The following is a 71,854-nucleotide window of genomic DNA, read 5'->3' as shown; positions in this document are numbered from 1 at the left end:
GGACTCACAACATAGAGAACAGACTTGTGGTTGCCCGGGGGTGGGGGGAGGGAGGTAGGGAATGATTGAGAGTTTGGGATTAGCAGATGCAAACTATTACATACAGGATGGATAAACAATGAGATCTTACTGTATAGCACAGGGAACTATATTCAATATCCTCTGATAAACCATAATGGAAAAGAATATATATATGTATAACCGAGTCATTTTTCTGTACAGCAGAAATTAGCACAACACTGCAAATCAACTATGCTTCAATAAAATTAAAAAATAAATTTAAAAAAAGAAATGCATGGTACTATGGTGAATGAGTCTGTACTGAGGAGCACAATAGCCACTCTCATTTCTAACTGGTTATCAGCAGCTGAATGCAGTTCCTAACTGGTGGAGTATGATTCTTCTAGCAGCTGGAAAAGGCAGTTCTACAGAGGTCTTGCATAACTAACTTAGCAGAGTGATAAAGTCATCCCTAGATTTCAGGGGAATTCGTGGTCACCATGGCCCTTAGACGGGTGCTGCTCCAGGTGTGGTCCAGGAACCAGCCCAAGACCTCTTTGTCGATGCTTAGAAATTCTACAATCTGACACTGGCCAGCTCTGGCTGTAGTGGGTCTCAAAGTCCACAAGTCTGATGTACTAGTATTGAACTGTGACAGCTTTTTTTTTTTTTTTTTTTTTTTTTTTTTTTTTGCTGTACGCGGGCCTCTCACTGATGTGGCCTCTCCCGTTGCGGAGCACAGGCTCCGGACACACAGGCTCCGCGGCCATGGCTCGCGGGCCCAGCCGCTCCGCGGCATGTGGGATCTTCCGGGATCGGGGCACGAACCCGCGTCCCCGGCATCGGCAGGCGGACTCTCAACCACTGCGCCACCAGGGAAGCCCTGTGACAGCTTTTTAAGAAACTAAACAGAAAGCTAGTCTTTGACCAAAGATAGCTGGAAACTCACTGCTTGGATTCATGCCCTTGGAGGTATGTTTCTCAGCATCCTTGGGCTGGAGCAGTAAAGAACTTTAGGTTTTAGTCTGCTGTGGTCATCAGGGCCCTTGAGTGCCTGCCACAGAAGGTAGACTAAGCTGTAGACATTTATTAAAAATATATATCTCAGGGGCTTCCCTGGTGGCGCAGTGGTTGAGAATCCGCCTGCCGATGCAGGGGACACGGGTTTGTGCCCCGGTCTGGGAAGATCCCACATGCCACGGAGTGGCTGGGCCCGTGAGCCATGGCCGCTGAGCCTGTGCGTCCAGAGCCTGTGCTCCGCAACGAGAGAGGCCACAGCAGTGAGAGGCCCGCGTACCACAAAAAAATTAAAAAATTAAAAAATAAATAATATGTATCTCAAAAAATATATATATATATATATATATATCTCACTAGGTAGGAGTGCTGGAAAAAGAGTCTGCAGACTAGCCTTCCAGGAACAATGCCCCAAGCTAAGCTGCAGAACTGGCCTGATGAAAAAACACCACCACTGCATTGGTGCCGCCCAGCTGGAGGTGCCAGTTTCCTTCCCAGAAACCAGCACGTGCACTACATCTGTACCAAACAAGCCCTGAACACTGGACAACTGGACAATGACACCATCCTTGCGAGCAAAACGGACTCTATACCTCCCTCTTCTCTCTTCAAACCTTACACGAATACCTCTCATTATCGGAGCCTGGACCTATTCCAGAAACTCAAAGGAACCTGGAGAACAGAGTTTTCTAACTTCTCTTTTTTTTTTTTTTTTTTTCTTTTTGCGGTATGCGGGCCTCTCACTGTTGTGGCCTCTCCCGTTGCGGAGCACAGGCTCCGGATGCGCAGGCCCAGCGGCCATGGCTCACGGGCCCAGCCGCTCCGCGGCATATGGGATCCTCCCAGACCGGGGCACGAACCCGTATCCCCTGCATCGGCAGGCGGACTCTCAACCACTGCGCCACCAGGGAGGCCCCCTCTAACTTCTCTTTTGAGGGCCTTGCAAGGAAAGAAATTCCGCATACACAACAAGGGCATTTGAAATGCTCTGCACAGTCAGAAAACATGAAAGCATCCTTTGCAATCACAGCAGATTTTTGAATACTTAGCACCAAAAATAAGAATGCAAATAATTTCATTATTAATTTTGTGTGTTAATTACATGTTGCAGTGATAATATTTTAGATACTTTGGGTTAAATAAATAGATCTTTAAAATTAACTTTAGGGGCTTCCCTGGTGGCGCAGTGGTTGAGAGTCTGCCTGCTAATGCGGGGGACATGGGTTCGAGCCCTGGTCTGGGAAGATCCCACGTGCCACGGAGCAGCTGGACCCGTGAGCCACAACTACTGAGCCTGCGCGTCTGGAGCCTGTGCTCCGCAACAAGAGAGGCCACAACGGTGAGAGGCCTGCGCACCGCGATGAAGAGTGGACCCCGCTCGCCACAGCTAGAGAAAGCCCTCGCACAGAAACGAAGACCCAACACAGCCAAAGATAAATAAATAAATAAATAAAATGTGACATCTTTAAAAAAAAATAATAATAATAAATAAATAAAATTAACTTTAATAATTATTTTTGCTTTTTAATGTGGCTACTAGAAAATATATAATTACATTTGGGGCTTGCATTATATTTATATTGGACAGTGTTGCTCTGGATGAAGCATGACCTCAGAATATAAGACCTAGATAATGTTACCAATGTGGAAAGGGTGGACTATATAATAAATGATGCTGGGATAATTGGCTCCTAAAAAAATCACATAAGATTCCTACTTCACTCCATTAAAAACAAATTCCAGAGGGATTAAAGACCTAAATATAAACTCAAACTTTTAGAAGAATATACAAAATAAAATTGTCTTAGTCCATTGGGGTGCTATAACCAAATACCATAGACCCAGAAATTAGCACCCAGGGCACTAATCCCATTCATGAAGGCTCCACCCTCATGACCTGATCACCCCCCAAAGGCCCCACCTCCAAATATCATGACATTGGGGATTAGGTTTCAATGTATGAATTTGGGTGGGGGCACAAACATTGTTTATAAAATATGTATAACTCAGGGAAGGCTTTCTTAAACACAACTCCAGAATCACAAACTATAAAAGATAAATTTGATTGTATCAAAATTTAAAGTTTTATATGACAAAGATTCCTTAGCAAGAGACCCTGAATTTTGCAACACATATGGTGGAGAACAGATTTGCACCAGAATATAAGCAAGATGAAAAGTTTCTGGAGATTTGTTGCAAAACATCGTGAATATACTTAACACTATTGAACTGTCCACTTAAAAATGGCTAAGATGGTAAATTTTATGTTATGTGTTTTTTACCACAATTAAACATTTTAATTATTTAAAAATATAAGGGGACTTCCCTGGTGGTGCAGTGGTTAAGAATCCGCCTGCCAATGCAGGGGACACGGGTTCAAGCCCTGGTCCAAGAAGATCCCACATGCCGCGGAGCCACTAAGCCCGTGTGCCACAACTACTGAAGCCCGCGCGCCTAGAGCCGGTGCTCCGCAACAAGAGAAGCCACCGCAATGAGAAGCCCGTGCGCCCCAACGAAGGCCACAACTAGAGAAAGCCCGTGCGCAGCAACGAAGACCCAATGCAGCCAAAAATAAATAAATAAATAAATAATTTAAAAAAATAAAAATATAAGAATTCCTATAGAGCAATCAGAAGAAAAAAAAAAGTTAACCCAACAGAAAAAATGGACAAAGACAGAAAAAGCAATTTACAGAAGAGGTTCTTTTTATGACAAATAAACATATGAAGAGATGCTCAGCTTTTGCTAGAAATCAAATACATGAAAATTAATTAAAATAACAGAGGCACCATTTTCACCCCCCTGTCAAAAGTCAAGTTGAGGGGCCTCCCTGGTGGCGCAGTGGTTGAGAGTCCGCCTGCCGATGCAGGGGATACGGGTTCGTGCCCCGGTCTGGGAGGATCCCATATGCCGCGGAGCGGCTGGGCCCGTGAGCCATGGCCGCTGGGCCTGCGCGTCCGGAGCCTGTGCTCCGCAACGGGAGAGGCCACAACAGTGAGAGGCCCGCATACCGCAAAAAAAAAAAAAAAAAAAAAGTCAAGTTGAGGTTTAACTAGATCGAAAGTTGGTGAGGGAGGAAATATTATTTTCATTTGCTAACAATGAGAGTATAATTGGTACACTCACTGTGGAGAAAATCTTGGCAATCAAAATAGTACAATAAATATTAAAATTATTTAAAACCGTAATTTTAAAATTAAAAGTGTGCATACAACCCAGATATTTCATTTCTGGGTATATTCCCCTGAGAAATCCTAGCATAAATGCATCAGGAGATGTTCATCGCAGCACTGCTGTTAATTTGCAAAAAACAGGAAACATTCTTAGCATGTCCATTAATAGTGGAATAAATAAATAAAACTTCCTGGAGTCTTATCATGTATAAAATAAAGCAATTAAAAGGAAGTTTTAACTGAGTGTCCAAGATAAAGTAGGTATCAGGTACCAAAGGCAGGCGTGAAATTTGAAAGTCAGGTCTGATAACCAGATGAGTCACCCACCTCGAGGGTATAAGAGGGTCAGGTTGTTGGAGGTCAGAGTATGGGTGAGGAATACTTTTCTGGAGAGATGTGCTGTGAGCATCACTCTTAAGTCTAGCAAAGGGGTTTCACGGAGCCCACCGAAGGCCTTGGTCCACGTGCCCTGGAGTTGGGGTTTGCAGTGAGCTGTGTCCAGCACAAAGCTCTGCAGGTGGAGAGAAGCCGGCCGCTCTTTGGAATTGGCCTGTGCTGCCAGAGTGGGTGGGAACAAAGGGCCCATGAGTATTTCCCGCAGGCCACACAGCCATTCTGGAGCAAATCAAACTCTGCGCAAGAGGATGGGTCGTGAACCCCAACAGAGAGAGTCTGTGTGACACAGATCCCGGAAAGCCAGGAGAAAAATGCTTTGCCAGGTCATGGGAGCAGTCGAATGCTCCTGATGGAGACCTCGGAGGAAACCCGAGGAAATGCCTGAGGAGTAATTTCCAACACGTGCCAGGCCCAGGGAAAGCAAACCTACCTCATGACAGTACTGATCAAGGAGGCGCTTTCTTATTTTCCTCATCCTCTCCTCCCTCCCTTCCTCCTCCCCACCCTAAGTGCTGGGAATGAGTGCCCGTGGAGGAGAGAAAGGAAAGACCATGTCCCAACTCTCCAACTTCTAGGGGTGGAGAGAAGTTGAAGTCGATTTCACAGGACTTCCCTGGTGGTCCAGTGGTTAGGGCTCTGCGCTTTCACTGCTGAAGGCCTAGGTCCGATCCCTGGTCGGGGGACTAAGGTTCGGTACGGTGTGGCCCCCCCAAAAAAAAAGTGAAGTCAATTTCAGAGTATTGATTATTACATGAGACTGGACATTTTAATTACGAATTCAGACTGTTACCTAAGTGTTATTATTAAAGTCACTTGGGCAAGAGAAACATCTCACTGAGAAAATATAAAGGGACAGTGAAAGGCAAAAATGAAGTTGCTTTGATTATCATCTCTTGGGTCCCACAAGTTCAATGTGCCAGATACAAGAGCAACATAGATAACTGTTAAAAATACAATGTCATGTGCAGAAGAATTTAAGATGCAAAATTATACATTTGCATTATGCCGTCTGGGTTTTTAAAAGATACACAGAACAATACTAAATACTGTTACTGAATGTGAAAGTATTAAAAATGGGACTTGTATCTAAAATACATAAACTTGTCAAAATTCAACCAAAAAAACCAGTTAGAAAATGGGCACAAAGTATGAACAGACATTTCACAGCAAAGGATATACAGTTGGTAGATAAGCACTTGAAAAGATGTCAGCATCATTAACCATTAGGGAAATGCACATTAAAACCACAACAGAATGTCACTAAACACCTATCAGCACAACTGAAATGAAAAAGGTGATAACACCAGATGCTGGTGAGGATACAGGAAAAATGGATCACTTGTATATTGCAGCTAGGAATGTAAAATGGTACAACCACTCTGCAAAACAGTTTGGTAAGATCTTACAAAACTAATTATATGCTTATATATGTGGTGGTTAATTTTGTGTGTCAACTCGACTGGGCCATGGGGTGCCCAGATACTTGGTCAAACAATACTCTGGGTGGGTCTGTGAGGGTGCTTTGGGATGAGATTGACACTGGGGGAAGCCAGTTGCCATGTCATGAGGATACATCAAGCAGGGGATAGAGGCCTCCTGCCAACATCTGTGTGAGTGAGCCAGCTTGGAGGGGCTCCTCTCACCCCAGTGAAACCTTCAGATGATGCAGCCCCCGCTGACATCTTACCCACAACCTCATGAGAGATCCTGAACCAGAGCCACCCAGTTAAGCCACCCCCAGATTCCAGAATCTCTGGAACTGCACGATATGAGACTTACTGTTCTAAGCTGCTGAGTTTGGGGGTATGTTGTTATGCACCAACATCTAACTAATGCCGAGCCCTTCTGCCATCAACCCGACACCTGCCCTAGAATCAACCAAGTCTCTGGACCACTTTGGGGAATGACACAAAAGACAGTGATTGGGCGATGAGAGAGAAATCCAAAGAAACAAAAAATTTAGAGAATTGATGTCGTCGCGGATGGCAGGGGATGGCTAAAGGAAAGACAGGAAGAAGTGAGCAGTGTGGGGAAGGATACACGTGAGGCAGAAGGCTAAAGTAACAATGTGAAAGTTCAAGTGCCTTAAACAGATGGGGAATTGGGATGTGAGCTGGTAGAGATGCTTATCTCCATCCCACTTTATAGGTTATTGGAAAGTGGGCTCAACTGAAAAGCTGCCGATGAGTCTCTGAGCTTCATCTTCTGCCTGTATATCAAGCCAGGTACAGACTTTGTTGTCCCAAACAGAACCTTCAGTGACCTTCCAAGCTGGTGTCAAGAAATGATGGTGTTTTTTGGAAAAGGAGGATAGTTATGGCATAAAGGGGTACAGGTACAATTGAGCTCTCTGCTGAGTCAGAACGGGCAGGCTGTGTGTGAGTGGAAGTGTAAAGCTTGTTAATTACAGGCTTCTCCTACCAGCTGGGGGTATAGCTCAGTGGTAGAGCATTTGACTGTAGCTCAAGAGGTCCCCGGTTCAAGGCTGGGTGCTCTCTTTGAAAGCTCCCTTTTCCTCCTTGAGCTGAACTGACACTATTGCATCTCCTAGAGACCACCCTCAAAAGGAGAGCCTGGCTGGAGTTTACAGCACCTTGGATGGCCACCCCTTATGATTCAGGGTCCTGTCAGACACTCGGCCCTGCCTTGAAGATGAAGAACAAGACCAAATGCATCCCCAGTACCCTCTCTGAGGGTCTGTTTCCTGGGATCCCAATGGTACCAATTTCTGTATTATTCAGGGTCCAGTCCAGAGACAAAAATTGCACTGGTCGTTTTAACAGAAAGCACTTAATATAAATAATTGTTAATCTGTGTGTCAGTTTCTTAGGGCTGCTGTGATAATGTGCCACAAAATAGATGGCTTAAAGCAACAGACATATATTGTCTCACAGTTCTGGAGGCTAGAAGTCTGAAATCCAGGTATGGGCAGGGCCAGGCTCCCTCTGAAGGCTCTTGGGGAGGGTCCTTCCTGGCCTCTCCCTAGCTTCTGGTGGTTGCTGGCAATCCTCAGCATCCCTTGGCTTGTAGATGCATCACTCCAATCTCTGCCTCCAAGTTCACATGGCTGCATTCTCCCTGTGTGTCTCTCCTCTTCTTATAAGGACTCCATCATATTGGATTAAGGATCCACCTGACTCCATTGTGATCTCATCTTAACTAATTATATCTTTGATGCCCCTCTCCAAGTAAGGTCACATTCTGAGGTACTGGGGGCCAGGATTCAACACATCTTTTTTTGGGGGGTGGGGACACAATTTAACCCACAACAATTGGAAATCACAGGACTGAAAAAGTGAAAGGGAAGATTAAGTATCATGGAGGGAGTACCTGCAAGAAACCACTCTGACTCCCGGGCTGTGGACACAACTGGAGGAGGATGAACTTATTCAACCTTACAAACCTGGGGAGGGTCTCTGTGGATCCGGGACCCCAACCCCTAAGGCGGTGCTAGTGTCCCTGAGGTGACATGACAAAGCTGGCCCTATGAGCACCAAACTGCAGGCGGCAATCCCCTGGGATGGACTGTCACGGTCGGGGACACGGACAGGAACCCAGTAGGCAGGAAGGACAGTGCTCCTTCCTGCCCCTGCCCAACAGTGTCCCCCCAGAGCCCTGCTGGCAGGACCAACCAGGAAGCCACCTGGCAAAGGACAAGAGAGGTTTACAGAGTCCCAGACCCAGCAGCACAGAGCAGAGCACAGAAAGGCGAACTGGGAGCTTAGAGACAATCATTTCTTCAGACGGTTCATCTCACCCAACAGTGAAAGGGTTGACTACATGGAGATCTGGGGCAACGGGAGAGAGGCCAGCCTGCGTCCTAGGGTGTGGCATTGTATGCTCTGACCCATATCCGGTCCACGTGTGTCCTATCTTCGAGGTGTTGCATGCTTGGCCAGGCCAGTGGGGACTTTGAGTCTCAGGTGCTCAGCACAAAAACCACAATGGAGATGTCACTATAGACCCTTCCAGCTTTCAGGGAATGCTCCCCAGGTTATACCTCCTCCAGCACGGACAGTAGAGAGGCTGTGAGCTGTGGGAGAAAAGAGCCCGTTGCTTCTACTAAGGCAGGGGGTGAGTTAGCAGTAAAGCAGGTCTGGCAACTCAGCCAACCCATTCTGAAGGGGCAACTGGGGCAGCACATGGAATGGTGTTAATTGGACCTTGCTGACGTGGCAGGGGGTATAGCTCAGGGGTAGAGCATTTGACTGCAGATCAAGTGGTCCCCAGTTCAAATCTGGGTGCCCCCCACCCTTTTAGTCACTAAAGGTGGTAAGGGAGTTCCAATTTCCTCTCTGCTTGCTGAATCTGGCTTCTGCAGCAGGTAAAGAGTCAGAGAAGACCCTTCGGACCCAAGCAAGGCAGCTCTGCTCAGACGATGTGTTTGTCCCACTCCCCTGATCTTCCCACTCTCCCCTCCCCTGGTCTACCATGCAATCCAGCTTGTACGTTGATCTCCTGGCTGAGGATGAGGACTCTGTCCTTCGAAGGTAGCCAGAGAGAATCTGAGATCACCTACAGAGGAAGAATAGTTGAACTGCTGGCTGACTTCTCAACAGTTGCAAAGGAAGCCAGAAGCTAGTGCAGTAACACAAGCAATATGTTGAGAAGAGATATCAGCCAACTTAGAATTCTACTCCCAGCCAAACCATTCTTCGAGAACAGACACAAGCTGTCGGAGAGTTTATGGCCAACAGATGCTCACTAAAGAAAAATCTAAAATATATACTTTAGAGAAAAGTAAAATGATTCCATATAGGAGGTCTGAGATGCAAGAAGGAGTGTTGGACAAAGAAACTGGTAGATATGTAAGTAGATCTAAAAGTCGTTGTCCACATAACACAGTGTTAATGTCTAATTTATAAGGTTTTTTTTAAAAAAAAGATAGAACTAAAGTATTAGCTAACAATAATATTTTAGGCAAGGGCTCATAAGAATTAAAATGTCTTTATGTAGTTGGGAAAGAAGATGAAGATATTGATTAACTTTAGAGTTTTAAAATTTGCATGCAGAAATTTCTAGTGTATCATTTTAAAAGTTGTAGTTTTGCTGAGAAAAAGGAGGTGCGGGAATGGAGGGTATATGCTGATAGTCTTGCTAAACACTCATTAATTCTAATAATTTATTTGTTGATTCTTTTAGATTTCCTACATAGATGACCATGTCATCTAAGAAATTTGAAAATTTTATTTCTTCTTTCCAATCCTTATTTTATCTCTTTTTCTTACCTTATCGTAATGGCTAGAACCACCAGGATCATGTTGAAAAAAGGTGTTGATGGTAGATATCTTGTTTTACTCTGATTTCAAATGAAAAGCTTTCAACATTTCACCATTAAGAACATGCTGTGTGGACTTCCCTGGTGGCGCAGTGGTTAAGAATCCGCCTGCCAATGCTAGGGGACACGGGTTCGAGCCCTGGTCCAGGAAGATCCCACATGCTGCGAAGAAACTAAGCCTGTGCATGACAACTAAGCTGCGCTCCAGAGCTCGTGGGCCACAACTACTGAGCCCGCGTGCTATAACTACTGAAGCGCACGTGCCTAGAACCTGTGCTCCGCAACAAGAGAAGCCACCGCAATGAGAAGCCCACGCACTGCAACAAACAGTAGCCCCTGCTGGTTGCAACTAGAGAAAGCCCGCGCATGCAGCAAGGAAGACCCAACGCAGCCAAAAATAAATAAATAAAATAAATTAATTTTTAAAAAAATGTTGTGGGCTACACTTTTTGTAAATGGCCTTTATCAGATTAAGGAATTTTCCTTCTATTTCTAGTTTGCAAAAAATATTTTTTTATCATGGATCAATGTAGAATGTTTTCAAAACCACCCCCTTTTTTGCAGCTATTGAGATAATAATATAATTTTTCTCCTTTAGTCTATTAACATGGTGAATTACACTTAATTGCTTTTTGTAAAATTAAACACACTTTGCATTCCAGATATAAAACTAGCTTGGTCATGAAGCGCTATCAGTTTCATATATTTGTGGATTCAGTTATACAATAATTTATTTAATTTTTTGTACCTATATTTATGAGTGAAATTGGCCTATACATTTTTATATACTATCCTTGTTGGGTTTTGGTATCAAGGTTGTGCTAGCTTCACAAACGAAGTTGTACAATGTATACATCTTTTCTATTCTTAGAAAGGTTTTTATGCAAAAATAGAGTTATTTTGCATTAAGTATGTGATAAAACTCACCAGTGAAAGCACCTTATCTGAATTTTGGGGGGAAACTTTCAAACAACTGTTTTAATAAAATTACTATTTAAAACTAGAGGACTATTCATCTTTTCTGTTTCTTCTTGTGTCAGCTTTGGTAAGTTGTAGTGTTTTTAAAGTTCTTGCTAAATTTCCACATAACATAGTCGTAAAGTCCTTGGACTCTTAAAACATGATGCATGGATTCAGATTCTAGATCATAACTGAGTGACCTTGGCAAAGTTGCTTAACTCTCTCAGCCTTAGTTTTGCCATATATAAAATGGGCATGATAATAGAAATGAGTGAAATAAGTACCTAGTTTGTGGAGTTGTTGTGAGGATAAATAAATTAGTATTTTAAAAGTATATAGAATAGTGCCTGCCACACGGTAAGTTCTTTGTACAGGTTTGTTAAATAGATTTAAATTTTTGTACATTATTTTTCGTAATGTTCTATGATTATTATTTTAAAGCCTAAAGACTGAAGCTTTTCATTTTCTTTTAATTTTTTAATTAAAAAAAAAAGTTTTCTGGCCACGCCACGCAGCATGTGGGACCTTAGTTCCCCGACCAGGGATTGAACCCGCACCCTTTGCATTGGAAGCATGGAATCTTAACCACTGGACCACCAGGAAAGTCTCAATGCAGCTATTTTTTTTTGAATTTTATTTTTTATACAGCAGGTTCTTATTAGTTATCTATTTTGTACATATTAGTGTATATATGTCAATCCCAATCTCCCAAGCAGCTTTTTTTAATTCATGCTTTTGATTATTTTTGTCTGCTTTCTTATTTTTCTTATCATTTTCACCAAAAGTTAATCAAACTTATTTTGATTTTCAAAGGCCAACTTTTGGCTTTGTTAGTCATCTCTGTTGTGTGTTTGTTTTCCATTTCATTGATTTCTGTTCTTCCTTGTATTTCCTTTGTTTCTCGTAGTGTTCTTTTTTTAAAAAATAAATTTATTTATTTATTTATTTTTGGCTGCATTGGGTCTTTGATGCTGCATGTGGGCTTTCTCTAGTTGCAGTGAGCGGGGGCTACTCTTTGTTGCGGTGTGAGGGCTTCTCATTGCAGTGGCTTCTCTTGTTCTGGAGCACGGGCTCTAGGCACGCAGGCTTCAGTAGTTGTGGCTCACAGGCTCTAGAGCGCAGGCTCAGTAGTTGTGGCGCACGGGCTTAGCTGCTCTGCAGCATGTGGGATCTTCCTGGACCAGGGCTCAAACCCATGGCCCCTGCACTGGCAGGCAGATTCTTAACCAGTGCACCACCAGGGAAGCCCTCGTAATGTTCTTTTATCCAGTTTTTTTCCCTAACTTTTGAGATGGATCCTTCATTTATTTATATTTATTCTTCTTTTCTAGTATATTGCTCAAAGCTATAAGTATTCCTTTAAATGCTGATTTAGTATCTGTCAATGGATGAGTGGATAAAGAAAATGTGGTACATATATATATATAGATATATAGATATAGATATATAGATATAGATAGATAGATATATATAATGGAATACTATTCAGCCAGAAAGAAGAAAATCCTACCATCTGTGACAACATGGATGGAACTGGAAAAAAAAAAGTCAAACTCATAGAAACAGAGAGAGTAGAATGGTGGTTGCCAGGGGCTGGAGGGAGGGAGAAATGGGGAGATATTGGTCAAAGGATGCAAACTTTCAGTTATAATGAAGAAGTTCTGAGAATCTGCTGCACAGCATGCTAACTACAGTTAATAATATTGTATTGTATACTTGAAAGCTGCTATGATAGTATATCTTAAACTCTCACCCGTCCCTGAAAAGAAAAGGTAACTATGTGAGGTGATTGCTGTGTTAATTAACTTGATCGCAGTAAACATTTCACAATGTATTTATATCATATCATCACATTGTACACTTCAAATACATTACAGTTTTATTTGTCAATTATACTTCAATAAAGCTGAGGGGGAAAAAGAAACTAAACAAAAAATTCGAAATTATTCTTGATGCTTTTGTCTGATTCTATTAGTTAGTGAGAAAAGTATGTAAAAATTTCCCACTCTAATTCTAGATTTGTTTTCTTTGTTATTCTGTCAAGTTTTTGCCTGACGTACTTTGAAGCTATATTAGTAGAAACATAAAAAATAGGAATTCTTATATCTACCTGGTAAATTCAGCCTTTTAGCATAAATTCGTGATCTTCTCATCTCTAATAATATCTCAGATCTTCAAGTCTATTTTGTCTGATAATAATATACACCCACTTCTTTTTGTTAATGTTCTACAAGTCATATATTTTTTCATTCTTTTACTTTCAATCTTTCTGTATGCCTAAGTTTTAGATGTATCTTTTGTAAATAAAACATAGTTGGTTGTTTTAACTCAATGTGATAATCATTGTCTTTTAATCTGGGGCATTTAATTTCTTTACTTTTAATGTAATTGCTGATGTTTTTGTATTCAAATCTACCACCTTATTTTGTGCTTCAATATGTGTCACTTATTTTTTTCTCTCCTTCTTCCTTTTTTTGTTTGATTGAGATTTTTGTAATGCCATTATTTCCCCATTAGTTTGAAAAATATAAATGCTATTTGTTCTATTTTAGTGATTATGCTAGAAACTCAATATGCATAGTTATTTTTCAAAGTCTCAAAGTCTGTGGTTAACCAATAGCATACCCTCCTCTTAGGTAATACAAACATCTTAGAACACTTTAACTCCACTTTCTTTCCTCCCATCTTACGTTATTCCACATGTTGTTTTAGCCTCATTATTGTTACTGTTTTATACAGTCAATGTTCACTTAGATTTATTCATGTACTTACTATTTCTTTGCCTCTTTCTTCCTTCCTACATCTCTATCTTTCCATCCAGATAGGTTCTGAGCTGCTTAGAATATCCCCTTACGAATTTCCTTTAGTGCATGCCTGTTGTTGATGAATTCTTTCAGTTTTGGTTTGTCTGAAATTGTCTTTTATTTTACCTTCACTCACGAAGGATATTTTACCTGAGTACAGAATTTTATGTTAACAGTTACAGTGTTTCAGTACAGTTCCTCAGTATCCACAGGGGACTGGTTCCAGGATCTCCCACCCCAGATACTAAAATCCATGTATGTTCAAGTCCCTTATATAAAATGGCATAGTATTTGCATGTAACATATGCATATCCTCCCATATACTTTAAATCATCTCTAGATTACTTATAACACCTAATACAATGTAAATGCTACATAAATAGTTGTCAGTGTGAGGCAAATTCAAGTTTTGCTGTGTGGAACTATTTGGAATTTTTTTCCAGATATTTTAATTCTGCACTTGGTTAAATCTGTAGATGTAGAACCCATGGATACTGAGGGCCAACTGTATACACAATTCCACTGCCTTCTGGCTTTCATTGTTGCTCTTGAGTACTCAGTTGTTAATTTAACTGGCACTCCACTGAAAGTAATATGTCTTCTTTTTTATTACATTTTTAAGAGTTTCTTGTTATCTCCGATTTTCTGCAATTTTACTACAGTAACTCTAGGTATGGATTTCATCTTGCTTATTATGTTTGAGATTCATTAGGGTTCTTGAATGTAAGAACTGATGTCTTTCATTAGCTGTGAAATAATCTCAATGGCTGTCTCCTCAAATACTGCATCCACTTCATTCTCACTCATTTCTTCCAGGACTCCATTTAAATGGACATTAGACCACCTCATTGTAGCCTCTGTATTTACTACTCTCTATTCTGTGTTTGTCATACTTTTGTCTCTCCATGCTTTATTAAGGATAGTTTTTCTTCCCAATGTTCCAATTCACTGATTTTCTCTTTAGCTGAATCTATTCACTGGGTAGAACATAGACATATTCATTGAGTGTTTAATTTTAGTTATTGATTTTTAGATACAAAATTTCTAAAAACTCAAAAAAAATTTTCTAGGTTGTTCTCTTTTCAAATCTTCTTAGTCACTTTTTATGCTTTCCAGTTTCCTACTGAAATATTCAAGCTTGGCCTTTCTCTCCTTGAACACAGCAAGCACTGTCATTTTACAGTGTGTTTCTGACAGTTCTAATAAAAAAGTCCCCGTGTTTAGTTATATGATCTGTTGTTTCTGTTGATTTTCACTGATGGCATTTTGCTTCCCCATGCACATAGTTATCCTTGACTGTGTGTTGAGCACTGTATTCAAAATTTTATTTGTAGAACTAACTCGAGGCTGGGGATAATAATATCTTCCTTCATTTGCTTTTTCCAGGGACCTGAGCAGCTCTAGCAGTCAAAGGACCTCAACATAATGTCAAGGCTTGAGTTTTCTGGGCCTTTCGGATGTCACAAAGACCAGTCACAAATTCTTGCAGTGGCTGTTTTCTTTCCGTTCACCCTTACTCCTCAGGATTCCAGCCCAAAGCCAGAGATAGTTTTACAAGTGTCCCTATTCAGGTGGGCCCAGAATTCTGACTTTTATCCCCTTAGTCCTGGGAGGCTTCCAAAAGTTCCACTTAGCCTCTCAGCTGCCTCTTTTGGACTGAAAAACACACTCAGGGCCAAAACAGCCTGTAGTATGGAGCATTCACTTTCTGTTTCCCATCCTTTTCAAATCTCCCCCTAGTATTTTCTGTCTAAGGTTAGTTCTTTGATTCTTTTAATGAGATGTTTTTAATAGTTTTCCAGCTTTTTAATTTGTCTTCATAGGAAAGAGTGTTTCAAATCACCTTGTCCATTAAGGAACATGGAGATTCTTTTGCAGGTTTCTTTTTACCATTTATATCTCTTAACTATTTTATCTGGATTTATAGATCTTATTATATAAAGTAGGGTCTCCTTTTAGGCATTCTCACTAAGGAAATACCGACTGAGGTTCAAAAAAGAAAAAGTGGTAGGAGAGAAAGGAGGGAGAAGGGAGAATCAAGTGGTCCGAATCTGTGGTAGAGGCAACACCCTGAGAAATTCCCGGGGGGAGGAAAGGGGTTTTACTTTTGACGTGGTTTTCAAGTCTTTACAGTCACTTCTGGAAATCAGGAAGGAAGATGTATATACACCCTCCATACTTCTCGAGTGGTGGCAGCAAGAGCACAGAGACAGCCTTCTTTCTGGAGATCACGGCAAGGCTGAGGAATTGAGAAACTGAAGTCTCCACACCAGCCATGAAGGACGAGTCCCCAGGGGGAGTGGGGGGGGGGCTGGGGTAACGTCATCAGCCTCTTCAGAGAAATGTGACCTCAGCACCTCTTGTCTGTGTGACAGTCAAGTGAGGAAACTTGGAGCTGGTCCTAGTCTGGACCCTAAATTTTTATAACAAGACATAGCACATTAATTTAAATTTCAAAGGTGGAAGGAAGGGCCTGAAATTACAGCCCCTGCTTCAGTCATTGAAAATGTGAGCAAAGCAGGGGGCATGTGGATTTGAACCAGGGACCTCTTGAAATGCAGTCAAATGCTCTACCCCTAAGCCATACCCCCCACTTTAGGCTTGAGGCCAGGAACTGTGTGGTTGTTAGGGTCGGGCACACAGCAGCCACCTACGAAGTACTTGTTGGATACTTCCCCCGGGCGCCCCCCACTTTTCATTAGCACCTTTTCACCCATGGTGCTGCTTTCTCCCTGCCTATTCTTCCACATGTCCCAGGAGGTGGCAGGTCTTCTCCACTGTAGTCCGCTCTCCCGTCTTCCCCTCTCCAGCCCTCCTCTTGCTCAGGTCGTGGTAATGGCACCACCCTTTACATCTGGTCATCTGAGTCTATACTGCCGCTTCTACTTCAGCCGGCACAGAGTTATCAGGAAAAGGCCGTTGGTTCCGGGTCTTTAGTGAACCTCAGACTCAGCGCAGGGAGAGCCTCCTCCACACACCGAGGCCTCAAGGAGGTGCTCACTGTTTCACTCGTTCATTCATTCACTCAACAAACACTCATGGAACATGTTAGGTGCCAGGCCCTATCATCCATGTTGAGGACACAGAGACAAACAAAACATTGTCCCTGTTCTTCAGAGTCTTAGTCCAAATAGGAGACGAGCCCATGAACTAAAGGATTTCCAAAGGGTGGCAGAAGCCCAAGCAGAGAGCTCTGGGAGCAGGGAGTCAGAGCTACCCCGCCTGCGAAGTCAGGAGGGGCTTCTGGAGGTGATGGGCAAGGAGTCTGCTGGAAGTAGCAGCTGGAGAGGTTTTCCAGCCAAGGCAGGAATAAAATCACAGATATAAATAAGTGGGTCAGGTGTGTCTGGAACTCAGTGAGGCTTGAGACTGATGTCACATATAAAGTGTGCTCGTCAACCCAGGAGACACTTTGGAAGTCTGGATTCCTGCTGATGAGTAGGACTCACCCACCACGACTGTCACTGGAGGAAGGGTTGTGACACACGGCACAACTAGCCATAACTTCAATTAATTAAAACCCCAGCTGTCTAACTGTAGACACGAGGAGGTACACAGGTTTGCCCAGGTAACCTCAAGAACACGGTGTGTACTAGAACATGGTAATGGGGTGCCCCAGGGCTGTGGGTGACAACTGCCTCCTTCCCATTTGATTTCTTATTTATTTATATTTACTTCTTATCACAGTTAAAAGTGACCTTAGCAAGGGGGCACCCAGATTTGAACCAGGGACCTCTTGATCTGCCGTCAAATGCTCTACCCCTGAGCTACAGCCACAAGCCTGCCTCTGCTGTTAACTGCACCTCTTGATCTGGGCACCTGACTGCCGTTTCTGGCCTCTTACAGCCCAGCTCCGGGAGCAGGCGGCCTGCCCCGCGATAGCCTGCTCGCACTACCCTCACTCACTCACTCGCCCACCTCCAAAAACCTACTGAGCAGTTTCTATGTGCCAGACACATCCTTCCTTCTCCTTCCATTTTCCCTGGCTCCGCCTACCTCTGCCACCCCAGTTCCGTCTGCCCTGCAGTGGGCCATCACTGGCTTTCCCCACCTCACAGGACCGTGGTCTCCGCCTCCTCTCCTGCACTAAGGCGCTGGGGAGCAGAGAGGGCCCTGCACAGGCTGGGGAGCGGGGACGAGAGCCTGGCCAGGACACCACCCCCTGAGACACAGATGACACCCCCTTCTCCCCTCCCCACGCGCTTCTTTCATTCAACCCCCTTCATCCACTCAACCCGCAAATATTGTGGAGAAATAAGTTGAACCAGCTCCGAATTTCATCTCGAGGAGAAAACTGATATGGGGAGGGGGTGGAACACCATGATGACTTGCTTGTGAGCCCCCGGGGAATGGAAGGCGGCGGGCGGCAAGCGCCATAGCCGTAGCCGAGGGTGGGCAGCCCCGCTTGGGCAGCGGGAAGGGCGAGGCAGGCAGGGCGGAGGCTGTCCTCTCACGAGAAAGGCTGGGCGCGGGTGTGGAACGGAGCCGGGGCGCCCCCTGCCGGCCACTGAGGGAGAAGCTAAAGCAGGCTTCCACTCCCCCAGCCACCCTTCCTCTCCCCACGGAAGCGGTCTCCAGAAACGTCTACGAGGCTCATGGGCTTTGGGGAAGTAGCTATTTCGTCCAGAAATACTGAGAAGAGACCTAGTCCCCACGGGCTGGTTGGTGGCCAGTTTTCCTGGCACCCGAAGTGACCGCACACTTACTGTGCCCTCCTCTTCTCTCGAGGCCGCTGTGACCTGCCTCCTTTCATTGACCCAAGGGGGTGACATTTTCAGTTTCAGCTACCTTGGGGGAAGAGGGTGGCAACCAGCCCCCCAGCACAGCTGATGGAGCTGGAACTGGTCCCTGACCAGGTAGGTGTCCTGGGGCACAACACCTGCCTATATGGACCCTCTCCCTCACCAGGCGAGCCCAGGTCGGCCCAGCCTGGTGGGCACCTTCCCTGGCAGAGACCCGGCAGGATTTCACCGGCCGGATCCTGCTTCATATCGGACCCCCGGCCCGCAGTCTCCACCCCCGTGACACCGGCTGCCACTCCGGGCCCCCCTGGGAAGTGGACTTGTTTGAGCAGCTGTGCTAGGAAACAGGCCTGAGGGGCTGAAGTAGCCAAGGGCCTGCGCTCCGGGCTCGCAGGGACAGGCCCTTGGGTGGTGGGGCGGAAAGGAAGACCCCGAGAGAAGACACGCTGAGGACAGTCTGTGGGAGAGACGCCCCCCCCCCACGGAGACACTGGGGATGGGGAAGGCACAGCTCTTCCACGTTGTTTTAGTTCATTGTCGTTACCAAGAAAGAAGCCGTAACTAAGCATAGTCAGATTTTTCAGTTACTCACGAAAGCAAGAAACTAGGGCTTTTCAGCCGGGTGAAGAGTGCTGTCGCTGGGCAGCGATCACGGGAACTGCTCCAGTGGCGGGAGAGGCAGGAGAGAGGACCGGCCGGAGGGCCCTCAACCCATTTGTTGCCCAAAATGTCCAAAGGACGCTGTAAGTGCTGCTTTAGGTTGAGGAAAGACTGGCGATGTTTACACTGTCATAAAACAGAAATAGTTTGACTTTTATGGCTTCCCTGGTGGCGCAGTGGTTGGGAGTCTGCCTGCCAATGCAGGGGACACGGGTTCGAGCCCTGGTCTGGGAGGATCCCGCATGCCGTGGAGCAACTAGGCCCGTGCGCCACAACTACTGAGCCTGCGCGTCCGGAGCTTGTGCTCCGCAACGAGAGAGGCCGCGACAGTGAGAGGCCCGCGCACCGCGATGAAGAGTGGCCCCCGCTCGCCGCAACTAGAGAAAGCCCTCGCACAGAAACGAAGACCCAACACAGCCAAAAATAAATAAATAAATACATAAATTAAAAAAAAAAAAAGAGCATAGAAGGGGTGAAGTAGCCGTCTCAGAAAGTGAGAAAGCAAAGGTATACAAGACTGCCTAGCTACGTTCAATGCTGACGTGAGATTTTGGTCACAGGTGAAGTTCGTCAGCACAGTTGTATGATCTTCCCCAGTAATGTTAGGCTGCTCGGATGTGGGCACGGAATAAGCGAATAGCTGCGTTGTGATTTTGCCAGGTGGGTACAATACAGGGAGAGAGGGCCAAACAGGTAAGAGATTTGCAAGAGAGTGGTTGATGCGCTGGGTCATGGAATCCAAGCTGTGTGGGCAGGAGGAGAGAACACGAGGCGGGGAGGTGGGTGATGAAAAGCCAAACGGGAACAGGAAAGAGGACCTGACAAGGTCAGAAGACAGAGGTGATGGTCAGATGCTGTGCTTGAAGTCAAGACCCCAAAGGTGGAAGCATCACTGATGACCACAAGATGTGCATCTCACATGCCTACTTTCTGCACTACAGTGCTGAGCTGAGGGCCACCCACCACCCACTGGTCTATGTGTCCCTTGAGAACAGGGATCCTGCCTCACTTTTCTTAATGATGCTCAGCCCTGACCCTGAATCTAGTACATAGTGTTTAATAGATATTTGTTGAATGAAAGAAAGGGAAGTAAATCCTATATGAACAGCTGTGCTGAGTGTCCCTACCTCCTCAAAGAGGGAAATGAGTTCCTCTGAGTTTAGGGCTGAACAAAGGACAGAACTCAGGCCAGGTGGCTGAACCACAGGTAAAAAATTCCAGGTACCTCCTTAAAAGTTAAATGTTTTTCTACAAGCTTTTATTCCTTAGAGTCTAGTGTTGACACACAGGGCTGTCTCCATGTGCCCACCCTCTCCCTGAGCTGCTTCAAAAAGGGCTTCCTTCTCACATCTGCACCTGGGGAAGGTTGGAGCAGGGGGCCGTAGGGAGAAGAGAGAGGATGTGTAAGGGCCTGTGGAGGTCAGACACACAGGAGGGGAGAGTGGGGGAGGAGCCCAGGGCTAGTTCATGCCTTTAACAGACATTTCCTGAGCCCCTACCGTGTTCCCATCTGTGCCAGGTGCTGGGGACCCCTGGCTGATTAAGACCTCAATCTTGGGACTTCCCTGGCGGTCCAGTGGGTGGGACTTCCGCACTCCAAATGCAGGGGGCGTGGGTTCGATCCCTGGTTGGGGAACTAGGACCCCTCGTGCCACACGGTGCAGCCAAAGAAAAAGACTTCATCTTGGCGCCAAGGAGCTCATGGTCCAGAGAACTGTGCCCAGTGCAGATATATCTGCCAAGGGACAACGTGGTCATCGTCCTGGTTTCAGGCCGCCAGGGTTAGTCTCTGCACCCAAGGCCAAGGGGCCTCTGTGGCTTGAGCTGCATGTGCAGACCAACAAAGAGAAATGATTGTCTTGTAAACGCCCTTGTGCACAGCAAGAGGGAGGGAGAGAGAAGGCAGCAAGGGCTGGGGGACTAGGAGTGGGAGCGACGCTCAGCCCAGCTCATCACGCCATCGGGCAACAGTCTAGTGTCTCTCCTCCAACCCAAAGAGTGCAGGGTCAGACAAGGTTTTGTTGTTTCAAGTTTCAATCTGATCACTCCCTCTAGCGATATCTGTTGAGTCTGTTTACCCAGCATCCATCTCTCCAGCTCTTTATTAATCCCCCATTTCTCACCCTTTCCCCCAAATACTCTCTCCTGAGAGATGAGCTCTAAGGTTGGTCATGTGAGTGAAGAAAACAAGGGGGCACCCGGACTTGAACCAGGGACCTCTTGATCTGCAGTCAAATGCTCTACCCCTGAGCTATACCCCCAGTTACAACTGTCCTGCTAATATCATTTCACGTCCAGAATCACGGTGCATTAACACTGACAGTCAGTGGCAGAGATTAAATTTCAACTGATAAAAAAAATTTTTAAGCAATTTAGATCAGAGAAGAAACTGACCTCCAGAAATTCAAAAGTTATCAGGACTCTCCCTTTTCTTTGCTTCCTTCTCAAATCAGCTTTAATGTCTCAAACCAATCTCTCCACGCAGCTGAGACCCCACCTCCAGCACCTCTAGGCTCATATCTCCACACCGTGGTTGCCAGAGAGAAAAGGGCTTAACTCTGAAAAATCCTAGAGAAGGCCTGGCCTGGCTGGGTTCTACTGCAACCAGGGGACAGGGTACTTAAGTGGTATAACCATTTCAGGAGTGATGTCACATAAGAATGTATCTGCTCCCACCCCGAATACATGTCTATAGTACAGGGAGGGAGGGTGAGCCCCCAAAAGAAGTCAGGGGGAGCCAAGACATGGCCCCAGGGGGCCACCTCTGCAGCTCTGGGCCTCGCCGGTCGAGTCTACCATACTAAGCAGGAGGGCAGCCTATTGCTTCTGCTGCCCGGAGTCCTCAGAAGCCCTCCACAGCCTCAGATTCCTTGATGGTTTTCACTCGTTTATCCAACAAGTACTTCGTAGGTAGCTACTGTGTGCCTGACCCTAACAACCGCACAGTTCCTGGCCTCAAGCCTAAAGGAGATGCCTGACACGGCAACAAGTGATACTAATGTGGTGAGAACTGGATGCTATGGGAACACAGAGGGGGAGAGAGCATTCATGAGAAGCCTGACCAGAGGCGGGGGTCATGACATGCTCCCCATTTGAAATGGGTTGTGCACTCTGAGGGGCTTATTTAAGAAACAGGGGAGGTAGGGAAGGAATTCAGGGTGAAAATGGAACTAAGGAGTAAGGAATCAGGTGAAGCTCTTGACAAGGTTCAGGAACGGCTGGTGCACACGGCTGGCGTTGGGTGAGGTGGGAGGGGTCCTGGAGAGGAGATGGCACAGTCTGTAGGCAGCAGGACCCCCACAGGGACTGATGAGCCACGTGGGCCCTGGGTGTAACTCCAGGGAGAGAGAAGGGATAGTCAGACCCACCAATGTGTTGAGGCTGGAGTTTAGAGCACTGACGGCAGGTCCAGAAGTTGGGGTTCAAGTCCTGATGCTGTCCCCATGTTTTGAACGTCCTCTCTTATTCACATCATAGCCCACTTGGCAGACAAGATCTGTGACCTTTCTATGCCTCTGTTTCCTCATCTGTTAAGTGGGGATTATAAAAGGCCCTACAATTGTGTGGATTAAATGAGATCCTTTAGAGCAGGGGTCAGCAAACTATAGCCCGCGGCCAGGGTACAGCCCCAGGAGCGTAGAATGGTTTTGATATTTTCAAATGGCTGGAGGGTGGAAATGGTACAGAGTAAGTGCTTAATAAACATTAGCTGTTATTTCTAATAATAATAATATATTGTGACATGTGAAAATTATATGAAATGCAAATTTCAGAGTCCATCAAGTTTTATCAGAGCACAGCCACTCCCACCCATCTGCAGCTGCTTTCCTCTACTAGGGCAGAGATGAGTGGTTGCAACAGGGACCAAGTGCCCATAAAACTAAAAATATGTACTCTCCGGCCCTTTTCAGAACAAAATGTGCTGACTCCTGACTTTTTGAGTCTTTATAGAGCTCTGCCGGATACATAGCAAATACTTAATAAAAAGTAGCTATTGCCGGTATTATTATAGCCATGGGCAAACACCGTTCACTGGGGAGTCCAGAGTCTCTGAAGCCCTCACTTTAGGGCGTCATCAGCTCCAGCTCCCTCCTCTTCCCAGGTCTACTTAGAGCTGACCAACTGCTCCTGGCTGGGGTGGCGTGAATGCGCCAGAACAGGGGTGGGCACGCGTCCTCGAGAAGCACCCACTGATTACACTGGCGGCAGGTATCTGGCCCTGACTCTCGAAATGACGAAAGCACATAACTCTCACCCAGAAACGAGACTTCTAGAAACTTAAAGACATATGCACATATTTATGGAATGATGTTTGTGCAAGGCTATTCCACTGCACCATTATTTGTCATTCCAAAACGCTGGAAACAACCCAATTGTCCCTCATCCGAGGACTGGTTAAATAAGTCATGGAACATCCTAGAGTCGAATACTAGTAAGACAGCCATAAAAAATGGTGACGCTCTTCTCTTTATGCACTGATACGGAAAGACGGACAAAGCAGAAACAAAACAGCAAGCTGCAGAACAATGTATGTACACACCGTACAGCGCCACCGTCAGTGAGGAACAAAGGAGGGGAGAAAACATATTTGCTTCCATACGCATAAAATCCTCTAGAAAGATATACGGCCAACATTAGATGCCTGCAGGGAGGGAAAGGGGGGGGCAGAGGTTAGATGGAATATTCCTGCACACCCTTTCCTACTGTTTGAATGTTGAACCATGCAAATGCATTCTTTATTTCAGTATTTCATTACCCATCTAAAAAAGAAAGTGTAACAAGAACAGAAACACAATGTGGCCCAAGTGTCACCATTTCTGTGACGCTCTCCCTCACCTCCAGCCCCTCCCACTGGGCATCTATCCTCCACATAAACCTGTACATTTTTTCGTACAAAAAAATAAAGGTATTAAAACATTCACAATAAAGATACTAGGAGTGATACAGTTCCCACACCCAGCTGTTTGTGTAAATTATAATAAAATGCAAATAAAGAAGGATGCGTACTTGCAATTTCTAGCGCCTTAACTTTACAGACCACTGGCTCTAGCACTGGCGTGATAATTTGTTTATTTACAGGTATCCCCAGTAGACTGAGCTGCTTGAGAACAACCACTATGTTACATTTGCCTCTGAAGCCCCATCGTCGAACGCAGTACCTGGTACCTAACTCAGGTTGAGAGAATCTTTCTGCGCCGACAAAGGCCAATCCTGACAGAGCACGTTCTCCAGCTCAGCAGCAGGGGGAGGTGAGGCACCTCGGGGCACCTGCAGCATGTGCAGATCCTGGTGCCGCATCCACAGAGAGAGGAGGTCTGGGGGCCACGCCTGCGGCCTCAGCCTGCCAGCCTCAGCTCATTTCTCCACCCACTAAGCCACCCACCCTCTGCACAGCCACCAGCAATTTACCAGCTGCCTTAGTCTGCTTGGGCTGCCATCACAAAGTACAACGGACTGGGGGCTTAAACAACAGAAGTTGATTTTCACACAGTTCTGAAGGCTGCAAGTCCAAGATCTAGGTGTCAGCAGGGTTGGTTTCTTCTGAGATCCCTCTCCTCGGCTCATGGATGACCACCTTCTCACTATGTCCGCACAGGTTGCTTCCTCTGTGCCTCACCAGTGTCTCTTCCTCTTATAAGGACACCAGTCCTGTTGGATCAGGACCCACCCTAATGGCCTCATTTAACCTAATCACCTCTTTAAAGGCTTTATCTCCAAACATGACTACATTCTGAGGTATTGGGGGTTGTGACTCGAACCTACGAATTTTGGTGGGGAACACAGTTCAGCCCAGAACAGCTACAAAATTAATCTGGTCACATCACTGCCTTCCAAAAACGTCTCTTGATCGATAACATTTGTTCTTGTTGTTGTTTTGTTAGTTTGTTATCTAGCGCTGACATTCTAAGACAGCAAGGCTGGTGGAATGGGTGACCTCACCAATTGGCGCCAATTTCTAAAACCCATCTTAAGAATAAGGAATAATTACTGCTCCTTCTCCCGGCCTGGGTTTGACACAGGATAGGCACTTTTCTTTTTTTAACGTCTTTATTGGAGTATAATTGCTTTACAATGGTGTGTTAGTTTCTACTTTATATCAAAGTGAATCAGCTATACGTATCCATATATCCCCATATCCCTGCACTCTTGTGTCTCCCTCCCACCCTCCCTATCCCACCCCTCTAGGTGGTCACAAAGCACCGAGCCAATCTCCCTGACGCACACACGTTTTGTTAAATGAATGAATGTAGGACATTCCAGACCACCCATACCTAATGGCCGCCCACATCTCGCAACACCATGCCAGATTTTGTCCCCAGGACTACAGGGTACGGCTCTTCAACTTTGACACCATCATGCTCGGGGACAGCCAGCCTAGCCACTGGCTCCTGGTTGCCACAGTCTTTTTAAAATTGGAGTATAGTTGATTTACAATGTTGTGTTAGTTTCAGGTGTACGGCAAAGTGATTCAGTTATACACACACACACACACACACACACACACATATTCTTTTTCAGATTCTTTTCCATTATAGGTTATTACATAATATTGAGTATAGTTCCCTGTGCTATACAGTAGATCCTTACTGGTTATCTATTTTATATATAGTAGTGTGTATATCCCAAACTCCTAATTTATCCCTCCCCACCCCTTTCCCAATTGGTAACCGTAAGTTTGTTTACTATGTCTGTGGGTCTATTTCTATTTTGTAAATAAGTCCATTTGCATCTTTTTAGATTCCATATGTAAGTGATATCATATGATGTCTGGCTTACTTCACTTAGTATGATAATCTCTAGGTCCATCCATGTTGCTGCAAATGACATTATTTCATTCTTTTCTATGGCTAAGTAATATTCCATGGTGTGTGTATATAATATATACATGTATATATGTGTGTGTGTGTATATATATATATATATATATATATATATATATATATATATACCATTCATCTGTCAATGGACATTTAGGCTGCTTCCATGTCTTGCCTATTGTAAATAGTGCTGCAATGAACACTGGGTGCGCGTATCTTTTTTTTTTTTTGCGGTACACGGGCCTCTCACCGTTGTGGCCTCTCCCATTGCGGAGCACAGGCTCTGGACGCGCAGGCTCAGCGGCCATGGCTCATGGGCCCAGCAGCTCCGCGGCATGTGGGATCTTCCTGGACTGGGGCATGAACCCGTGTCCCCTGCATTGGCAGGCGGACTCTCAACCACTGCGCCACCAGGGAAGCCCCATGTATCTTTTTGAATTAAAGTTTTCTCAGGATATATGCTCAGGAGTGGGATTGCAGGATCATATGGTAACTCTATTTTTAGTTTTTTAAGGAAACTCCATACCATTTTCTATAGTGGCTGCACCAATTTACATTCCCACCAGCAGTGTAGGAGGGTTCCTTTTTCTCCATTCCCTCTCCAGCATTTATTATTTGTAGACTTTTTGATGATGGCCATTCTGACCAGTGTGAGGTGATACCTCATTGTAGTTTTGATTTGCATTTCTCTAATAATTAGTGATGTTGAGCAGCTTGTCATGTGCCAGTTAGCCATCTGTATGTCTTCTTTAGAGAAATGTCTGTTTAGATCTTCTGCCTATTTTTTGATTGGGTTGTTTGTTTTTTGATATTGAGCTGTATAAGTTGTTAGTATATTTTGGGAATTAATCCCTTGTTGGTTGCATGATTTGCAAATATTTTCTCCCATTCTGTAGGTTGTCTTTTTTGTTTATGGTTTCCTTTGCTGTGAAAAAGCTTTTAAGTTTAATTAGGTTCCATTTATTCACTTTTGTTTTTATTTCCATTACTTTAGGAGACAGATCCAAAAAGATATTGCCGTGATTTATGTCAAGGAGTGTTCTGCCTATGTTTTCCTCTAGGAGTTTTATAGTATCCAGTCTTACATTTAGGTCTTTAATCCATTTTGAGTTTATTTTTGTATATGGTGTTAGAGAATGTTCTAATTTCATTCTTTTAGATGTAGTTGTCGAGTTTTCCCAGCACCATTTATTGAAGAGACTGTCTTTTCTCCACTGTGTATTCTTGCATCCTTTGTCATAGATTAATTGACCATAGGTGCGTGGGTTTATTTCCAGGCTTTCTATCCTGTTCCATTGAGCTATGTCTGTTTTTGTGCCAGTACCATACTGTTTTGATGACTGTTGCTTTGCAGTATGGTCTCAAGTGAGGGAGCCTGATTCCTCCAGCTCCATTTTTCTTTCTCAAGATTGCTTTGACTATTCAGGTTCTTTTGTTTCCATAAATTTTAAAATATTTTGTTCTAGTTCTGTGAAAAATGCCATTGGCAATTTGATAGGGATTGCACTGAATCTGTAGTTTGCCTTGGGTAGTATAGTCATTTTACCAATATTGATTCTTCCAATCCAAGAGCATGGTGTATCTCTCCATCTGTTCATGCCGTCTTCAAATTCTTTCATCACTGTCTTACAGTTTTCAGAATACAGGTCTTCTGCCTTCTTAGGTAGGTATATTCCTAGGTATTTTATTCTTTTCAACACGATGGTAAATGGGATTGTTTCCTTAATTTCTCTTTCTGATCTTTCATTGATAAGTATATAGAAATCATCAGATTTCTGTGTATTAACTTTGTATCCTGCAACTTTACTGAATTCATTGATGAGCTCTAGTAGTTTTCTGTTACTGGCTGCCACACTTAATCAGGGCTCTGGAAACCAAGTTCCTATCATGCAGCCGAGTCCAGGCTCTCAGAGTGCAGCTGATCAAAATGTGCCAAGGGGAAAAGGTCCCTAAGACATATTCCTAAGTGAAAACAGCAAGCTGCAGAATGATACACACAGTATGGTATGTGTGGTTTTTAACCCCTTTTAAACCTTTTTCCGCACTACCTACATGTATGAAAATGCATAAGGAAGGAGGCTGAAAGGCTACACACCAGAATGACAATAGTGGGGACCCCGGGGAGAGGGCTGGGGATGGAGGGTGGCCAGCACAGAGAGCCCTTCAGCTTCACGTGCATACATTTTCTTGGTGAGAATGTATTCTTGTAAGAACACGTTTGCAGAGTCAAAAAGCAAACACTTTCAAAGGTTAGAGGCTGGTTAGTCTGTTTAGAGGGATCTCCAACCTTGGTCCTCCAGTGTGGACCTGCCTCCGAATCCCCTGAGGAACATGTTGGAACTTCAATGCCCAGACCTCCTGACAGAGAACGCAGAATACACCTTCCCTAGAATTCCAGTAAGAGGAGCCTGCCCCTGGAAACACGAGTAAATAAAGCAATCTGCACACACTCTGTCAGCACGCAGGTTTGAGCCAGAGTGTGTGGAAACAGTTCCCAGGAGCAGGGCTTGTCCTGGGGGTAGGCAGGAAGCAGAGCTCTCTCCTGATGAATCTGGAAAAGCTTACAGAGAGGGTGGAATGCAAGGAAGTAACTGCTGAAACATCAGGAACCTCCCAGACCACAGGATGGACGCCGAGTCCCCCGAAGACCTCATTCCTCCACCTCCCGATGCTCACTCGAGCCCCACTCAAGAGCAAACCCCCGTTCCATGGCAGAGCTGAGCCAGGGCTGGGGGCTTCTGAACCCAGGGCATCTCGACCAGGCCCTGTATGCTCTGCATCTCCCTAGGAGCTTCTGAACAGACCAGTCCTGACACGTCTGCTGTAGGGGTCCAGCCCTGGTGGCTACAGGCTGACTGCGGGGCTGGGCCCAGTTCACTCCCTGCCCCACAGAGGAGGAAGCAACTCCCAGGTTCCTGCAGTAACGGCATTCACAGAGACACGTCAGAAACCACAAGAGCAACCCTGCCTGACAGCCTCTCACTCGCTGCTTCTTTTGTCCTGCTGTCGTGCCCCGTCCCAGCGGGAGTCTGAAAATGCCACTTTTAGCACCAGTCTTACATGCCAGCCACTCAATACCCTGGGCAACACCTACCTTCTTCCCAGCTCTGAGCTCATGGTAACTTAATTTACCTACTCGAAGGACCTGCTTCAAAGGCAAGGTTTTCTTCCCAAATAAAATGTCAGAGTCTAGAAAGCAAGGAACAGGTGTCTTGGCATGATCCCTTACGTCCTGAGAGAACAGGGCTCCTGGGTTCCTGCCCCCTGCTTCAACCAGGGTGGTCCCACTTTGTCCTGTGTTGTTTCTAGCTGTCATTTAAATAAAGGGCTCCTCGCTTTTAAAAAGCCTTGAAAACTGCATATCAGATCCAGTGCTATTATTTGAAAGATAAAGAAAACTGAGCTCCTATTTGGTTCATCATTCATTTAATAATCACTCATTATTTGTTATTTTACACATGTGCCAGGCACTGTGTTAGGTGCTGGGGACATTCCAGAAAGACTCAGTGCCTTCCCACGAGGAGACTGAAGCCAAGAAGACAGAAGGAAGCAGGAGCTGGAGCGCAGAGTGAGGGGCACCTGAGAGCAGGTGCTGAGAGACGTGGGGGCAGATACTGGTCAGAGAAGGTCTCAGGAGGAGGCCACCCTCCCGCCCATGTCTGCCCTCAGGACTCTGCCTTCTCTACGAAAACCTTCTCAGTCTCAGGACTGGGTGTCTGGTTTGCCCTCTGCCACGCCCCCAAGCTCCCAGGGCCATCTCAGGCCACAGCGATATGTGTGCAGCAAGTGGCACAGGCGCTCCCTGGGCACCAGAACACCTGGGCCTGCCCTAACCGTCAGCCGCGTGACATCGAGCAGCTCATCCCACTGTCCTCTCCCTCTGTTCCTCCAGAAACACGGACCCCTGACACCAGGCTGCCCTCAGCAGGCAAAGGTGGGAGGCCAGGCTCCGAAGGCCTCCCCTCCCACCTCCGCAGCTCAGGCTTGGTGGTGGCACAGTCTATGACGGAGGAAAACGGTCCCGTGTGCCATAAGCGAGGTGACGGGGCTCAGCTCTGCAAGCGTGGAAGGGAGAGGGCGCCGCAGCCAGGGGTCTGGAGCAGGATCTGCCCCTCTTCCTCATGTGCGGGGGAAAGCGCCGCGTCTCAGGCGGAGCAGAAGTGCTCCCAGGCTCCCCGGGCCGGCAGTGCAGGTAACGGAAGCAGGGAGGCACATCCTGCTGCCCTCACAGGGGAAGAAGTGGAATCCAAGAGAGGCAGGAGGAGCCCCAAGTCACAGCCCAGCCACCTCATTCGACAGACGGGGAAACAGGTCCGGGAGGGGAAGTCAGGCATGCCTGGAAGTCAGCTCTCAGCTGGGTGCACCGGCCACTCTGCAGGCCTCCTGCCAGCCTCCCTTCCACATACTCCCCGCCTCCCCTGAGGCCACATCCTCCCTCTCCCCATGGCCTCACAGCATGCTGGATGCCCTTCTGGAAGAGGAACCTTAGCGGCCAGGTGAAGGCAAGTAAGTCATTTGTTCTGGGCCTCAGCCCCCTTAGGAGGGGAGAGTGGACAAAAGCCAGCTGCTTACCTGCTCAAAGCAGTGGGAGAATCCGGGTGTGCAAGCTGGGACGGAATGGGGGCGGGGTAGCTTCAAAAACTTAGATCTAATTGTGTCTTACACAAGCACGTGTGCTCATGCACACTTATTCTTAATCCACAGCCTGAAGAACTTAATATTCCAGGACTGAGCCTCCTTTTTGGGGACTGGGGCCCACAAAGAATCCTTCGTTCAGTAGTTGTTCTGGAGTACTCACAGTGTGCAGAGTACAGCTCGGTGAGCCCCAGGGCTGCAAATACAGATAACGAGAGGCCTAGCTCGCCAACAAGTGAGAAGATGCGTGTGTAAGAGCGGCCTCTGGTGCTACATGAAGGGCGGACAGTGCGGAGCAGAGGCCAGTTCATACTTAGTCTCCGTGAGACCTCGGGCAAGACAGCTAACCTCCCTGCATTTCATTTCATAAAACCTAAAAGCGAGAACCAAGGATACCTTCTACCTGCCTGAAGACACCGGGCCAGTCAAATTATCTCAAAGTGCTTCCAGCTCTCAGATCCTAGAGGCTCATTTGATTCAATAAAGGATTTTATTCCAAGGGCTTCAGGCTTGGAAATAGCCCGGGCTGGCCCCTTACCCGGGCTCACCTTCACGACGTGCTTGCAGAGCTCCTCTGCCTGTCTCCCAGGCTGCCCCACTCCGATTCTAAGAAGCATGTGGTCCCATCTTCTGCAGTCGCCCACACCTGGAAGCACAGGTCACCTGCGCCAGTATGAGTCACCGGCCATTTCAGAGAACAGCTAAAACCAGCTCCAGTCTCCTCTCTTCTCGCCCCAAACCACAGGGCATCACTGGCCAAACCACTGGGCAAATGCAAAAGCATCTCCATCATGTTTACTTCAGATAAAGGGCAGAGGCCAGTGGCTAAAAGGACTCAAGACCAGGGCTCCTAGGTTCTCATCCTCTCTCCTAAGTGCACACACACGTCCTGTGAGTTCCCCTACTTGAGTTCACGCTCAGAGGTCTTTCTGGAGTAGCAGGCACACCACTGCTGCACAGCCATACCCTCCTCAACCAACTCCACGCCACCGCCACAGCAGACATCTCTGCTGTGTCACACCTTCCTCCTGACGTTTTTCAAGCCTTTAAAGTCAACTGGTGACTAGCATTAGGCACCAAGAAGTCAGGCTTTGGCAGCCACCGCGCTTCCCTCCACTATGAGTCTGAGGACCCCACTGAGTCCAAGCAGGCCCTCTCCACCCACACCCAATTCCTGTACCTTGCGGGGCTCCCCTTGCTGCCTGTTCCTCAGAGAGCCTCCATGTTCTCCAGCCACCTCTGCAGCGGCCCATGCTCCTGCAGCAGGGTCCCAACTTGCCCTCCAGCAGACTCTTTATCTCCACAGCCATCTTCTCACAGTCGGCTAGCTTCTTCTCGGCTGTCTCTGTTCACCATTCCAGGCTCTGAAGTCGGATGGCCCAGCGTTCCACCTTCCCCACAGTCTGATTGGCAGCCAAGATGGCCAGAAGGGAAATCTCTGCAGACTGGATCTGGGCCTCTCTTGGAGGTCAGTTCCCATGTGCCATTCCTGCAGCTAGACACAGGGAGGTGTGTCAGCCACCAGGAAAGGGGCCCAGAGCCATTCCCAGCTACGCAAAGGTCAGGATCCCCTGGAATAGGGGGAAACTTCTTCCAGGTGCTAGAAGGCCTCACTGGTCAGACCTCCAAACAGACCTCACCCGGCAGACTGTCAAAGATAGCAGACACTGACCCCACAGAGTTCCTGTGGGAAGAATCTTGAACCAAGACCCAGGGGTAATGGTAAATGGTATGACAAAGCATTACCATCATAAATGGACAGTCAGTATAAGGGATTTGAATCCCAGCCCTACCAGACAATAGTGGTATAAACTTAGTCAATTATTTAACCAACCACTTTTTCACCCAAGAACACAGCCCAGTAGGAGAAAGGAAGTGAGTGAGATCCAGAAAATTTCTCAGGGGACCAATGTACACACAGATTGCTATTTCAGTTCCTGGGTGTTCCAGAGCAAACCTACTGCCTGCATTCCTGGGCACAGAGGTGAGCGAGGCCCTGTTGTTCTGGCCTTGGTGCTGTGATTTCTACGGCACTTCCACCCTGACAGTTACTAGTATGTGACCTCCTAACCTGCCTGAGATATCAGGTCCCCGTGACCCAGGTGCCTTGTCAACCAGCTTCAGGGTTGTCTCCACACTAGGAGGCCAGGTCCTAGCTGGCAGGAGATGGAGCCAGAGAAAGTCAAAAGCCAGCATTTAAGAGTAGTCAGAAGAAAGAAATATTTCAAAGAATATCCTGCCACGGGAGGTGGAAAATGTACCATGTATTACTAGAAGTAATAAAATAAGAAATTCATGAATGCCTCAGTGGGGACAGCTGACATTTAATGGAAACATTCCTGGAAATGGAACTCTGCAAGAACTTGACTCAACACCTATCCTGCCATTTGAATCCTGTGCATTTTGCGAGGATGAAATGCACTGTAGGTACGGAAAAGCACTCAGGGAGCATTATATTGGCACGTATTACATCACTAAAACAAATATAAAGGCTGTGGACCAATGATCATAATGTTTATAAACCAAAGACTGTGACTAATCCAATTCTGTGCACCTGAGGTCCCCCCAACACCTTCTCCATAAAAGCACTTAGCCAAGTGTCCCACATGTGCTAGGGACTGGTCACCTCACACTTGTCCCTTCCTTCTTTCACAGCATAACTGTTCCACCTCTGAGTCTGGTCTCTGACCGGTATAAGATGTAGCCTAGAGGAGGCAGACCCCACTTCCACAGATTAGGGATAAAACAGCTTATTTCCCCACAGTGCCCTGTCACAAATCTGGCATCCAGGAATGTATCTAAAACCATCTCAAAGTTATGTCCACCAGGAGATGACTCCTCTGCCTTCAGAGACATAGAAAAATCTCATCTTGATAGTTCTTGTCACACAGGCCAGGGATGGCCTCAAACTTGAGCCTGAGACACTAACCAGAAGTCCTCTATGATGCAGACCCCCTCCTAGCAGCAATAGGAGGGACACCCTGGGGAATTTCAGAAAAGAGTGAGCAGGCACCCAAATACATCCTGATAGGAATCAGAGTTCATACCTAGAAGAGCTTTACACGACCCTCACAGCCAGAGGCAAGACTGCTGACAGGAGGAAGCCAAGGGCCTAGACTGGAGTGGAAATAAGGTCACCAGACAATAGCACTGATCTTAGCTTGGGAAAGGGATGAGAATGGGGTCACGGTCTCCCTGAGATGATCATTTTAGGGGACGGGGGCTGAAAGACAGGTCCAGGAGGGGGGCCCGGTTGTGTCTCTGGAGTGAGGATGGTCACAGTCCATCCGCCCCACACACCCACCCTGAGCCCCTGAGCCGGGTCACAGAACGTCAGGGCTGGCGGAAACCTCGAAAACATTGTGGTTAAGTCTATAGGCGAGTAAACCTGGGCCAAGAAAGGAGAAGGGATTTTATCGTGAGACCTCAAACAGCTCCCCTCAGGCCCTTCGGCCTCAAGCGTCTTTTTCCTAGACCCTCTACCCAGTGTGAACCTCCCCAATTCCAGGAGGGGCGGGGTGAGGGCAGGACATCCTCTGTGAGTGCCGCCCTCACCGGAGCCGGGCCGCCTCGGCCATGGGCCTGCACTGTCCGGCCGGGCCGGGGAGTCGCTGCCGCCGCCGCCGCCGCCGGGTGGCCCACGCAGGCCAGCCCCCGGCCTCTCTGCAAGATCTCCCGTGCTCTCGCGGCCGTCGGGCCGGGCTGCTCCGGACGCGCGGGAATGAAAGGAACCTGACGAGCAGCAGCAACAGAACCACGCGGGCGCGGGGCACGCTGCCCCGGGCCACGAGCTGGGCCCCACCCCGCCGCCCGGAGGCTCCCCATTGGTCAGACTGGGAAGCTCCGCCCCCACCCCTTGCACGGGCGACCCCGGCAGCCCGGAGCCTGCCCCCCATTGGCCGGCCCGGAGGCCCCGCCCCCGCGGTGTGCGCCAGGGCTCTGTGGGCGCGGGGCAGGGGTGGGTGCCAGTTCCGTGGGAGCGCCCGGCGCGAGGGCCGCTTTCAAGCGTGAATGCGGACCCGAGCTCGGCCGAGCAGCCCAACCGCGTGGCAGGCAGGGACTTTCCGCACCGCCGCGGACTCCCAGAGAGCAGGAACCAGGTCACGTGCACGTATAGAGTCCAACATATTTATTGAGCACTGATGGGGCCAAGGTTCCACCACCGTCACAGTTCTTAAGGGCCTTTAACACCAGAACCCCAACTTTGCTTTACAAATGAGAAACCCGAGACCCAGAACTGGGGGTCTGGGGTCAAACCAGGCTCCAGCCTCCCAGGTGACGCAGCCTCCGTTGACTCATTTTAGTGTAAAGAATGTCCTTTGAACACCTATTGAGTGCCAGGCAAACTCACGGGGCCTAGCCGGGAGCCTGGCACACTGAATGCTTTGGAAGAGGAGCACCACTGCACAGTAACTGCTGCTTCTGTTAGAGTCTGCATATTTACACAGGGCATTAAGCATTAGAAAAGCCTGGAAACTCTGAGGCCTGAGGCCTTCCAAGGAAACACCTGAGACTAGCTCTTGCAGCTGAGGGCTCTCAGCAGCTTCACTAGCACTACATCCTGCCTGAGCACTTGCTGACAGCCCAGGCCTGACTGGGAGATACCAGAGCAAACAGAACCTATGGCAGGGAAGGGTGGCACCTCTCCCAAGCCCAGAGGAGCTTGGCTGAGCGGTCACTGACGTGTATACTCTTGCCCCAGAGATGAGAGCAATGTTTCCATCTGCCCCCAACCCTGTTCAGGACTTTAGGAGAGGTACGAGAGTCAGAGGGGGGCAAGAGGAAGTGGCACAGCCAGGGACCCAGGCACCTGGAAGCAGGCCTGAACACTGGACACTTCACATAGTGCCAGATAAGTAAGACAACAATCAGAAGAGCTGAGGACCCATCACTCCAGCTTCAAAATCACCCAGACCGAGGGCTGGTTTATGGGGAGCACCCAAAGTGGTGTGATTTAAGAGGCACAAGAAACTAGCTGCCATCAAGACTTCTCCACGAGGCCCAATGCTATTGCCCTAACCTCCACAGTTTGAACCTCATTGCTTTGGTGAGAATTTGTTCCACTGAGGTACAAAAGGCTCCTGGGGGATACAGCCCAAAGGGAAAGTCTTACCTCACTCTGCACCCGTGGGACCTTCCACTCACTCCAGAAAATAAAGGTCCTTCTTGATTCTGACTGGGAAGAGGGCTGGAGATCAACATGAAAGAGAAAGGGGGCCCTGAACTTGAAAGGAAGGTCGAAATCAGGCTTCCTATTTGTCCCGCTGTGCCTCTAAATCTATTATGACCCTGACAACTTTAAGGTGAGGTAGGATGCACTGGGGTCATTACCACCTTCGACAGACAAGTAACACGAGGATGGAGGTGGTTAAAAGATTCACCTAGATCTCCTGGCCTAATTCTGCCATGAGCCCCAAGTTCTAGAAGACAACCCCCTCCTTTAATGTGACAAATCAGGCCTGGCAACCCCACAGTCCATGTGGGCTGACCAGCCTCACTCAGACCAGGATCTTCCTCTCGGGAGGAACTTCCTGGGCCCGCTCTGCACCTGACCTCCCCCACCCCCCAGGTGTCAGGTGGGGTCCAGTCCATGGAGCGTGCACACCCATGAACACTGAGACCTTGGGGCAAATGTCATCCACTCCAGGCTGCAGTTCCCCGCTCTCAGCTGATTACCAAAATCAATCATGGATGTGAACACCCACTGGGGAAAGGACCAGGAATACTGGGAATCAGTCTAGGCCAAGGAACACACACCTGGGAAGACACCTGGTTTCCAGGGCAGTAGCCAAGGCATCCCCATCAACAGGCATTCCCAGGCTGGTCTGGACAGTCCCTCTGCCATCCCCACACACAAGGAGGTGGCAGAATAATCCCTGCCCCTCAGGAGTTCTTGGTTCCCTTTACAACCACACACAATACTTACAGAAGCACTTAGAAAATCTCCATAAAAAAAAGTTTCAAAATAACAGTAGAAAACTTAAATTTCCAGTGCCTATTCTTCAGGCTGTCTGTCCACTCTGCTGTTTCTCGTGTTGACAGAAGGCCAAGACCTCTGTGTATAAAATCAAACCCCAGGCTCTCCGTGTCTCGAACACCCCCTACTAGAAAGGCCATGGCCTCTGGTCCTGTTGCCTGTCCATGGTACCCATCAAAGGCCCCCACCAAAGCTTGGCATCCCCTGAGCCTTAGTGGCTCCTGTATAAGTCAGGAATGTAGAAAAGGCAGCAGAGTGACAAACTTAGGAAACTGAGGCATCTGGCACGCATACACTCTTGTCATCAAAAAGGCCACTGCTTCCCATTTGAATGAAGGGAAAAAAGCTCTCTCCAAAGCCATCCCAGAAGGAGGAACCAGCATCAGGCACAAGTGGAAAGGCTCCGCCGGTGGAGAGGTGGTCCTGCAGGGTGTGCCCCGCAGGCTCCTGCCCGGTCAGCCCTCCTCGGAGGGGCTGGGCCGTGCCAGCGGCGGGCTGCCCAGGCGGGCGGGGGGAGCCGGAACGTGCGGGCCGCCCTGGCCGCGCGCGTGCGTCTGCATGTGGACCGCCAGGTGGTGGTTGCGGTTGAAGGCGCGGCCGCACTCGGGGCACGGGTAGGGCCGCTCGCCCGTGTGGATGCGCTGGTGCCGGAAGAGGTCCGAGGGCCGGCGGAAGGCCTTGCCGCAGTAGGGGCAGGCGGGCCAGCCCTGGCTGTCGCCGGTGTGCAGGCGCTGGTGGAGCAGCAGGCTCTTCCGCTGCTGGAAGAAGCGCAGGCACTCGCTGCAGTGGTACACCTTGGCGGCCGCCGGCCTCCGCCCCACGAAGCAGCGGCGGCCCTCGGGCTCCTCTGGGAGCCAGCGGATGACAGGGCCGGGCACCACCACCTCCCCCGGCTCCAGCGCGGGGTGGGCACGTGCCCCGGCCCCGGAGGCCGAGCCGCCCCGGGCCTCCCCGCGCTGCTGCTCCTCCTCCGCGTGGGTCCGTTGGTGAATGGTCAGGTTGATCTTCAAGCGGAAGCTCTGTCCGCAGTCAGGGCAGGGGAAGGCCCGCTCTCGCCGGCGGGGGAGGATGCGAGGCGGCTCGCCCCCCGCCCCCGGTGCCCCCGGTGGCAGAGGGTCCCCTGCCCGCACCCTGGGCACTGCCCCCGAGTGAAGCCGGCCGGAACCCCCGGTCCTGCTCCGGGGCCCTTTGGGGAGTCTACACTCTGGCTGGCTCGGGGACTCCCCCAGGTAGAGCTGCTCAGGCATCATCTCGTCCTCAGATTGTGCTTCCGTCTTGATGACCATACCGCCACCACCTGGCAAATGGAGTCTGCATTGATTTCAAGCGGGCCACACCGCCGGCCCCCACCCGGGCCACAGACCCAGTCCCGGCCTCCCGGCAAGGCTCCAGCCACACCAGCCCCGCCCGCCCCCAGCCTTCCCCGGGCCCCTCCTCCTCCCAGCGCTCCCAGCCAGAGCAGGGGAACACTGCTGCAAACCCAGGAGCTGGGGTCAGGGGTCAGGGGTCAGACCGGGAGGCAGATGGGTGGGAAAATGAAAGGCAGACAAAGGGAGGCCTATGTCCTGGGCCCTGAGGCATGCTGACCATGCGGGACCTCCAAAGTTCTGACGACTTTAGTTCTGATCTGTGAATGACAATGAGCCCTGCGGGCCATGATGCCCCCAGACTAGGTAAGAGGCTTCAGGCCTGGAGGTGGTGGGTGACTGAGCCCCCCTCAGAGCTACGCAACCAAGTAACAAATCCACACCGACCGTCCACCACCTGCCTGGCACCATACTCTCAGGTGACAGAAAGCAGGCACGAGTCCTGGGCTTCCCGGCTGGGCCTCAGTGCGGGTCACGCTTGACTCTGAGGTGGGACTCAGGCAGCGACAGGTGGTCTCAGCAGCAGCTTCAGGGGTCCCTGTCGCTGAGGAGGCTGGTCCTGGCCGCAGAGCCCTGCCTGGAACCCGGCATTCTCCCACCTCCTCCAGCTGCTGGTCACCTCTGGTTCCCTCTGGAGCCAGCCAACCATTCCCCAGGATCCGGCAGCCTCAGCTGCTAGACCGCACAGTCTGCTCAACGGTGACAGGGAACCCTGCCCGCTGCCTGTTAGAATGAAAACCTTCAGCCCTCATTAGGCAACTTCCAAGATCCAAAACAAGAGTGATTTCTATTCTTGCTGAAGCCTGAGCTTAAACCGCAAGCCGGGAGGCCACTGAGGAAGAGAGCCCTTAACTGGTGAACCTCCAGGGCAGCGCCTGACAGCAAGACCTTGGATTCTCTGCTCACCGCTCACCCAGTAATCCTCACAAATTAACTCATGGCAGAACTTTATTTCTATGTCAGAAATGACCCACTGTTTTTAATTTAGCCCTCCAGCTACAGAATCGTTAAGAGTCTAAGAATCATGTAAACTTTGAGGTAAAACCTTGTTGCACTGAAGAGGCCCCCACGGTGGTCTTGAGCTTAGAAATTAGTGAGGGTCTCGGGCCCTCTTCTCTGTAAAGGCCAAGGCTCCCAGATCTCTTCATCTGCAGCCCACCTGCAGCCACACACAACCCCAAGGCGGGCCCAGATCTCATGCTTGCCTCCCAGCGAAGCAGGTACCAGGATGGAATGGGGGGACAGCTGGATCCCTTTCTATTGGGCCAAAATAGGCAATAATCGCTTTCTTTTTTCCTGCTTATCAGGATGTAAGCCCGGTTTATAGAAAACACACAGACTCTAAGCAGGAAGAGCTAAATTTAAATCACAGGCCTCCAGACTCCAGCTGCAAGATGCGAGAGGCTGTGAGGCTGGGCCACTTCACAGGGTGGCTGTGAGGAGGCCACACCTGGTGGCACACAGCTTGTTTTAAGCAGCACCTTTCCAGCCAGACCAGACCACGATGGGGGAGGAAGAGGACCATAGGTGATCTGGGTCCCCAGAGCCCCAGGGAAGTAATACTTGGGGGGTGAGGGAGGGAGCCCTCAGGAGGAAACCCCTCACCAGGTCCATCATGCAAGCCCTACCCACTCCCAAAGGGCCCCCGAGCTCCTCCAAGGCGCTGCTGTGGCCACGGGGCCTCTTCCCTTCACTCACCTGGCCCCGTGCCGGGCAGGATGTCCCTGGGAGGGGAGGTGGGTGACTCCCCATCTGAAGATTCTTCCTCCCGTTTAACCGAGGACAAAACGCTAGTGCTGGCTAGCGGTCCTGTGAGAGAGAGTCCCATGAGGGCCTTTCCCAACAGCAGGCTCCCACAGGGAGACCCAGCCATTCCCTAGCAGGCCCAGGACACGCTCAAGCGCCTGCGGCCCAGGAGGAGGGAGCGCCGGGTTCTGTCCCAAGGGTGGCAGGTGCCCCACCCCGCAGCCTCTGCTCAGAGGTGGGCGGAGACCGGGGAAGGCCACACCCCCAATTCCCATGCAGGAGGTGCTAACACCTGGCCCCTCTGCATCTGGGGGTCACCCTGATGGGCCTCAAAAGGACAGAGGGGGGCTTCCCTGGTGGAGCAGTGGTTGAGAGTCCGCCAACGCAGGGGACGCGGGTTCGTGCACTGGTCCAGGAAGATCCCACATGCCGTGGAGCGGCTGGGCCCGTGAGCCATGGCCGCTGAGCTTGCGCGTCTGGAGCCTGTGCTCCGCAAGGGAGAGGCCACAACAGTGAGAGGCCCGTGTGACGCAAAAAAAAAAAAAAAAAAGGACAGAGGGTTTGGGGAGGCCCCAGGGCACAGCACCAGGTTTGCAACAGAGCAAGGACAATGAGAAGGTCCTAGTCCTCTTACACACTGGCTGGGAAGGATGGACACAGGGAAGCGGGGATGGGGTTGTCACCTCCAACTGCAGGGGCCCATATTCAGTGGGGAAGATGCACAGAAGTAACTGGATAGAAAGCAACCCAGAGACTGAACGGTCGGGCCGGCAGGAGGGGGACGCCAAGCCAGCACAGAGCAGTCTGGAGACAGAAAACAAGGCTCTGGGTCACCTGCCAAGTGCTATGCTAAATGCCCCCGAATATAATCCATTTTTGTGACAGGATGGGCAAGGATTTCCTTTAAACAAAAGCAGAGAACACTGGAAGCGGTGACTGGAGCTTCACCGGTCTTCAGAAGAGGACACTCACTGAGGAACACACATGCCGGCACTCTGCTAGGCATACGACACGTACTGCCCCATTAACGGGATTGTCTTAAGAACCCTGAAGAGACCCATGTCCCCCTCCTGTGCCCTTCCCCTCACTCCAGCCCGATCAGTATACCTGGCCCCCAACATACCTAAGTAACCCATACCTTTGCTTAGACTGTTTTCTCCTGCTGAAAATACCCTATGTTCCCAGCAAAATCTACTTCTAAGGCCTGTCTCAGGGGCCCTTTTCCAGGAAGCCTGTGCAGTCTTGCCCGGCCCGGCCCAGCCCCCAGCCATCTTTCCCTACCTCGAGCTGCAGCACTTATGCTCAGTACCATTTGTCTGGTCCTGTTCACACGGCTGCCCAGTGCTCACTCACCAGTGCTCGTTTCAGGTGGGGTTACTCTTGTTTCTGAGTCTTGCTGCTGCTTGGAGGCCTGACCTTCTTTCGGCTCCTTCTGGGCAGGGCTGACTGGGCTGGAGATGTGCTCTGGGTACGGAGGAAGGCCTGGGGAATGCAAATCAGTGACACTACGGGCAACGCAGAGGTCTCCCAGGAGCCTCTGGGGAGTGGCTAAGTGCAGTCACCTGGAGCATCAGGTCAAACACAGGGTATGATAATTAAGTGAACTTTACTGATCGTCTAGTAACTAGATTCTAGACTAAAGCCTCCATGTCTGAGAAAAGGAAATGGTATATATAGCATGTTAAGTTATCCGATAGTACCACACAGGTCATGACACAGCAGGACCAAAGATCTGGCTTTTTAAGGACTCCTGGCTCAGAACACTTCAACGGTAGTTCCCAATCCCAGGTCCTCCACCAGGCTGGTATATAAAGATCCCCTGGGGAGCACCCCCAAGATTCTTATCAGTTAGTTCTGGGTGGGCCTAGGAAGTATGCATTTTTAAAAAGCTTCCTAGGGGAGGGGGCTTCCCTGGTGGTGCAGTGGTTGAGAGTCCGCCTACCAATGCAGGGGACACGGATTCGAGGATTCGAGCCCTGGTCCGGGAGGATCCCACATGCCGCAGAGCAACTGGGCCTGTGCGCCACAACTACTGAGCCTGCACTCCAGAGCCCGCGAGCCAAGAGCCCGTGCTTGGCAACGAGAGAAGCCACTGCGGTGAGAGGCCCGCACACCACAACGAAGAGTAGCCCCACTTGCTGCAACTGGAGAAGGCCCGCGTGCAGCAACGAAGACGCAACACAGCCAAAAATAAACAGATAAAATAAATAAGTTTATTTTTAAAAAAAGCTTCCTACGGGAAAAGACATGAATATTTCACAGAATAAAAAATTAAAATGGCCATAAACAAACAAAGCTACACTGTTACCATGGCCAGACAGACACTACAAGAAAACTACAGACCAGTATCCCAATATGAACAAAATGCTAGCAAACCGAATTCAGCAGCATATTAAAAGGATCAAATATCATAGCCAAGTGGAGTTTATTCCTGGAATGCAAGGATGGTTCTACATATGAAACTGGATCAATGGAATACACCACTTTAAGAAAATGAAGGGGGAAAAAAAACCACATGATCATCTCGGCTGATACAGAAAAAACATTTGACAAAATTCAACACCCTTTTATGAAAAAACTACTCAGAAAACTAAGAATAGAAGGAAACTACCTCAATATAATAAAAGCCTTAATAAAGAAGGAAATTCTTACATATGCTACAACATAGATGAACCTTGATGATACTGTGCTAAGTGAAATAAGCCAGCCACAAAAAGACAGTGTATGATTCCACTTATATGAAGTACTTAGAGTACTCAAATTCATAGAGACAGAAAGTAGAACTGTGGTTGCCAGGGACTGAGAAAGGGGTGAGTGTTATTGTTTGATGTTATTGTTTGATGGGTACAGAATTTCAGTAAAAGAATAAAAGACATGAATGGTGGTGATGGTGGCACAACAATACATTCACAACAATAGGTGAATGTATTTAATGTATTTAATATCACTGAACTGTATACTCAAAAACAGTTAATATGGTAAATTTTATGTTATATGTATTTGACTAAAATAAGAAAAAATAAAGTGCTAATACACAGCTCAGTATAGATGAACCTTGAATACATTATGCTAAGTGAAAGAAGACAGACACAAAAGACCACATACTACATGATTCCATTTACATGACATGTCCAGAATAGGCAAATCTACAGAGTCAGAAAGCAGATTTGTTGTTGCTTATGGCTGGGGGGCTGGGAAGGGGTTCAGGGTGATAGCTGAAATATACAGAGCTTGTTTTTGAGGTGACAAAAATGTTATAAAGTTGACTGTGGTGTTGGCTGCACTTATCTATGAATATGATAGAAATGTATACTTTAAATGAGTGAATTGTATGGTCTGTGAATTATTTCTAATAAATCTATTTTTTTTTAACTACACTGAAGTACTTCTTACCTATTATGCAGACAAAAATCCTACAAGTCCGACCACATTCTCTAGTGGCAAGGCTGTGGGAAAGAGGCCCTCTTTCACAATGCTGATGGGAATGTAAATGATACAACCCCTATGGAGAGGGATTTGGTGATAAATTCTTTAAAAATTGCATATTCATTTACCTTTGACCCAGCAGTCCAGCTTCTGGGATCCTATCCCAAAGATAAACTGACAAAAATATGAGCTGATTTATGCACAAGATATTCCCTACAGCATTATTTATATCAGCAATATACTGGCTATTCCCCAAATAATCCATCAGTGAAGACTGGTTAAATAAACTATGGTATATCACACCATGGAGCATTCCATATTCACACAAAAAATTAGGAAGATCTCTACATACCGCTATGAAATATTTCGAAGACAAATAGTATGGGGGAGTACAAAGGTATCTATGTATTAGTGATATTTTCAAAAGAAAACACTGGGGTATAAACAAGAAGTTAATAAAAATGGTTATCTATAGGGAGAGGGAGGGGATAAGGGTGGAAATGAGACCTCCCTGAGTGTATCCTGTTAAATCATTTTGACTTTGCAACCATGTCTTACATGTTCAAAAAGTTAAATTAAATCAGAATTAAAAAGAGCCATCGCTAAAAACCTAAAATTAAGCAGGGACTTCCCTGGTGGCACAGTGGTTACGAATCTGCCTGCAGGGGACACAGGTTCGAGCCCTGGTCCGGGAAGATCCCACATGCTGCGGAGCAACTAAACCTGTGTGCCACAACTACTGAAGCCCGCATGCCTAGAGCCCGTGCTCCGCAACAAGAGAAGCTACCGCAATGAGAAACCCCCGCAATGAGAAGCCTGCGCACTGCGATGAAGAGTAGTCCCTGCTCGTTGCAACTAGAGAAAGCCTGCAGGCAGCAACGAAGACCCAACGCAGCCAAAAATAAATAAATTAAATAAATAAATAAAAATAAGTAAAATTAAGCAGAAACAAAAAAACTTAACTGTATATCAAGTTGGTGGCATAACCACATAGAGAAAATAATTATTTCAAGCGACTTTAAAAGGCATTATTTTGTCTATTAAGTCCTGAATGAAATATGCATTCAGATGACAAAAAGAGCTGCAAAGAAATCTCAAATTTCAATTAGAAGTGTAATTGTTAGTAGTAATATTGACTCAATTATTTGAAATTATTTCCAAATTATTATTATTCCAAATAAGATATTATAGGATAATGAAATATTAAGATTTGGATACAAGATAATGCAAATAAGTAATTATGCTAATATAGTGAGGAATTTAAGATGTCCATGTAAAAGTGACATACAAGTATAAAATCAAAGGACATTAAATTTGAATTAGAAATATCATTACGAACTCATGATTTTTTTCTTCTCAGAAATACATATTTTCTGAGAAGGCCTAGAAGTAATGCCAAAAATTAGCAACTACTGGAACTCATACTGCAGTCTCTGAATACCATTCCTAATTGAAAGATAAAACTTCTTGGAGAAACTCTTATTCCAGGTCTGGGGAAGGAAATATACAAGATGAAACTAGAACATCTTATGGTGTCTGAACGCCATCAAAGTTACATCAAAATGACCTATAGGTCAACTTGAAGGGGCTCCCAAGAGCTAAAAATGGGACAACTTTCACCCGTAGGTGAAACGGGTGAAGGCGGCTAGGGCGCGGCCCACCCTGGGTTAAGGGCCTGCGCTCTGTCCTGGCCTCACGGCTCGGAAGCGCGGGAGGCTGGGGACATGGATGGACTGTCCCCAGCCACACCCCCATCTTGCCCCCACTCACCAGTGCCCAGCCTCCTTGGGCATGCTTCCTCTCTGTCACTCCCCTCCTCCCGGCCCCTCGGGCCTTCAGGGCAAGGCTCCTCTCCCCTCTCCATCCGGGTGAGGATGTCCGGTTTGGAGATGGCATAATCTGCACACAGAACAGAGGCAGCTCGGTCAGGACTACACACCCGCCACACAGTGGCCCACGGAGATGCAGAGACCCCCAGAGGAACAGAAGCCAAAGCCAAGACCCAGACTGCAGGAGGCCCATCTGTGGACCGAGGCCCAGAGCGCCGCCTACATAGCCTTACCCAGGGAGACCAGCGTCTCGTAGTTGCCCCGCATCACGTGCTTGTACAGTTCCTTCTGCCACTCATCCAGCTTGCCCCACTCTGGCTCAGAGAAATACACGGCCACATCATCAAAGGTCACGGGCACCTGGAACCACAGTGTCACGCACGCTCACCCGCACGCTGACGGGCACGGGCTGTCCCACCCCCGGCGCCCAGGGCTTACCTTGGGGGCCTCGCCCTTGCTGCCCGGGGGCAGCCGCAGGATCCAGAAGTTCCTGTTCCTCAGCAGGTTCTCCACGTTCTCCAGCCGCCTCTGCAGCAGCCCGTACTCCTGCAGCAGGGTCCCCAGCACTGCCCACTTGCCCTCCAGCTGGTTCCCCAACTCCACGGCCGTCTTCTCGCAGTCGGCCAACTTCTTCTCGGCCTTCCCTGTCCGCCCCTCCAGAGTCAGCAGGCGGGCCAGGCAGGAATCCACCTTCTTCTCCAAGGCCTGGATGGCGGCCACCACCGTCCACAGCGTGATCTCCGTGGAGTAGAGGTATGAGCTCTTCTCAGCAGCCAGCTGGGGTGATGGAGAAGGCGCCGAAGGCCTTTCATCCCCTGTTTGCTTGTCCCTCTCTGGAGCCTGTCCACAAGAGAAAAGAGAGATGTGATCAGAATTATCCAGTCAAAATGTCCATCTCTAAAAGAAACCTCAGAATGGCACCTGCCCAGGTGAAGCCCCATCTGGGATCCTGAGGACCAGTCAGGCAGCCGGGGATGGGGAGAGGGGACATCCAGCCTCTAGGACAGGAAACACTGGCTGGACCAGGGTGTTAGCAAGTGGGAAACAGGAGGAAAGGCATGGCCAAAGCGGGAAAGCATGTGTGGCCTCACACAGGTGAGTTCCTTTCCGGGTCTCAGTCTCCTCCTCCGAAACTCAGAAGCTCTGCAGTCAAACAACCCGAGTGCAGCCGGCAGCTCCACTACTCATGAGCTGGCTGACTTTGGCAAGGTTTGTTAAGCATTTCAACTTCAATCCCACATCTATAAAATGGGGGTAATAACAGTGCCTACATGATAGGATTGTAAGAATGAATGGTACAGTCTTTGTAAATAGCACTTAACAATGTCCAGCACATGGCAAATACTCAGTAAATGTGAGCCCTGTGTTGTTGATCATGAGGAGGATGATGACGATGGTGGTTCTGGCTCAGGGATGCAGCAGTTCAAATGGCCTTTTTCCTCCACCTCTTTCATTACAATGTCCTTCAGCATCTCGGAAAAGAGCTCCTGCAGTGCCTCAGCTTACCGTGGTGCCTGACGACAAGGTCTCAGTCCCAGTTCATCTCGCTAAAAGCTTTGTTGGAAAGGTGAATTGACACTTCATCCCTTCACTGCACTCACCCTCATGGTCAAATCACCATCAAGTCCTATCCGTGTAACTTCTGAAACTATCTCAAATCCATCCTCTTTTCTCCTTCTGTGCCGTGACTAGTCCAAGTCCCAATCATCCTTCCCCCAAACCACTGCAATCCTGCCCAGCTGGTCTCCCCAGTTCGCCCTTCTCCCCCCACAATGCACTTTCCACAGGGTGATCAGTAATCTTTTAAATACACAGACTAGATCATTTTAGTCCCTGATCAACAGCTTCCCGTGTACCCAGAATAAAACCTAAACTTCTTATCGTATCCCAGCCTACCTCCCTGACCTTATATCCTCCTGGGTATCAACTACACTCCAGCCACCCTGGTCTCCTTGGATTCCTGTGATGCGCCCAGCTGTCTCCTCCACCTTTGTGTTAGCTCTTCCCACACCTCTCTGTATGCCTGGCTCCCTCTCGTATAAGGCTCCAGCTTAAACACTGCCTCAAAGAGACCTTCGCCGACTGACACATCTAACATAGGCCCCCTGCTAGTCCCTTCCTTCACAGCACTAATAATCTATGATCGTGCCATGTGTATGCCTGTGTTATAGTTTGCTTCCCCCATGAGAACATAAGCTCCATGATGACGTAAGCTTCTAAAAGACTGCCTCATTCATAGAATATGCTCAATAAATACCTACTGAATGAGCGACTGACTAAACAATTAAACAACACATTCATTCAATAACAATTACTGAACATCTGTCAGAGTAAAGGAGCAATGGGGATGCAGAAAAAAATATGTGGTTCTTCCTTCTCCCGGAGAAAAGTTTTGTACAAAAATAGTCATAATAAATTAAATAATAGTGTGATACCACGGGCTATCGAAAGTTGAGGGCAAATCTGTCCTGTTTGAGGAGTTTCTTGGGACCTCAGGTGCTACAGGACAGCAGAGGAAAAGGGGCGGGTGGATAAGAATGGTCAGAAAGAGTACTGAGAAAGTGGCCCTGGGCTAAGTGGGAGCTGAAAAGGTCACTTGTCCCCCTACAGAAAGGCCTTCCTGGGGGCCATAAACCCCAAGAACTCCCATCCTCTTCTCCCTTGCACTCAGAGGACCCTTAAAAAAGCACACAGCAAACTCACTAGTTAAAGAGGAGAGAAAAGGTCCTCCTTAAAAATCATCCACAATAATCAGCATCCAGAAAAATCACGGCTTCAAAAACTTTATTAAGATGTATTAATAATAGTAGATACCATTTACTGAGCTCTTTACAAATGTTTTTCGAGTATGTCCAAAAAGGACAGAAGATTATTTTCTCCGAATTGGACACACTGCACATTATCAGCCAACATTGTAACATCTGCTAAACTAATCTTAAAACAAAAACAAGAACAAAAAAACAACAAAAGCATCACACCTACAATCCCGCCAGTAAACAGCACTTGACACCTCTTAGGTGTCAGAAGAACACTTGGGCACCGTAAGGGGGGTGTAACTCCGGAGCCCCTGGTGGGCGTCAGGCTCTGGCCTCTACTGGGTGGGCGACTTCGGACCGCTCCCCGCCCCGAGCCTCAGACTTCGGTCGGCAGAACCGAATGGGGCCGGCGCCCCTGCCCCCCTGCCTGCCTCCGGGGCCGCCGGACCTCCAGTGAGACAATGGACGGGGCGGGGAAACAGCCATTCGGTCCAAAGACGAGGGCTTGTCATCTTAAGTGTAACTAGAAAGCCCGGCCTGTCCCCCGACGTCGGGGCCGTCCGCCCGCCGCGCCCGGCCTCGCGTTTGGGCCGCCCGGCCGCTCGGCCTCAAAGCCCGGCCCGGACGAGGGCGTCTAGGCGGCACGAGAGGGCCCGAAGCGCGGGCCTGGGCGGAGGCGGCGCCCGGGCCGCTCGGGCCGCCCGGCCGAGACCCGCGCGGGCACACGCGGCGGTGGAGTCGGCGGCCTGGCCGGGCTGGGCGTCCGCGCGGGGGGCGCTTACCGGGGCAGGAGCCGCTTCGGCCATGGCTGCCCGCGTCCTTCTCTCGGCGGCTCTCCTCAGGCCCGGCTTGTCGGGCCCGGCGCGGCGCTGCGCGGGGCGGCGGCGGAGGCGGAGCTGAGCCACCCAGCCTCGGAGCTCCTGCCGGGCGGCCGCGAGCTGCGTCCGAGCCACGTGCCCCGCCAGCCCTTCAAACAAGAGCTGCGCTCGCGGCCCGGCCCGAGGGCGCGCACAGCGCCCCCTGCAGCCCGAAGGACCACACGCCCGCGGCCCGCGGCCTTCCGCGCCCACCCGCCCCGGCGGCCGCGGGAGTCTCCCCGGGGGAGCGGGGTGCCCGCCCTCTCCTGGGCCACGGTAGTCGACGCCGGGCCTCACGCGCCGCGGGGCCCTCCAGACGGGCTCCCGTCGGGCGGAGGCGACCCTCGGGCCTGGGCCGAGCGGCGCGGGCCACGCGCAGGGCCGGCACGGTTGGACCCTAACCCCTCTCCGGGGTGCTGGGGGAATCCAGCCACGGAGCTAATAACGGAAACGTGCAGGAAACCTCGAAGCTTTGAGGGAAGAAGGTCAGTCATTGCCGGGTAATCTCAAGTGTATGCACTTGATTTGCCGTTTGAACACCTCTAATGGACCCAAAGTGACTATACATTTTGCCCGGGAATAGCCAGGGGGGTGGGAGGGATCGATAAGGGTTTTTAAACTAGTTTTCCAGAACAAATAGAAAGAACTCAGGAAAATTTTATTTCCTTAAAAAAAAAAAAAAGCCCCGCCTCCCTCACCAAACCTCCGTTTGGGGATCCTGGGTCTCCTCCTCCTTCCCTGGGGCCCACCTTCCCAGCAGACACGCGGCTCGAGCATCCTCCGCAGAGTGCTCTGAAGCCCTCTTTGCCACGCCCAGTCTTCACTTGCGCATCAGCCACCAGCTGGGGATCCTCTGCAGCAAGAGTAAATCCATCACTAATTCAGGCCCTGAGGCATCTTGAATAAACGACTCAATCTAGGACCTATTTTCCTCATCTGCAACCCACGAGCCTTGCTCTGGAAAACCAGTTAATCACTGAATATAAAGTAAAATATGCTGCATGCCATTTAACTTTTATTTTCCATCTTTTCTGCATCTCCCAGTCATCTCACTCTTTGTCCAACAAGCCCGGAAAGTCTTCCCACTAGAAATTACTCTGCAGTTTTGTTTCTTTGTGTGTATGCTTTGTTTTCGTTTCTTTTCTTAGTATTTTTCTCTTGGGAGGGAGGGAGAAAATGATTTGCCCATGTATTTGATCCAAGCAAAAGTGTGGTCAATCAATATAATAAGAACATAAATAAACTGATACCTTCTCCAAGTAAGGTGCACCCGTAGAATTTGGGGCAAGGTTAGGAAGTGTTACTTTAAGGTAACAAGAAGTCCAATCAATATATGGCATTGTTTATTGTGGAAATCCTTGTTGAAGTAACCTGACCTTAAGACAGTTTGTAAACTTGTGCTGAAGACAGGAAGAGCATCCCTCGGTTCTCAGCAGGGGTTAGTAAGACCAAAATATTAAGGACTATAAACTTCTTATAAATTTATAAGTTGTGATCTCATAAAGTAAGTTAATGTCCGAGGCAAACAGAAAGAGTCTGGAAAACGGATTGGAGAGGAAGATGTTAGTACTAAACAAGCTTTGTTCAGGGAAGAGTGCTCTAATTTTTGACAGCTGGTCTGAGTTTTTTAGAAGAGTTTCTGTAAGTCAGCATTCAAACTTCAGTGTGCATCATGCTCTCTTGGACTGCTTGTTAAAATACAGACTGTTGGGCGCCAGTCTCAGAGTTTCTAGGCCTGAGGCTGGAGTGGGTAGGAGTCCAGAATTTCATTTCTAACTAGTTGCCATGAAATGCTGATTCTACTGGTTGAATGAGCACACTGCCCTGTGCGTTAGCTCCCAAAGCTGCCTCTCATTCCCATGCTCTGATTTTATAAATATATTGAACAAAAAATACAAAAACTTGACACCATAATGTGGTTTCCGCAGCAGACCAGCCTGGTTGTCAGGCCAGGTGTAGCCCTAATATAAATTAAAATTACTTGCATCCTTCGTTATTAATCTGTCTCCTGTGGATTTGCTCTTTTCTGGATCAGGTCTCCAGGGCCTGAATACCTCCGGGTGAGTTGACAACACTGGATCTCCAAAGTAGAGGCACAGACCCTGCAGGGACAGGGGTGACTCCACCCAGGTGCAGCCCACTCTGAGACAGTTGGCCATCGGCCTGTGCCGCAGAAGATGGGCTGGTCAGAAGGTGAGGGCCGCTAAAACAACACCTTAGGGTCACGTAGGGTTGGGGGGCGGTCAAGATACTCAAGTGCTAGTGCCCTCAGCCAGGAGATGGGGCAGCTCAGAGAGAAAATTCCCGTGGTCCCCTCACCCTACCTTTAGATTAGAAAGTGGACCCACCCAGAATTGTAAAGTGGTAGGAGGGGAAGTATTAGCAGAGGGAGACCAGAAGCATAACGAAATCCCCCTTCCTCCACGAAGCCCTCCCTAGTTCAGACAGCACTGAGCTCCCTATCCTGTGAATTCCTGTTATACCTGTTCATTCAGTAAACGTGCGGTGACCAACTATGTGGGAAGCCCCCATGCTCAGAGCTGTGGAATCTGGATACAATTAAGACCTGGTCCCCGCCTTCAAAGAGCATCGCCTCCTGTTGACTCCACCTCGGTGATCTCGTCCATCACTCTCTTCCCGCTGAAGCTGTACCCAGTCAGATCCTCATTGGCTCTTGCTGTTCTCACTCAAAAACCTTCTAACACATCCCCCACCCCGGCAACAACAAAAGCATGCTGTACCTCTTCTGAGGCTTATAGTCCCAAATCGCAGCTAGATTCAGGTCACCCTTTTGCTCAAAACTCTCAGCTCCCCATTACTAACTCAATACAATCCAAACTCCTTAGTCTGACCCCAACCTCTCTTTCCAACCACGTCCCCCACTACTCCCCTCCTCCCACCCCACCCTCCAGCCAAGTCGAATGAATTGGTGTTTATTGGTTCATGCCCCATAAGGTCTAGTTTGGTCATGTCTCTCCTTTTTAGAATGTCCTTCATCTCATCCTTAAAGGTCCAGCTCAAATGTCATCTCTCATAAAGCCTTTCCCAATGTCCTGCAACTTGAATGTAATTGTTCTCTTACAGAATTTTAGCTTCACTTTCTATTTTCTATTAAAGTCCCTTGACAGCCTGTGAGCCCAAGAACAAAATCTGATTTAACCTTTTATCCCTCCCTCTGTAGACTCTGCACATGGAGGCTACTCAGATATTCACGAGTGAACAAAATCTAAGGCTATGCAAAGGTACAGTACAAGAAGGGAACAGATTTCCACCCCACTGTTCACAGCAGCATTATTTACAATTGTCAAGATATGGAAGCAACCTAAGCGTCCATCAACAGATGAATGGATAAAGATGTGGTACATATATACAATGGAATACTACTCGGCCATAAAAAAAGAATGGAATTTTGCCATTTGCAACAACATGGATGGACGTGGAGAGTATTATGCAAGTGAAGTAAGTCAGACAGAGAAAGACAAATACTGTATGATATCACTTATATGTGGAATCTAAAAAATACAACAAACTAGTGAATATAACAAAGGAATAGACTCACAGATATAGAGAACAAAGTAGTGGTTACCAATGGGGACAGGGAAGGGGGCGGGGACAGCACAAGGGTAGGGGATTGAGAGGTACAAACTATTATGCACAAAATAAGCTACAAGGATATACTGTACAGCACAGGGAATATAGCCAGTATTTTATAACTATAAATGGAGTATCACCTTTAAAAATTGTGAATCACTATACTGTACACCTGTAACTTACATGTTGTACATCAACTATACTTCAATTAAAAAAATTTTTTTAAGGAAATGTATTTTGATAGAATGTAAACTCAACTAGGGCAAAGACTGTTTTTCTGTACACTGACATACCCCAAGTATTTAAAACAGTACTTAAATAATAGGTGCTCAACATATATTTGTTGAATAAAAGAAATGAACAAGGGAAGCTTTCACAAAAGGGGGCCTATGAACTGAGTAGTGAAAAATAAATAGTACTTGGTTCACAGAGAAGGGCATTCCCCGGAGGGGGAAAGCCGGAGCTGAATTCAGTCGTGGGAGAGTACGGCTTATTGATTAAGTGACGGGAATCCCACTGCAGCAGCAGCAGAGAATTTAGTGTGAAAAGTGAACAAACCCAGAGTAGGTTAGGTTGTCCAGGTCTTGAGCTCTACACTTAAAAGCTTGCCCTTTATCAGTAGCCAGGCAGTGCACTGCAAGGCTTTGAGGAAAGCCCATGTCCAATCTGTGTTCCAGGACAATAACCCTGGTAGCAAAACGGACGTGATTAAGGGTAGGAGACCAGTTAGGTTACTGAGTGAAAACTGGGTGGGCGATGACTAGGCCCCTACCTGGTGGAATAGGAAGGAGAAGATTGGACAGGTTAGTCTCTGATGTTTGGCATTTCACTCTTCACTCTATGCGGATTTAATCTAACTTGATCATCCCTGTCCTTCAAGCAGTTGCACAGTCTGTTTCCTTATCACCCAGCAGAGCAGACTTTCAATGAAGGACAGTTGAAGCAGGCAAGACTTTTTGTTATCACTTCAAACAGTGTATTCTGTGTGCAGAGCATGACCTGGAGATCCTGTTAAAATGCAGATTCTGATTAAGTGAGTCTCAGAGCCTGCCTTCCTACCAAGCTCCCAGGGGGTGCCAATGCTTCTGGTGAAGAGACCACACTTTGGGTAACAAGGACTTAGAATCCAACCCAGACACGAGGTCCTTAATCATGGTCAGCCAGAAGCAACAGAGCCTGTGGTGGAGTGTGTGAGCACCGAAGCAAGATGGCCTGGTTCACAGCCACCTCTGCTTCTGCATCACCTTTCAGGTCTCTTCCCGCATCTCACGTGTGAAATGGGGTAATAATCATACCCACCACATAGGGTCTTGTGAGGATTAAGTTCATTTTTATGTGAAGAACTTAAAACAGTGACTAGCACATGATCGCTCAGTAAACATCAGCCATTATTACACTAGTCTGATGGATTAAGACAATCATTTCCCTGCCTCAAGAAGAACCTAACTTTGCTGGAGAAATAGAACCCTCTCTTGTACTTTTTCTCCCCATGATGCGAGGCAAAGGCTGGTCACATTAAAGCACTCACTGGGAGACAAGATAGTCAAGGATGGGATAGGGGGTATCTCTAATGCAAAAACTCGCAGGCAGGAGACTGGAGAAGGGATTTAGGAGAGATGCTCCAGATGTTTTCCTCCATACAATGAAGCTGAGCACCTCTCACGTCGCTGCCCTACGACAGCTTCCCTCCACATTCCGTTTCTACACCAAGATAATCTCTTACCTTACAGCGACCAAGCTCATTTTTATCTATTTATTTAATTTGTTCTTTCTCAACCCCATATCCCACTCACTCCTCCCGTGGGCAACCGTAATGCCTGTATGTAACTTTTCGCTTCTATGTGTTCTTACAAAGTGATTTGTTTTGTGTACGTTTTTAATTTACAGAAATGGTATTGTTATAGATCTCATTCAACTTCTTACATTCGCCACTCAGCACCATGTTTAAGATGGACCCATACGGCCACATGTGTAGCTAAGCCAATACCCCTAACTGCTCCCCAGGACTCCTGGTGCACCCACTGTGTCTCACCTGCCCTCTCTACCTCCCAACGTTCAGACGCTCAGACTGCCTGCAGCCCTCGACCACCACAGGTGTTGGTGAGTATTCCCATACACGCCTCTTCTCATCTCCCTCGGTTTAAGGAAGGATGCAGGTCAGGCTATGCCATCAGGCCTCTGGCACTGCTCCAGGTCAGGCACCGCCTCCATCTTGGCGCCAGGAGGGTATTCTTGACAAATGGAGAAAAACATCAAACAGGAGTTTTGTGGGTTTTTTTTTTTTTTGCTAGTGGTAAGTTTTATTCTAGGCAACTGCAAACATCAAAGGGGACATTCACATAGGACCCAGGAGCCCACTCTCATCTCCCCAAACAATAGTGGGGCAGGCATTCAACACTCCTGAGAGATGGGCATCTGTGTGCTTTTCTTCCCATCATTTCAGGAATAGTCAGTCCCAGAACTACTGTGGAAAGTGTGTGATCTGAACAACCTCAAGAAACAACTGGTATAATAAAAACCAACTCAAGTAACCACTGGTATAAGCTGAACAACCATAAGTAAAAAGTAGTCTTCTACGCCGGGAGGCTGCAGAACGGCAGCAAGGACGGGATGGAAGAGCAGAGAGAAACCCCAACTCAGAGAAGCAGGACCGCACCTCAGCTCCTCTGCAGGACGCTTCATTCCCAGCAGGGGCTCTGGGGTCTAACCCTACTACTCTCCTCCCCTCGGTCAGGTAGCCCTATTCGGAGTGCCAAGCACCCGCACAAGAGGGGGCCCAGCACTACGGCCCTGATCTCTGGCCTAACTAAACGTGGGTGGGCTAAAAGAGCCCCATAAATGATCCCCTCCCAGAGGGCAGGCCCAGTCCCCATGTTAGGAACAACTTCTACAACTCTGGAAATTTAAAAATTGTCAGACTTTTTTTTTAACCAACTAAAACCTAATTCCAAAAAAAAAAGTTCTTCAGAGCACGGTGAGCAGTTCATTTAAATTATTTCTTCTACTTGTTATTAACAAGCAGGTGACAAAAGAAGAGCAACTAGAGGGCTAAATGCTTCCACACGTCTGCTCGCTCCTTTGGCCCGACTCAACCCTCGGGAAGACCTGGATGCCGGGACGGGCCCTGGAACAGGCCACCAGCCCTGCGGGCTCAGAGAGCCAACCCCAGCCCACGACTATCAACTCGGATGGGAAAAGCAGAGACTTGACGGTGCCACAGAGATGGCAAACTCGGCAGCAGGTAAAGACGGCAGGACAGGCCCAGCCCCGACTCTTCCTCTTCCGTGGTTTTCGGGACAGCCTTTGGGCTCGGCCTGGCGCCTGGTCAAGGGAAAGCCAATCAAAGTGACTCCCCTCGGAAAGCAGTCAGTCCCTGACGCTACACTGTCTCTTCGGGGGGACAGTGCCAGCCCCCTCCGCCTCCCCCGCCGGGCGAGGGGCTGGCGCCCCTAAAGCAGGCCGCTGGGCCTTCCGGGCTCCAGGGCTGGCCCGTCCCGCTCCCGCTGGTGGATCTTCTGGTGCTGCACGAGGTGCTGCTTCTGGACAAAGCTCTTCTCACACTCAGGGCAGCTGTAGGGCCGCTCGCCCGTGTGGATGCGCTGGTGCCGCACCAGGTCGGACGGGTGGCTGAAGCTCTTGCCGCAGTAACCACAGATGAGGGCGCTCCGGCTTTTCCTCCAAGGGATGTGGCCGGGCAGGGCGACCAGGCTGTTGGGGGAGAACCGCTCCTGGACCCGGCGGCCGGCCCCGGGCCCCTCCTGCAGGTGGCAGCGCTGGTGAGTCAGCAGGCTCACCCTGCAGCTGAAGCTCCTTGTGCAGACATCACACTGGTGCAGCCTCGCCTTCCGGGGCTGGGGCTTAAGCCGGGGCCGGGGCCGGGGCCGAAGGCTCTCCTCTGGCTCCGAGGCCGTGTAAGGCTCCCATCCGGGGTGGGTCCGCAGATGTGCGGCCAGCTGCTGCTTACAGCGGAAGATGGCCTCGCACTCGGAACATTCGTAGGGGCCAGCAGTGTCCCTTTTCAGCTTCAGGCCCTGCCCACACTGCTGACCCAGCTGCAGCTGCCTGTTAGACTTCTGCTTCGGGGGGCAGCCCAGAGTTCTGCCACCGCTAGGGTCTCTACTGCCCGCAATGGGCTCCTCTGGATTAGTGTCCCCGGGACCTGATTCCAAGAGGACAGAACGTCCCTGACCATCCCAGAGCTCAGGCTGCTCCGGGCTCAGGAAAGCGTGCTCTTCGGCAATGCCCGAGAACTCTCCAGGAAGGTCCGCAGAGCCGTCCTGCGTGTACTGTATCTCCTGCTTGATCATAACCCCTTCCACTGCCAAGACAAAGAAGAGCCACAAAAAAGATCACATTCTAGCACCTTCGGTTTTTTCAGAGCTGAACAAACGTCTGTGAATTTCAGAAGGGCTTAAATCAAAGTACCCCAGCATCAAGGGAATCAGGATAATTTGCAAGAGGGTGAGACAGACTGGGCTGCAAGACCTGAAAGAGTAACCTATACTCAGGTAGAGACATACTGATCGGAAATCCGAATATGTTATTCTTACAGAACAGTGTTATAAATTCTCCAAGCTTGTCCACAAATTTGTATTCAACTCTGTGGAAAATAGTAAAATATACATAGGTAACACCTAAGCTAATTTAAGTGTTACAGAGTGTTAAAATAATAAATGTGAATAATTTTAAAAAACCAAACAACCAAACCTATAGCTTAAAAATTCACGTATCCAGCTCTGTTCTTCCTGCATATTCTCCCCAAATTACCTGGTTTACAACGGTTTCTCCTGCCCCTTACCCAGTTAGCTTCACTCCTGAAGGTCTGACCAACCCTATTCTCAATCTCCAGTGGGTTTTGACTAAGGCCTATTAGACACTCTACACTGTCTGCAGGGCATACAGAAGTATGACAGCCGTGAACCTTAGGGACTCCACAGAGCAGTTAAGGAGGTAAGATACACATGTAATAGGTGAGCTGATGATAATCATAAAGGACTTTAGAACAAATAAATGCCAGATGAGGTCACTCACCACCAGTGTTTGGCAGTGTAGCGGTGGGGCAGCTCACTACAGGCTGCAGGGAGCGGGCTTGGGGTGGAGTATTCTGGAGCCACTCACCCGGGTGGACACCACGAGAGTCTTCCTCCTCCAAGTCACCCAGCATCTCTGTACCCAACTCTGCTTCTCCTTCCGGCTGGCCAAGCACCTCTGGGTTGGAAACGGCACAGTGTGAGCCCAGGAGAGAGTACTGGTCATTTGCCGATGAACAAGGTGACCAATGTCAAGGAGCTGATATTAAAACTTCAAAAGATTCAAAGTCACTTTCCCTTAGCAGTTTGGGACAATTAGAAAATTATGGCCAATTCGAGTGGTCCATTCAGCTAACTGCTGCCTTCAATGCCCCTTCTCAGCCATCTGAGGTGCAGGTGGTCAGGCTTCAGAGCCCGCCGCTTTCCTTCCAACACCACCACTGCCACCCACAGACATGGGTTCCCCTCCGGGTATCTAACTTCATCTGGGCTACAGCACTGCAGGCAAGGTCAGCACCGCTATCCCCCACTATGACAGACAAGGAAACAGCCACTAGCAGAACACGTGACCCAGTCGAGGTCACACAGTCCCATCTCTGACCCATTTGCTACTTCCCTCCCCCTCCACTTCGCTCCAGACACGCTGGCCTTCTTGACAAGCCTCCACGGACCTAGGTTCTAAAAGATTTTGTCAACCAAACAAAATGCATTTATTATGTAATAGCCTATATTTTACATATAAAGATGTACATCTATCAATCAGCACTTCTCATCAACACAAAATGAACACTGGGGCCACAAGAACCATCTGTAATTCCAGGTAAACGCCAAGAAACAGTGTTCGGTGAGCCCATGCTGTCTGCCCATCCCAGGCAACAAAGGATTTCTTGTCAAGCAGTCCTAAGTATTAAAAGCAGCATGAGGAACCCTAGCCATGTTATACTCTAAGGCACATGATGACATCTTATCTATTAGTAAATATTATCAGGAACTGACTGGGGGCTTCCCTGGTGGCGCAGTGGTTGAGAGTCCGCCTGCCGATGCAGGGGACACGGGTTCATGCCCTGGTCTGGGAAGATCCCACGTGCCGCGGAGCAACTAGGCCCGTGAGCCATGGCCGCTGAGCCTGCGCGTCCAGAGCCTGTGCTCCACAACGGGAGAGGCCACAACAGTGAGAGGCCCGCGTACCAAAAAAACAAACAAACAAACAAAAAACTGACTGGGACTTCCCTGGTGGCACAGTGGTTAAGACTCCAAGCTCCCAGTGCAGGGGGCCTGGGTTTGATCCCCGGTCAGGGAACTAGATCCCACATGCATGCTGCAACTAAGAGTTCACATGCCACAACTAAGGAGCCTGCCTGCTGCAACTAAGACCCGGTGCAACCAAATTAATTAACTAATTAATTAATTTTTTTTAAAAAAGGGCTTCCCTGGTGGCGCAGTGGTTGGGAGTCCGCCTGCCGACGCAGGGGACACGGGTTCGTGCCCCGGTCCGGGAAGATCCCACATGCCGTGGAGCGGCTGGGCCCGTGAGCCATGGCCGCAGAGCCTGCGCGTCCAGAGCCTGTGCTCCGCAACGGGAAAGGCTACAGCAGTGAGAGGCCCGCGTACGGCAAAAAAAAAAAAAAAAAAAAAAAAAAGAACTGACTACATGAGCACAGAGAAGAAATACAAAATGCACAACACCAAGACCTTTCCAAAGTCTTCATAAATTCAGGGCCTGGAGACTCCCATTTCTCAACCTGGCTAAGGCCAAGAGAGGATCCACAGCCCACTAGAATCACAGATGCAGCCTGGGTCACAAGCTACTTGGCCAAGAATTGTAGGATGCCTGAGAGCAAATTCCAGGGAGAAAACTCTGCTACTTACTTAGAGAGACCAGAGTCTCATAGTTGCTTTTCATCACATTTGTGTAGAGCTCCTTCTGCCAGTCCTCCAGGTTCGCCCACTCCTGCTCTGAAAAACAGACTCCATCATTTTCAAGTGACCTGGGCACCTGAAATCACAAATGTCACACAGTGAGTGTCTCCTATCAAAGCCACAAAGGAAAAGCCAGCCACTGAGAATCTTCATTAACAAAGGGCTGGGCCCACCCCCTCTGGTCTGACTCTCAACCCTCAAGGCTTACCTTGGGGACCTCGCCCTTGCTGCCCGGAGGCAGCCGCAGGACCCAGAAGTTCCTGTTCCTCAGCAGGTTCTCCACGTTCTCCAGCCGCCTCTGCAGCAGCCCGTACTCCTGCAGCAGGGTCCCCAGAACCGCCCACTTGCCCTCCAGCTGGTTCCCCAACTCCACGGCCGTCTTCTCGCAGTCAGCCAGCTTCTTCTCGGCGGTCCCTGTCCGGCCCTCCAGGCTCTGCAGCCGGGCGGCCTGGGACTCCATCTTCTTCTCCACAGCTTGAATAGCGGCCACCACTGTCCAGAGTGAGATATCTGTGGTCTGAAAATAGGAGCTTTTCTCTGGTGCTTGTGGGGGCAGCGTGGAGGAAGTCAAAGGGGTGGAGCGGCGCTTCCTCCTGTGCTGAAGAACCAGATACAGCGTCAGGCAGTCAGTGTCACTTCCAAACAACAGGTGAAAAAACACAATGGGTCCAGTGGGTCCAAGAGCGCTTATAGCACCTAGTTTCTACTTCTTTTCTTTCTTTTTAATTTAAAAAGCATGTGGGGGCTTCCCTGGTGGCGCAGTGGTTAAGAATCTGCCTGCCAATGCAAGGAACACAGGTTCGAGCCCTGGCCCGGGAAGATCCCACATGCCACAGAGCAACTAAGCCCATGTGCCACAACTACTGAGCCTGCGCTCTAGAGCCCGCAAGCTACAACTACTGAGCCCGTGTGCCACAACGACTGAAGCCTGCGCACCTAGAACCCGTACTCCACAAGAGGAGCCACGACAATAAGAAGCCCGCGCACCGCAACAGAGTAGCCCCGATCGCTGCAACTAGAGAAAGCCCGCGCACAGCAACGAAGACCCAACACAGCCAAAAATAAATAAATAAATAAATAAATAAATTTAAAAAAAGATTAAGAGGCATATACCACTTAGTAAACTAATAAAAGCATGAAAAACATTAAAAAAATAAAAATAAATAAAAATAAAAAGCAGGTGCTTTTACATTCTGATACTGCAAACTAGTCTACGGCCATACCACCCTGAACGCACCCGATCTCGTCTGATACTGCAAACTATACATCTATACTGTAACAAGAAAAAACTGAAAAGAAGAAAGAAAGAAAAATGTATGTAAAATACCACCATCCAGAAATAAGCTGTTGGAATTTTGGTGTATTTCCTATAAGTTTTTTTCATCTTTTAACTTATTTCTTTTTCAACAAAACTACAATCATATTGTACATGTTCTGTTACCTGTGTTTCACTGTCAGCATCTTCCGTAAGACTTTCCTGCATCAGTATTCATTTTTTAAGCCCATTTCTTTCTACTTGATATTTTGGACTATTTCTAATACTTTGCTATGATAAATGATGTAACTTACATCCACACTCAACTTCACATTCCTGCTTGACTTGTAGTTGATCATGTCAGCCCTGCTAAAAACCTTTCAGTGGCTCCCCACAATCAAGACAAAATTCCTTAGCAGGACCTACAAGACTCACCTCATTCATCTTTGCACCCTAGCAACTAGTGTAGTAAAAACACCTACTAAATCCTTCATACACGTTTACTTAAATGACAAGTCCTCGGACATTGTCCTTAGTCTTCACATTTTTATGGTCTGTCCCAGACAGTAGAAAAATCACTGTGGCTGAAACTCAAAATTACTAAAACCAACACTTGGGAAGTCTTCCTGAACTGCTCTCTTGCCCTCACTGTCCCACTGCATGTTCATTTCAGTCCTAAACCCCTGAAACTTCATATTCTCCAGTGGAACAGCATACACTTGATGCAAGGCTGCTTCTCTAACCATAATGAGGACACTGAGAACAAGGCACTGAAAGGAAATATCTTTGAAAGAACTGCTCGGGCCAGAGCTTATGGTCTGGAGAAAGAGGGGACAAGATGAAACCAACCGGCACAGAACTGAACACTTAAGTTTGGCCATGACCTACTCCAGTTAACCAACTCAGTTCATTATTGAGCATACGAGTCAAAAGCTTAACTATCCCCCTTAAAAAAGATTTAAAGAAAAGTTTAATGTAAAAGAAAAATACAAATGAAACAAAAAAAATTAGATTACTGGGTAAATTCATTTCATCACATGTTCTGCTTTTAACTTTAAATCTCTAAGTCTCTAGTTTTTTGGAATCTCCTCTTTCCTTTCTGTGGCCAGCACTGTGTCGCTTTCTAGCACTTTTTCCAAACAGGAAGGTGGGTTGGGATCTGAGCAGAGAAATAACATCCCTCCTCTTCCACATAGTCAAAGGCTAAAAAGAGCAGGCAAGCCAAGGTTCCTCTTTTCTTTTGTTTTAAATTATCTATCATGACAGAAACAATTTGAATGTCCATCAACTGGTGAATGGATAAACAAACAAACTGTGTCCATTCATATGTTATGGGTTGAATTGTGTCTCCCCAAAAAGATATGTGGACATCCTAACCCCTAGTACCTCACAATGTGATTTTACTTGGAGATAGTCTTTACCGAGTAATTAAGTTAAAATGAGGTCATGACAGTGGGCTCTAATCCAATGTGACTGGTGTCCTAATAAAGAAGGAGAAATACGGACAGAGACAAACACACAGAGAGAGAAGAGACAATGTGAAGGCACATACAGGGAGAAGACAACCACGTGAAAATGGGAGGCAGAGGCTGGAGTTATGCGGCAACAAGCCAAGGAGACACCTGGCACCACCAGAAGCTAGGGGACAGCCTAGCTGGAACAGCCTCTGCCTCGCAGTCCTCATAAGGAACCAACCCAGTGGACACCCTGATTTCAGACTTCTAGCCTCCGGAACTGCGAGACAATAAATTTTTTGGTTAAGCCACCTAGTTGATGGGATTTTTTTACAGCAGCCCTAGGAAAGACATATCATATATCAGAATACTCCTCAGCAATGAAAAGGAACAAATTATTGAGACTTGTAACAACATGGGTAAATATCAAAATCACTAGGCTACGTGAAAGAAGCCACAGACACAAAATGCTACACACTGTATTCCATTTACGTGACATTGAGGAAAAGGCAAAACTATAGACACAAAACAGAGATCAGTGGTTGCCAGAGGCTGGGATTGGGGGAATTTAATTACTTAGGGGTAATTTCTGGGATGATGACAATATTCTATGACTTGGTAATATGATGGCTACACATTTTTCAAAACTCACTTAACTACAGTTATGCCGAAGGAGTAAATTTTACTGTATGTAAATTATATCTCAGTAAACAGCACTCAGAATGTCAAGGAAGGAGAAAATATTAGCTATCATAAAAGAGACCATAAACAAAGTCTAAAAACAATCAGGGAGAGAATATTTGTAAACAGGATATGAAGTGCAAAGAAAAGATAAACAACCCAAAGATAAAACTGCAACTATAAATAATTTGGGAAAGTGGAAGTGCAGGTGGTCAATAAGCCAATGAAAAGACAGCCACATTAGCAGTCAGGAATGCAGATACAACCAAGTGAAACCCCTTTTCACCCACAAGGTTGAGAAATATGAAAGAAAGGGACAGGAACAACATTCAGAGCTGACTCTGATGTGGTAAAACTGGCACTTTCCTAACACTCCTGGAAGGAATGAAAAATACTACAAACTTTGAGGAAAGAAAATATCCAGAAAGTCATTAAAAACCCTTTCACCTAGTAATACCACTATGGGAATCTTCAAAAATAAATGGCATTATTGTTTAGTGACATACATACAAAGATGATTACTGGCAACATTCTCTGGAATAGCCACAACTTGGAAATAATCTAGATGTCTAATTTTTTTTTGGCCACACCACGTGGCTTGCGGTATCTTAGTTCCCCAACCAGGGATTAAACCCGGGCCGTGGCAGTGAAAGCACCAAGTCCTAACCACTGGACCACGAGGGAACTCCCTCTAGATGTCTATTAATAAGAGGATGGTTAAACAAATTATGGCACAACCCAAGATGATGTTATACGACTGTTAAAAAGAATGAGTTAGATCTATATGTATGGTTTGGAAGACTGTTCATCATACATTGATAGGCTGTCAACTTTTAGGGAAACATTTATTCTGACTTAATTTTCCTAAAGAAGAGAAAAGATACGTGTATACGTTTCCACACACAGAAAGGTTTGGGAAGATATTCACCAAACTATACTAACACGAGTCAGCCTCAGGATATGAGAGAGAGGAATTTTAATATTTGATTATAAACTATTGCTTGTTTGACTTTTTCAATAAACACGTATTCCTCCATAATTTTTTTCTTAAGTTCCATATATAAGAATATTCCTGAAGGTAGTGAGAAAGTTTTTAAAAGTACACTTACACTAACTATATTTCTAGATTTTCTGGGACAGTCCTGCTTGCATATTGTATCATAGTGTCAGATCATGTATCATACATTGGGCCTGCAGCCATGGTCTGAAACCCATTAAGTACAAGACACAGCCCCTGTTGTTAAGACACCTACAATCTGCTTGAGTAAAACACTAAACAATTAAATAACGCTCTAAAGTGATACTTGCTTAAGCTGGACTAGATGATATTTAAGGTCACTTCTAACTCTGAGATACCATGACTTTTTAATATTGAATAGTTAAAAAAAGAATATTTACATAATACATAAAATATATAAAGTAGTGACAACAAATCTCCATGTAACCACCACTCAGTTTAAAAAATTAATTAATTAAAATTAAATATATATGTATATACACACATACACACACATATACACATGCACACAGCATACCTCAGAGAATACTGTGGGTTCTTAAAGCAAGTATCACAATAAAGCAAGTCACATGAATTTTTTGGTTTTCTAGTACATAGAAAAAAGTTATGTTTACACTATTCTGTAGTCTAATGCAATGGCATTACGTCTAAAAAAACTATATACCTTAATTAAAAAATTAAATTTTTTCAGCTAAAAAATGCTGACCATCATCTGAGTCTTCTTTCTGTAATATTAACATCAAAGTTCACAGATCACCATAACAAATATAAAAACAATGACAAAGTTCAAAATATTTTGAGAATTACCAAAATGTGACACAGAGACACAAAGTGAGCAAATAAGTTGGAGAAATGGTCGATGACAGACTGGCTCAACACAGAGTTGCCACAAACCTTCAGTTTGTAAGAAACATAGTATCTACCAAGTGCAATAAAGCAAAGCACAATACAATGAGGTATGCCTGTGTGTGTGTGTACGTGTGTGTTTTATATATATCACCTTTACAGTCCTTTGTGCAACTCTCTGAAGTAACGACTATCCCAAATTTGGTTCTTACTATTAACTGCCCTTTTTCACGTTTGTTTGTCTTTTTACGTTTGTTTCCAAAAATACATATATTCTTTAAAGTTTGCATGTTTTAGGATTTTATATGAACAAGTCACTCTTCTACAACTCCTGGGAATAGCCTGTTGTTGCAGGTGGCTTTAATTAATTCATTTTCACTGCTGTATAATATTCTGTCATGTGACTGTACCACAGTTTATTTTTCTATTCCACTATTGATGTTTCCCCATCTCTGTCATTACACGCAGTGCTATGATAAACAGAATTGTGTCTGGCTTCTAGTGGACATGGGCAAGTTTCCCAAGGGTATAGTCCTAGGAGGGGAATTGTTGGCTCATAGGGTATATACACATCCTGAACTTAAGCAGATAATGTCAAATGTTTTCCAAAGCAGTCATACCAATTTCATTCCTGTCAGAAGTCTGTAAGCTGGCTGTTCCACAGCTTCATCAACATTTGTTACTGTCAAACTAAAATTTGCGTCCCTCTAGTAGATCTGAAATGATACCTCATCATGGTTTTAACCTGCATTTTCCTTGATTTTTAACAAGGGATAAGCATCTTTTTTATGTTTATTGGCCATTCAAACTTCCTCTGACTGAAATCTTTAATCCATTTATCTTTTGGGTTATCTGACTTCTCATAGGCTCTATGAGGCTGTCTCATACAATTTCTCTGTAAATTCTGTATACTAATCTTTATCAGTCATATGTGTTACAAATAACTTCCCTTATTTGTGCCTCGTTTTAAAATTCTCTTTATTATCATTTGATTAAAAGTCCTTAGTTTTTTTTGTTTTTTGTTTTTTTTTTTTGTTTTTTGTTTTTTTTTTTTTTTGCAGTACGCGGGCCTCTCACTGCTGTGGCCTCTCCCGCTGCAGAGCACAGGCTCCGGACGCACAGGCCCAGCGGCCATGGCTCACGGGCCCAGCCGCTCCGCGGCATATGGGATCCTCCCAGACCGGGGCACGAACCCGTATCCCCTGCATCGGCAGGCGGACTCTCAACCACTGCGCCACCAGGGAGGCCCAGTCCTTAGTTTTAATGTAGTTGAGTTTTATCAGTATTAATTCTTTTGTGGTTTGAACTTTTGTGTCAGGTGTAAAAAAAAATCTATTTCCCACAATACTGTCTTCTAAACACTTGATAGTTTTGACTTGCACATTTAAGCATTTATCTCAACTAGAATTGAGACAGTATTTGTGTACAGTGCAAGCCTCGATTTTCATATGGAAAGTCAATAGATCTAATACTATATAATGAAAAATCCATCATTTACCCACTAATTTTTAATGCTATCTCTGTCAAATCAAATTTTCATACATACAGTCAGTCTGTTTCTGGCATCTCTGTTCTGTTCTATGGGTCAATTTTTCTACTGCTTTACCAAAATTACCATCTTAATGACCACAGCTTTTTGATAATTATTGATACAAGTCCCACCTCCTTATTTTACAGGAGTATCTTGACTAATTTTGGCCTGTTGATAGTTTACAAGCTCGAAAGGTTTCATAAAAATATCTTTAGAGATTTTGTTTGGCACTGCATCAAATCCATAGATAAATTTGAGAAGTGGCATCTTTAGGATAAAATGTTTCAATTCACACACACAGTATATACTCCTTTTGTAAGGTATTTTTAAATACCTTTTGGTATTTTTTAATACCTTTTGGTATTTAAATATATTCCATAGGTATCTGTTCCAATCATCAATTGCTATATCATAAATAATTCCAAAATTTGTGGCTTAACACAACAACATCTATTTTGTTCACGAATCTGCAATTAAAGGAGGGTTTGTCAGGGACAGTTTGTGTCTGCCCCACTCCATGTCAAGCAGAGCAAATCATAGGCATGTAGGTGCTGGAATCACCTGAAGAATCCCAAGCCACATGGAGAGGGATGTTGTTGGTGGTGATGGTGATGTTCTGTTCAACAACCCTACCTAAGGTCCCAGTCTACAGTCAGCATCAGCCACCAGAACACACTTTCATTTCTAATGGGGTATTTTTGCCTTCTCTCTTTTTTCGTTAATCTCTCTGAACACTGAAATTATATATTGATATATGGATTAAAAAATTAGTATTATCCTCTATATCTGTGCTGTCCAATATAACAGCCACTAGAAACATGTGGATGCTTAAATTTAAATTAATTAAAATTAAATTAAAAATTCAGTTCCTCAGCTATTGAGCCACATTGCAAGTGCTCAAATAGCCACATGTACTTTGTAGCTACTACACTGAACAGGACAGAGAGAATATTTCCATCATCTCAGAAAGTTCTATTGAATGCACTACACCCTTACTAGTTTTTCTCTGCTTGATAAAATAATAATGTTGTACTAAATTTTCTACTATGAAAATGAATTTTCCTTGTAGTTCTATCAATTTTTGTTTTATATATTTTGAGACAATATAATTAGGTGCACGTAAGATTAGAAATGTCCTATCAGCCTGGTAAATTGAGTCTTTTACCATTATAAAAGTAGTAGTAGCCCTCTATCTCTAGCAATATTAATACAGTTAAGCCATTTTCCTTTTGATTAGTATTAGCCTGGTACATGTTTTCATATCCTGTTATATTCAACCATTTCTATAGCTTTATCTTTTAGTTGTATCTCTTATAAGTCATTTGCTGAACTTTAACCAATCCTATCAATCTTTGCCTTTTAACTAGAACATTTAGTCCATTTACATTTATTGTAATTGTTGACCTATTTTATTTTTACCTTTTTTTTTTTTTTTTTTTTTTTTTCACGGTACACGGGCCTCTCACTGTTGTGGCCTCTCCCGTTGTGGAGCACAGGCTCCGGACATGCAGGCTCAGCGGCCATGGCTCACAGGCCCAGCCGCTCCACGGCATGTGGGATCTTCCCAGACCGGGGCACAAACCTGTGTCCCCTGCATCGGCAGGCGGACTCTCAACCACTGCGCCACCAGGGAAGCCTTATTTTTACCTTTTTTGTGCTATTTATCCCATCTTCTTTCTTGCCTTCTTTTAGATCATTTTCTCTTATTCTATTATCCCCCCTTTTAAATTGTAAGTTATACAGCCAATTTCTAGTCTTTTAGCAACCATCCTAGAAATTACTTACAAAGACCTTTAAATATCTGAATTCTGATCATCTCTTCCTAACATTTACATCAATGCTGCCATGTATTTTAATTCTGCCTTTGTTTTTAACCCACAAGAGATTATTACTGTTTTATTCAGTCAATAGTTGTTTAGATTTACCCATTTTAACGGATCATCATACTTTCTTACACTTTCACTTTCCACTTAAGATAATTTTCCTTGTACCTGAAGTATATCCTTTAGAACTTCCTTTAATGAGAGTATATTGGTAACAAATTGTCAGTTTTAATTTGTCTGAAAATATTTTATTTTACCGTTTTTTTGAAAGATACTTTTGCACAGTTTTAAAATATGGGATTACATAGTTATTTTCTTTTAGCCCTTTGATGAAACCATTCTACTGTTGGCTAGCTTCCACTGTTGCTGAGAAGCTGAACCTCATCAGCCTTACAATGGTTCATTTGAAGTTAATCTTTTTTGTTTGGCTGCTTTTAAGAATTCTCTCTGACTTGTATTCTGTACTTTCACTATTATGTGTCTAGGTAGAGATTTCTTTATGTTTATCCTGATTGGGATCTACAGGACTTCTAAGTATTAGTATTTGCATCAGTCCTACAATATCTTCAGCCATTAGCTATTCATCAAATATGTCCTCCAGTGCAGATTGTGTGTGTGTGTCCTACTGCAATTCCAATATGTTTTTCTTCTAGAATTGCAATATCTGAAATCTCTGAAGGTCTAATTTTGTTGCCCATTAATTTTACTGGCTTTTTCTCATAGTTTTTCATCGCTTTTTGGATAACTTTTTATTGTGAACTCATTTTTCTTGGAATTTTATCTGAGAATTATCTGACGTCTGAGTTAAGTGTAGACTCCTCTGGAGAAGATCTGTGTTTATTTCTTATAGATGGCTGGAGGCTCTACTTTAAACTAAATTCTTGGCTTAAGGTTTCCCAGACACCAAGGTCGTGTGAATTCAGGCAATAAACCCACTTGAGAGTCAACATGAATTTTCAAGGGGCACCTTGCACCCATCTCCCAGCACCAAGGTTTGACATGATTTTCTTTGCAATCACGCCTTGGGGGTAAGAACTTACTTCCAGTTCACGCTGGAACCACGCTGGGGAACGAACCCGCGTCCGCTGCATCGGCAGGCGGACCCTCAACCACTGCAGCACCAGGGAAGCCCAAGAATTCTTTTTAACAAGGTCTGTTGAAGACATGTAGGTAACCGCACTGACCAGTCAATAAGTACTCTGGAAATTAGTAACTTGTCCTCCTGCTCGACTTTAGTACTACAATTTGATCTTGGGGAAAAGGCAAGTCTTTGACTGGATCACCTTAACTTAAAGGAATCAAACGAGGTAAATAGGGGCCTCCCTGGTGGCGCAGTGGTTGAGAGTCCGCCTGCCGATGCAGGGGATACGGGTTCGTGCCCCGGTCTGGGAGGATCCCATATGCCGCGGAGCGGCTGGGCCCGTGAGCCATGGCCGCTGGGCCTGCGCGTCCGGAGCCTGTGCTCCGCAACGGGAGAGGCCACAACAGTGAGAGGCCCGCATACCGCAAAAAGAAAAAAAAACAAAAAAAACAAAAAAAAAACGAGGTAAATATTGTGATATCATGAACATTTGTGTCTTGTTTCCATAATTTGCTGAAAGCAAACACTGTGTTCTTTAAGTCTTCCAATCCTTCCCCTTAGTTCTTACCCACTTCCTACAAGAACCAAATACAATGCACCCAGCTCATGGTCAAGTTTTCACTACAGGATCTCCTTAGCCCTCTATTCTCACAAAGGTCTCACATGATTTTGAAAGTGTTTCTAGATCGAGAAATGCTGCACTAAAAACCAATTAAACTCCATCTACCCTTCCTATAACAAATCATCTTGTATCATCAAAATAACCACAACTTTGTAATAATATGAGCGTGTCAGAGCTGCCAGAAACCTTAGAGATCGTCTAGTAACTAGTCCAACACTCTCAACTTACAGCTAAGGAAAAGGAGGCTTCAAGTGAACAAAGTTGCCTAAAATCACTAAAGTGGATAGCTGAGAGCTGAGTTACGGCTGACACCTAGTTTCCCGACACCGTGCCCAAGCTCCACGTCTTGCCATTCCCTGAATGGGGACATTTGGGGAAGGGGGAGAGGGAAAGGGGTCGACAGCTTCACAGACAAAAGCCAACAACTACACCGTGAGATAACACCTGTCCCAAGGAGAGGAAGCCCAGCCTGACTTCAACCTGCGGCTGCAACCCAGGGCAGAGTCTGTAGCAGGAGAGCACGGCAGAAGGAACGAGGGAAACCCATCAGCCCGAGAACGAGCTGGTCGCAGAGAGGCAGAGTCCTGGGGTCCCCGAAGCACCGGGCAAGTTCACTGGCAGCGACGGGGACCCAGGGTTTCCAATCCGCGCCCCCTCGCCAGCCTGGAAACGGGCTCTCTTAGGGCGCGACGAAAACGTGTAGGGACGGTAGCAAATCCAAGAACATGAAACAAACCTCCGAGAAGTTTCTCGGCGAAGGCGCGTGGCACTCGGGCTGTGGCCCGACGTGGAAGAAACCGACAGGGGGACGGCAGAGCTCCGGGGTTGCGCGGGGAGGTCGGCGTTGACCCACGCCAGCTGCGGACCACGGCCGCCCAGCCCCGCACCTCGAAGCCCCGCCCCGGCCGGGGCTCCGCCGTCCCGAACGCGCCCTCGGGTCCGCGCCAGGAGGACTCTTACCCGAGCAGGCGCCGACTCCGCCATGGCTGCCAGTCGCCCCCCAACACCCGGGCCCCGCCTGATAAGCCTCGGGGTGCGTGCGGGTCCGCTGGGCGCCCCCGGCACCTCCTCCAAGCTGCCCCCAGCGCCGTGTTGATACAAGGTGCATTATGGGAGTTCGGCCCTCCCGGGCCAATACCGGCGCCAGCCGCTCCTCCTCACCGCGCGGCATTCCCCTTGCGCCCCTATGCGGCAGGAGGGTGAACAGCACCTCGGCACTCCGAGCCCGAGAGGGACAAAAGGACTCGGTGCTTCCCAGTCAAGTGCGTGTTCGGAATTTAAGGCAAACCCATGGACCTTTTTGTGTCTTCTACGTGCCCAGCACTCTGGTAGGTGCTATGAGGGATTCAAAAAAGTATAAAAATCAGACTTTGCTCTGAGGGAAGAACGTGTAATCTTGTTGGGGAAAAGAGATACGGTCCCAAATGGCAAGCAGTTTTATTCCAAAAGTACACCAAGTCATGAACTTATCAGCACCTCCATGACTTCATCATTAGTGAGGGATAATAGTAGCACGTATCTCATAGAGTTATTGTGCAGATTACATGAGTTAGTTCAAATCAAGTGCTTAGAACAGTGCCTGTCGCAGGTTAGGAGCTCAAGAAGCATTCCCGATCCCTATTACTCATTGCAAGATAACAGATGTAAGTAAGGTGCTTGTGCAGCTGAATGCCTAACACTTAGCAAGCACTCACTAACGAGCAATTTCTCATTTTGGGTTTTTTTTTTTTTTTTGCGGTACGCGGGCCTCTCACTGCTGTGGCCTCTCCCGTTGTGGAGCACAGGCTCCGGACGCACAGGCTCAGCGGCCATGGCTCACAGGCCCAGCTGCTCCGCGGCATGTGGGATCCTCCCAGACCGGGACACGAACCCACGTCCCCTGCATCGGCAGGCGGACTCTCAACCACTGCGCCACCAGGGAAGCCCTTGGTTTGTTTTTGCTTTGGCAAGGTCCAAGCCTTGAACTGCAATGAATTCACCAAGATAAATGTCACCTGTTGCATCTCTTAGATGCCACCCACTTGTCCTTTCCCAATGACACTCAGATCTTGACACATGCCTTTAAATAAACTTAAATGCAGTTCACAATTATTCCCATTGGTGGCAGTGGTATTAGAGGAATGAAGGAAATATACTCTTAGTACTTGTATCCTGTCATCTCCACATCTGTACACTATGAACGTAACATGCAGAGCTGAGAGCCAACTTAGACATCATCTTACCCAAACCCTCATTTTCAGTGACAGAAAAAAGGTATTCTTTGAATCACAAATAATATAAAGTTTAATAATGCTGTAAAATATTTATCTTGTCCCTTTAATTTTCTATCATATGATTTATAGCATACATATTAACACATTTATGTACATATATGTATGCCCAAACATTTTTTTAACTCAAGAAAGTTTATAGACCACGGCTTTGAGTCCGTTTCTAGTCTGTTCCCCTTACTATCCTGCAAGTCTCTAGATGGCAGGGACCATGTCTTTTGTGCTTCTCTCCCATCAATAACCCCCTGGGGAGCATGCTCCACTCAGCTTCTGGGTCAGTGAGAACCCCAG

General features: G+C 47.3%; 2 protein-coding genes across 2 annotated transcripts; both read right to left on the bottom strand.

Moving 5' to 3' along the window:
- Nucleotides 1–34,607: 34,607 nt before the first annotated feature.
- Nucleotides 34,608–48,496, bottom strand: ZNF783 (zinc finger protein 783). Its single transcript, XM_082631999.1, has 7 exons — nucleotides 48,367–48,496; nucleotides 45,267–45,668; nucleotides 45,062–45,188; nucleotides 44,770–44,898; nucleotides 40,927–41,055; nucleotides 39,526–39,636; nucleotides 34,608–37,757 (listed from the first exon to the last, which is right to left on the bottom strand). The coding sequence occupies exons 1-7, from the start codon at nucleotides 48,388–48,390 to the stop codon at nucleotides 36,916–36,918; spliced, it is 1,764 nt and encodes a 587-aa protein (XP_082488125.1). The 5' UTR covers nucleotides 48,391–48,496; the 3' UTR covers nucleotides 34,608–36,915.
- A 5,808-nt stretch (nucleotides 48,497–54,304) lies between these two features.
- ZNF212 (zinc finger protein 212) lies at nucleotides 54,305–70,560 on the bottom strand. The gene is given in 6 exon segments (XM_082632472.1): nucleotides 54,305–56,350; nucleotides 57,151–57,240; nucleotides 58,932–59,058; nucleotides 59,191–59,580; nucleotides 70,254–70,352; nucleotides 70,354–70,560. Coding segments are annotated over 6 exon segments (1,686 nt in total). The 5' UTR covers nucleotides 70,465–70,560; the 3' UTR covers nucleotides 54,305–55,481.
- Between the last annotated feature and the right edge of the window lie 1,294 nt (nucleotides 70,561–71,854).

This window comes from Mesoplodon mirus, assembly GCF_964341445.2.
Source record: "Mesoplodon mirus genome assembly, chromosome: 9".
NCBI classification, from domain to species: Eukaryota; Metazoa; Chordata; class Mammalia; order Artiodactyla; family Ziphiidae; genus Mesoplodon; species Mesoplodon mirus.
Note: the sequence above shows the minus strand (reverse complement) of the source record. Positions and strands in the feature narration are given on the sequence as shown.

Bases quoted from the DNA above. Each gene is read 5' to 3' on its own strand.
- ZNF783 (XM_082631999.1), bottom strand. From the start codon at position 48,390: ATGGCCGAAGCGGCTCCTGCCCCG. The intron at 45,189-45,266 runs GTAAGCCCTGGG...CTGTGGTTCCAG, and splicing joins GCAAGGGCGAGGCCCCCAAG to GTGCCCGTGACCTTTGATGA. The intron at 39,637-40,926 runs GTGAGTGAGCAC...TCTCTCTCACAG, and splicing joins CCCACCTGAAACGAGCACTG to GACCGCTAGCCAGCACTAGC.